The sequence below is a fragment of the Malania oleifera genome, chromosome 9 (genome assembly GCF_029873635.1).
Source record: "Malania oleifera isolate guangnan ecotype guangnan chromosome 9, ASM2987363v1, whole genome shotgun sequence".
Lineage (NCBI taxonomy): Eukaryota > Viridiplantae > Streptophyta > Magnoliopsida > Santalales > Ximeniaceae > Malania > Malania oleifera.
In genome coordinates, this window is record NC_080425.1 from 77,998,705 (window position 1) to 78,070,793 (window position 72,089).

Genomic DNA, 72,089 nt, shown 5'->3' on the forward strand with positions numbered 1-72,089 from the left:
AGCATACAGAACTCTCTGCTCATCGGCGTAGTGAAGTACTGTCAGGATCCTCTCTACCTCCTGCACCCAGTTCTCAGTAATTGCAGGGTCAGTCGCTCTAGAAAAAGCTACAGATTCATCTTCATGAATTTCTCTATGGTGCATCCTTGAGCTGGGGATGGACCTCCGTGCTCTCTAGGGCTCCGCGCTATCTCAGCTATAACTTGTTGAGCCACACTATGTAGCACAGCATCTGAATCCGCACCTCCTACATCAGAAGGCCCAACACCATCATCCCCACTAGCGTGAATGCTATTGCCTCCTAGGTCCATCCTGCAAATATAGAGAATACCATTTCAGAATCCTATTTCTCATACAGACCTAACTTATTCCATTTAACTAAAATTGCAAATTCTTTTTTAACCATCCCTCCTGATCCTAACCCCAAAATCCAATCCTGCAACCCAAACACATGATTCGTTAATAGTTTACTATGGTTTTCCTGAAATTGTCACCTTAGGAAAAACATAGAAACCACCACAAAAATCCTGTATCTAGACCACAGAACAAAACCTCAAATATTTTTTTTTCCTATATTCTGGTATTGTTTTCCGCTGCACTCTAGAGCCTGTAGAACCTAGCAACTTAGGCTATGATACCAAAATATAACATCCTCAAAATTTTTTCATTTTTTTTTATGTATCTATATAACCATACCTAAGCAGCGAAAATATAAGTCATAGGACCACATATACTATACAATACCAAAATTCTGAACATACAGACTATAATCATAAAACATTTCCCTCCGATATCATCTATCTAAAAAATACATCTCTGTGCAAAGCTTACCCTACAACTAGGGCAACAAAGTAGTCACTTTATCTGCGAGCCTACTCTGCTTGCCTAACTGGCTCACCTGAAAAATGGTAAAGTAATAGGGTGAGACAACGCTCAGTAAGTGGAAATATGCTATCACTAGTGTGTGGCGACCGAGTCGTAAAACTACATGATTTGGAAAATCTATAAAACACAATGCATAGTAGCTTAAAACATTTGTATCATCTGAACTTTCTATCGTTTATACTGCTATATCATACTATATACGACAAAAACTGTAAAACTGTATACATATACATAACTGTGCTCTTTCCCTAGGACTCTGTATGTCATGATTTGACCCCTCATGACAGGGTTATGCGGCCTGTAGGTGGGACTTAACCTGGTTGACCCTCTAGGTAAGTCATCATACTCTACACTACCTCAACCCGACCAAACTGCATCCATTCCTAAGCTCAGGACTGGCTGCTACCTCGTCTAACCGGCCCCCTCAACCCAGCGTAGTGGGGAGCTGCATCCTCTCAGAGCACGATTAGATGGTATCTACACACTATCTGAGATATGTGGTTGCACTCTATTTGTATATAGTAACGGTACCGTGCTTTGTAAATTGTATCTGTCTGTAATATTTCCACAGGGATCTGATACTATATAAGTACATATATATATATATATATATATATCTTTGTTGTTTTCATCATGTTTCTAAAATAACCATAACGCTATAATTATGTACTGTAAGTACTGTAATATCTGAGTAACTGTAGCATCTTGATGCTATAACTATATAATCTGTTTTTATAAATTGTCTGTACAATTTGTTTGTATAAACTATGTGTTATGACATTTAGGAAAAACATGGCATTCTGTAAATACTATTCATACTGATCTGAATAAACATCTGTATACATTTATACATATATATATATATATATATATATATATTTATCTGAATAAAGTTGTAAATAAATTGTATTTGTCTATGTAATATCAGATTATATCTGTATATGTTGTATAACTTGATATACTAGAAAAACTGCATAAAACTCTTCATCAGGTATTATAAACTCAGGCCACACATACTATAAAAATTCATATTCTGTATAATATCTGGTATACATACATACATACAATAATATATATATATATATATATATAAAATGTAATGCCCCGGAACCGCCACGCAGGGCTCGGTACGTTAAAAGACCAACACGTGTGTCTAATACCATTCATGCAGCGGAAAATAATAAATAACCTCAAAAGAAAATACCAGAGTACTATATTTACATACATTGATCCATAATAATTACAACCTAATCCTTCTTATTACAAAACCAGGATTAATATATATAAAACATAAACTAAGTACATATCCGATCAGCTATATTTAGCTCACAAAACTACCCCACCCTGGAGCTATCTAAGCTTGATCACCTAGATAACCTGAAAAAAATTTAACATATGTCGGGGTGAGACACCTCTCAGTAAGGAAGAAATAGTTTATAATAGTGTGTGGCTGAAGTGTTTATAATACAAATCAAATATCCTTCTAAAATGTACACACAGTCCACAAGTAACCCCGATGTCATGCCCATAATCACACAAAATCAACATCATTATCGTCCTTTCGCATATTCACAACCATCAGTATTTTATTGTTAATTTCCGAGAATAGGGAAATCTATCCGCCCATACAAGTAGGTTCCCTCTACTCTAGTGCTAACACCAGGGTACTCACCTTTCTCAGTAAGCCCTCGGGCTATGTATTCAGGTAAAGACACAGAGAATGGGGAAGATCACCTGCCCATATAAGTGGCTTCCCTCTACCCTAGTATCCATGAATAACTACCAGAGTACTCGCCTTCCTCAACAAGCTCTCGGGTGGAATAATCTACATTATCCAAAATACTTAATTTTTAACCTTCGTACAAAGCCAAGACAATCGCTTCACAAAATTTCATTCATACGCTCATATCATAATCAATCCACATAGGATCTAATCACACAATTAATGTCCACACAGGACTAATCCACACATGACTAATTAACACACAGCATCAGTGTCCACACAGGACTAATCATCACACAGCATCAATGTCCACAGAGGATTGGTCCACACAGGACTAATCATCACACAACATCAATATCCACACAGGACAAACTAACCAACCTGTTCATGGTAAATAGGTAAACAACCTCCTCATACCACTGCCAACGTTATATGACGGTTATACCAGGTACGATATAACGATCTCCTCATAGCACTGCCAACGTTATATTGTCATTTACATGAACCACACCACAGATCAATAACACACATGACTAATCAACCATGTCCATGCAATTACCACAGTATACTCAACCATCCAATATTTTCAGCCAAATAAAGTTCACAATCCAACCAGTATATTTAACCAAACAAGATTTATAGCCAAATAACATTTACAATCTCAATGAATTCATCATTCCACTATGCTCATAATCATTTCATTGTCAAAATGGTCTCAACCACACAATTTTTCCCGATTTAATACATATGTAATTAAAACATTATTTTCAATGTTAATTTGGTTCAGAAAAATTATACCTGTATATGTAGGATTTTTACCCAAAATTAGTCATTTTAACAGTTACTAAAAGCTATTATAAAATATTTCCCCTTACCTAATTCCCGAAAAGCCCCTTAAAATGATCAGTCCTGCACCCACAGGGCTCCTCGCTTAACTCCCTGAAATCCGTATCCCCCAGAACAAAACTTCAGTATTTCTTTGCATATAATATTTCCTACAACTAGGGTAAATCCAAATTTTGCATAAAAAGCCTTACCTTAAATATGGGATGAATCCCCAACTAACTCTACCGACGATCCACTCCAGTAGATTTGTAGAAAACTCTTCCAGGAGCATCGTGGTAGCTTTAAACTGTCGAACCGGCGGAAATCTGACCCTAAATCGAAGAGAGAAGGGAGGATGGCCAAATTTCTAGAGAGAAAAAATAAGCATGTAAGAATTCTGCGCAAAAATGAAAGGATTCCACTTTATATACACAGGGATTCGTCGACGAGACACGTCGATTCCTCAACGAATCTTGTACACAATTCGTCGACGAGACAGCCAACTTGTCGAGAAATTTCAATGTATAAAAACCTCTCTCAGTAATTCCTCATTGATGAGACACGTAACCTCGTCGACGAGCTATGTAGAACATTCGTCGACGAGACCAATCCAATCGTCGATGAATTCTTGCTGCCATACTCTTTTCAACTTATTCCTCCTCCCCTTTTATCTTCTTATAATTTCAATTTATTTAAAATTTTCCGTGTTGTTACATTCTCGCCCTCTTAAAAGAATTTCGCCCCCAAAATTCGTTAGTCATCCATTTACACACCATTAAATTTAATCAATCAAATCCACAAATTCCAACAATTCAAACATATACAACAACAAATTATGCCAAATCAAACAATATGAATATACATACTAATATAAACACATTACTCATAAGCATATTACGTGGGCCCTTAGTCTTTCCCTCCTCAGGTGTACCCAATATGTAGACGCGCGTCGAGCCTCCGCCGCCACGAGGCCCCGGGTTGTTCCTGTGGTTCTGATTTTGGTTCGGGGCTAGAGCTTTACTCGGCAGTTCCTGACATTCCCGAGCAATGTGACCCTGTTTGCCGTACCTGTAGCATATTACACTCCTACCTCGGTATTCCCCCCAATGCCGCTGATTACACCTAGGGTAGTGGGGACGTGACGAATCACCTTGCCGTTCCTGATCCTTCCTCTCTGACCCTTGGCCCAAAACATCTCTATCTCCCCTCCACGACCCTTGTCTAGCATTTGTTTGGGATCGTGGAGACGCAGGCCTCTTCCTTCATTCTGATGCCTCTGTACCCCTCTGCAGACTTGACTTTGCCACCGTAGCTTTCTCTACCAACTCTGTGAAATCTTGAATCTGCAAACACGCCATATGCTCGTGGATCCTCTGATTCAGGCCCCTCTCAAACCACATCATCTTCTGATATTCATCTGGAACCATAGAAGGTGCAAACGGGATAACTCCAGGAATCTAGTAGCACACTGCTGAACAGTGAAGCATCCCTGAGTCAGGCTGAAAAATTCTTCCACCTTTGCATATCTTGTGGTGGCGGGAGAATATCGGTTGTAAAAGACCTACTTGAAGCAATCCCAGGTCATCGCTATTGGTACCACCCGTTGTTCCTCTAACAATTTCATTGCATGCCACCACCGTTTAGCTTCTCCAGCCAGTTTGAAAGTGGTGAAGAGGACCTTCTCCTCCTCGGTACAATTCAACATAGTAAGAATTTTCTCCATTTCTTGCATCCACATCTCAGCCTTAATTGGATTGGTACCACCCTTAAAAGACGAGGGTTTCAGACGTGTAAACTGATCAATGGTGCAACCCTGGTGCACTGGTGCATAGCTTGTTCCCCCAAAATCCCGTCTCATTTCTTCCCTAACTTGATGAGCTATTCCTTGTAACAGCCGAGAGGTGTCAATCTCGTCCCTGCTAGAAGCTCCCATTTCACTTCCTCCTCCTTCATCCACACCCTTGCCTCTAGGATCCATCCCTGAATATAAATGTATAACAAAGCAATTTAAAAATATCTGCATCCTTATATATACCATAATCACATAATATAAAACCGAATTAACATCCATATCCTCAATTAAACATCCACGTCAATTTATCCACAAACTTTTTAACCTTCAAAATCAAATTCCAAATTTTAGTTCCATAACTCAGAAACATCACCGTTGATGGATTTACTGTGGTTTTCTGAAACCGTCGACTGATTCAGAAAATCACAGAAGTTCGTCAAAGGATTTCTGCCTCCAAGCTAGGAAATAACTCAAACTCCTATCAACACCCTAATCTACCCATTCCTACCCCCATTCAACTAAACATATACTCTAGTATTAGTCTTCCTAAGTCCGCAAGACCGTTATGCTCTGATACCAACTGTAACACCCCAGACCCGTCATGCGGGGCCCGGTGCGTTAAGAGACCAAGTCTCTGATACCATTCACGCAGCGGAAAATAATAAATAACCTCAAAGAAAATGCCAGAGTACTATATATACATACATTGATCCATAATAATTACAACCTAATCCTTCTTATTACAAAACCAAAATTAATATATATCAAACATAAACTAGGTACATATCTGATATGCTACATTTAACTTACAAAACTACCCCGCCCTGGAGCTATCTAAGCTCGATCACTTGGATAACCTGAAAAAAATTTAACATATGCTGGGGTGAGACACCTCTCTGTAAAGAAGAAATAGTTTATAATAGTGTGTGACTAAAGTGTTTATAATACAAATTAAATATCCTTCTAAAATGTACACATAGTCCACAAGTAACCCAGATGTCATGCCCATAATCACACAAAATCAATGTCATTATTGTCCTTTCGCATATACACAACCATCAGTATTTTATTGTTAATTTTCGAGAATAGGGAAATCTACCCGCCCATGCAAGTAGGTTCCCTCTACTCTAGTGCTAACACCAGGGCACTCACCTTTCTCAGTAAGCCCTCGGGTTATGTATTCAGGTAAAGACAACGAGAATGGGGAAGATCACCCGCCTATACAAGTGACTTCCCTCTACCCTAGTATTCATGAATAACTACCAGAGTACTCGCCTTCCTCGGCAAGCTCTCGGGTGGAATAATCTACTTTACCCAAAATACTTAATTTTTAACATTCATACAAAGCCAACACATTCGCTTCACAAAATTTCATGCATACACTCATATCATAATCAATCCACATAGGATCTAATCACACAACATCAGTGTTCACACATGGCTAATCCACACAAGACTAATCAACACACAACATCAGTGTCCACACAGGACTAATCATCACACAACATCAATGTGATAACCCGAATAAAAATGGAATTTAAATAATAAAGGGGAAAGGAAATTATCAGAGGACTCGTCGACGAAGACAGGATTCGTCGACGAGGGTATAAGGAAATTCGTCAACGAAGACAGGATTCGTCGACGAGGAAATACCGAGAGAGGTTTTGAGCCGACTGAATTTCATCGACAAGGACTGAATTTCGTCGATGAAATTATTAAAGGACTCGTCAACGAATGACGTGGCTCGTCGACGAATCCCCTATTCTATAAATATCAAAAATCCGAGTTTTAACTTCTTAACGAAGCTAACTCTCTTCTCTCTCTCATATTCGGTCCTCTCTCTCTCTTTCTTCGATTTTGGGCCAGATTTACACCGGATCGACAATTTGAAGCCACACCGACGCTCCTAGGGAAGATCTCTTCAAATTTGCCGGAGCGGATCATTGGGAAAAGTAAGTTGGAAATCATCCCTAAGTTGAGGTAAGGGTTTTTAAGCCAAATTTGATCTTACAATAGTTATAGAAAATGATATACACGTAGAAATACTAAAGTTTTATACTCGGAGTTTTCATTTTCAGGGTATTGATTAGGAAATCCTACAGGTGTGAGACCAGAGTTCATAGGGGTTTTTCTCAGTATCTAGGTAAGGGAATAAACTAAAGCAGTCATTTTCATGCAAATTATTATTATTTATGAGAAAAGTTATTTTCTGGATAACATGTATTATATCTATAGATTACGAGGGAAATGTACAGTTGAGAAAAATACTGGTATTATGTTGAAATGTATGTATATGTATAAGATGCCAGAAACTATGATTTTAGAATGCAATGTATGGTTTTATACAGCAAATGTGTGGCATGAATATTATTTTGCACGGAAGAATATCATGATATGACAATGATACAAATAGAATATGTTTTAAGAAACTATGAAAAAATACAATACCATATGATATTGAAAATGCATGATAAATTGATTATTTTCAAAATGATATACGTATATGAAATGTTCGGCGCAAGGCCGTATTTATGTATGATTTCGGCGCAAGGCCGTATGTATGTATGATTTTGGCGCAAGACCATATTTATGTATGATTTCGGCACAAGACCGTATTTATGAAATGTTCAGCGCAATGTCGTATTTATAAAATGTTCAGCGCAAGGCCGTAATTACGAAATGTTCGACACAAGGCCGTAATTATGAAAGATGCTATAATATCACGTATTATATGTTATTAGAACCCGAATGTTAGTTTAGTTCAGTTTCAGGAGCTCGGTACCGTAACTATATAGATTAGATATCTATGTTCAGACTTGTGCTAACCACCCCACGAGGGGGTGGGAGATGGATAGTCGATGTGGCTTTTAGTGTAGAGTTGTAGACGTCCACCTGGCAGTGGTATGGCGGGCCCATCATACTTATGACATATTTGACTAGGCAGTGGTCGGCCAGCCATTGTCGGGTCCCGCCTTTAGGCTGCACAACCCGTCATGGGGGGTAATACATGACATTAGCTAGCTATTCATCGTGGGTATGTTTTCAGTATTATCAGTTATAATAGATGTTTTATGTACGTTATGATTTATTAATAATTATGAAAGTATATGAGAATTTAGTATGTTATGATGAATGTTTATCGATATATGAAATGTACTGTATATGTATAATTGCATTAAATGTTCATGTTGCCACATAACTGTATTTAGTTTATTTTCTCTTGTTGAGAAGTGTCTCACCCCCAAACTTAATATATTTTTCAGGAGACCCTGAGTGACCAGAGGGTCGTGACCGCCGTTGAGTTTACTAAGCTACCCCGTTAGGAGGGTAAGCAACGTACTAGGATCAAAATTATTTTGATTATGGGATCCTAAATGTATTTTGAAATATTTTGGAAGAATGTAAATAGATACAGTATTTTGGGAATGTAGATAACTCTGGTATTATGCTTTATGGATGGATGATTTAGATTTTATGCTTGCTACTGCTTAGGTTTCCGCTGTGATTGATAGGTGTCCCCGTTACTCACGGGTTCGGGTTGACTTTTCCATTTATTATGTTACATTTTATGTTTAGGAATTTGAGGTCGTTACAATCAATGTCCACACAAGACTGGTCCACACAGGACTAATCATCACACGACATCAATGTCCACACAGGACAAACTAACTAACTTGTTCATGGTAAATAGGTAAACAACCTCCTCATACCACTGCAAATGTTTACCTCCCAATATAAACGCCCATATAACGACCTCCTCATATCACTGCCAACGTTATATGACGTTTATACCAGGTATGATATAACGACCTCCTCATACCATTGCCAACGTTATATCGTCATTTACATGAACCACACCACAGATCAATAACACACATGACTAATCAACCATGTCCACACAATTACCACAGTATACTCAACTATCCAGTATTTTCAGCCAAACAAAGTTCACAATCCAACCAGTATATTTAACCAAACAAGATTTATAGCCAAATAACATTTACAATCTCAATGAATTCATCATTCCACTATGCTCATAATCATTTAATTGTCAAAATGGTCTTAACCACACAATTTTTCCCAATTTAATACATATGTAATTAAAACATTATTTTCAATATTAATTTGGTTTAGAAAAATTATACCTGTATATGTAGGATTTTTACCCAAAATTAGTCATTTTAACAATTACTAAAAGCTATTATAAAATATTTCCCCAAACCTAATTCCCGAAAAGCCCCTTAAAATGATCAATCCTGCACCCGCAGGGTTCCCCGCTCAACACCCTGAAATCTGCATCTCTCAGAACAAAACTTCAGTATTTCTTCGCATATAATATTTCCTAAAACTAGGGTAAAGCCAAATTTTGTATAAAAAACCTTACCTTAAATCTGGGATGAATCCCCAACTAACTCTACTGCCGATCCACTCCAGCAGATTTGTAAAGAACTCTTCCATAAGCGTCGTGGTAGCTTCAGATTGTCGAATCGGCAGAAATTCGGCCCGAAATCAAAGAAATAAGGGAGAATGGCCGAATTTCTAGAGAGAGAAAATGAGCATGCAAGAATTCTGCGCAAAAATGAAAGAATTCCACTTTATATACACAGGGATTCGTCGATGAGACATGTCGATTCGTCTACGAATCTTGTACACAATTTGTCGACGAGACAGCCAACTCGTCAACAAATTTCAGTTTATAAAAACCTCTCTCGGTGATTCCTCGTCGACGAGACACGTAACCTCGTCAACGAGCTATGTAGAACATTCGTCGATGAGACCAATCCATTCGTCGATGAATTCTTGTTGCCACACTCTTTTCCAACTTATTTCTCCTCCCCTTTTATCTTCTTATAATTTCAATTTATTTAAAATTTTCCGGGTTGTTACATATAAAATTTTTGATATTGTAAGTAAATCTTCTAGCATAACATATTTCCCTTACCTTAAATCTGAAAAGCCTCTCACTGAACTCTAGCCCTACACCCACATGGTTCTCCACTCAACACCTCGAAAACAACATCCCCCAGAACAAAACATCAGTATTTTCTTACCTACAACATTTCTTATAACTACGAGGAAGACATAATCTGAATAAAATGCCTTACCTTGGATTTGGGACGAATTTCAAATCAACTTCTCCCACGATAAGCTCCGGCAGACTTGTAGAGAACTTCGCTAAGAGCATCGTGGTGGCCTTAGATCTTCAATCCAACAAGAAACAGAGCCAGAATCGAAGAGAGAAGGGTAAAGGGGCGTAAAGAGACAAAAAGAAAGAATTTTGCGCCAAATAATGCTGAAAAATATGAGTTTTCACTATTTATAGGGTTGGATTCGTCGATGAGACACGGCACCTCGTTAACGAGTCCTGTAGAAATTTCGTCGACGAACCTACACCCTCGTCGATGAGTTTCAGTCAGCCTTCAACCCTCTCTCGGTATCTTCTCGTCGACGAGACGTGGCTTCATGAACGAGGCCTCCTTATGCCCTCATCAACGAACTCCCTGTGTTCGTCAACGAGGCCCTGTGTAAAATTTCCGGGGCTATTACAAAAACTCCCTATGAACTTTGGACTGGAAAAAAGCTAAGTATTAGGCATTTACACATTTGAGGTTGTCCGACTGAGGCTAGGCCTTATAGGCCTAATGAAAAGAAACTAGACTTAAGGACAATTAGCTGCTACTTTGTTGGGTACGTTGAAAGGTCAAGGGGTTATAAATTTTATGATTCCTCAACAAAGACCTTCTTTGAGACGGGAAACGCTAGGTTTCTTGAGGAAGTTGAGTTTGTGGGGAGATAAGGTCAGGGATATTGTCTTTGAGGAAGAATTTATTTCTCTTCCTAATATTACTATTGAACCTGTTCAAGAAACAATACAAGACAATATCATTGTACTCCCTACACAAAATGAGGATATTACTCCAGAAGAGCAAACTCAACGTCCTCAAGAAGTGATGCCATTAAGGAGATCCACTAGAGAAAGGAGAAGTGCGATTTCGGATGATTAATAGTATTTCTCCAGGAACATGAGTTTGACATAGGTGTGGTGGAAGATGATCCAATCAACTTCCATCAAGTTAAACAAAGTTCTAATTCTCAGAAGTGGATTGATGCCATGAATGATGAGATGAATTCCATGAAAGCAAATGACGTTTGGGATCTCGTCAAATTACTTGAAGGTGTGAAGCCCATTGGTTACGAATGGATATTTAAGACCAAGAGGGATTCAAGGGGTAATATTGAGAGATATAAGGCACGTCTATTTGCTAAGAGATCTCTCCGGTTTCATCGAAAGGCTTTTTCAGGATTATAATGGCATTGGAGACTCATTTGGACTTAGAGCTTCATCAGATGGACGTAAAGACAACGTTTCTTAATGGTGACATTGATGAAACAATTTATATGGTACAACCTGAAAATTTTATTTCTGTAAATCCAGAAAATATAGTCTGCAAATTAAAGAAATCCATCTATGGGCTCAAGCTGGCTTCTCGCCAATGGTATCACAAGTTTCATCAAGTAATCATCTCGTATGATTTTAAGGTAAATTCGGTTGATGATTGTGTATATGATAAGGTCAGTGGGAGTAAGGTTATATCCCTGGTTTTGTATGTCGATGACATATCGCTGACGAGCAGTGATATAGGCTTATTGCACGAAACCAAGAGATTTTTGACCAAAAATTTTGAGATGAAAGATCTTGGGGACGCTTATTTTGTATTAGGAATTCAGATACATCGAGATTGCTCTCGAGGTATACTTGGGTTATCATAAAGAGTTATATCAAAAGGGTACTTGCTAGATTTGGCATGAAAGACTATCACTCAGGAGATACACCCACAACTAAGGGAGAAGGGTTCAGTCTCAGTCAATGCCCCAAGATTGAGGTTGAAAAGAAGGAAATGTAGAAGATTCCTTATGCATCAACTGTAGGGAGTCTTATGTATGATCAGGTATATATGTGTCCGAATTTGGCGTACATAGTTGGAATCTTAGGCAGATATTTGAGTAACCCAGGATTGGATCATTGGAAGGCAGCCAAAAGGGTTATGAGGTATTTTCAGAGAACAAAAGACTACATGCTCACCTACAGGAAATCAGATAAACTTGAGATCATTGAGTATTTTGATTCTGATTTCGCTAGATGGCAAGACATCAAAAGATCCACTTCGGGCTATATCTATCTACAGGCTGGAGGTGCTATTTCCTGGAAGAGTGTTAAGCAGACTCTTATAGCTCCTTCGACCAAGGTAGCATAATTTATAGCATGCTACGAGGCATCTAATCAAGGAATTTGGTTGTCGAATTTTGTCAGAAGGCTGCATATCATGGACGAGATTGGAAAATCGCTCAAAATCTATTGTGACAATAAGTCTGCGGTGTTGTATTTAAACAACAACATAAGCTCCACCAAGTTAAAGCATATTGATATCAAGTTTTGGGTGGTTAAAGAAAGGGTTCAAAGTCGTCAAATGTCGATAGAACATATTAGGACAAACTCCATGGTTGTAGATCCACTCACCAAGGGTTTACCGCCCAAGGTGTTTCATGAGCACACTGCTTGTATGGGTGTCATCTTATTTGACGATGTTACGGTTTAGTGGGAATTTGTATTTATTTTTATGTTTCTTCTTGTAGAAACTTGTTTCGAATTATTTTTTGTAGAAATAAAGTAATAAAGGAATGCATTTCTTTTTTTATTTTATGTATTTGTGACTCTGAATGTTATCTTCCTTTTGGAAGATCGAAGGGCTAAGGAACTAAGGTTGATCTCATAAGGAATAAGGTAGGACCAGTTGGGATATGCATGTTAAGGTTAAGGAGCATGCATATTACCATGCTACACATCCATACTCGATCTATGTCATTGAGTATATTAGTGTGATGACCATTGATGAGTTTAGTTACAAATATGAGTGTAATGAATGCCGCTTTGATCCCGTGCTAGTATATGAGATGAGCAAGATTGAATTAAGGAGATATTATAAGGATAATAGCCAAATTGCGCACTTAAGGTTTGGGTAATATAATTGTTTTCGATATTTATGTGTCGCCCAAATTGCGCATAATTTATAGCATGCTACGAGGCATCTAATCAAGGAATTTGGTTGTCGAATTTTGTCAGAAGGCTGCATATCATGGACGAGATTGGAAAATCGCTCAAAATCTATTGTGACAATAAGTCTGCGGTGTTGTATTTAAACAACAACATAAGCTCCACCAAGTTAAAGCATATTGATATCAAGTTTTGGGTGGTTAAGGAAAGGGTTCAAAGTCGTCAAATGTCGATAGAACATATTAGGACAAACTCCATGGTTGTAGATCCACTCACCAAGGGTTTACCGCCCAAGGTGTTTCATGAGCACACTGCTTGTATGGGTGTCATCTTATTTGACGATGTTACGGTTTAGTGGGAATTTGTATTTATTTTTATGTTTCTTCTTGTAGAAACTTGTTTCGAATTATTTTTTGTAGAAATAAAGTAATAAAGGAATGCATTTCTTTTTTTATTTTATGTATTTGTGACTCTGAATGTTATCTTCCTTTTGGAAGATCGAAGGGCTAAGGAACTAAGGTTGATCTCATAAGGAATAAGGTAGGACCAGTTGGGATATGCATGTTAAGGTTAAGGAGCATGCATATTACCATGCTACACATCCATACTCGATCTATGTCATTGAGTATATTAGTGTGATGACCATTGATGAGTTTAGTTACAAATATGAGTGTAATGAATGCCGCTTTGATCCCGTGCTAGTATATGAGATGAGCAAGATTGAATTAAGGAGATATTATAAGGATAATAGCCAAATTGCGCACTTAAGGTTTGGGTAATATAATTGTTTTCGATATTTATGTGTCGCCCAAGTGGGAGATTGTTAGGAAATTTTAATTTCCTATTGTGGGCTCACATAATTAAGAACAATTATTTTACTGGGCTATTTTAACATCTATTGGGTCTGAGCTTTGCAATGTGTAGAAGCTCAATACTAAGTTAATTTAGGACTGATGGGCTCATAAAATTAACCTAGTATATAAAGAAAACATAATAGGGTTATGGTCCCCAAGTCAAATTAGAAACAGTTTTCACGTTCTTTTTTTCCCCATCTAAAGAGAAGAACACAAGTAAGACACTTAGGGATTTGACTGTGGAAGATCAAAACTCTCCACTAAAGGCTGTTAGACAATCAAATCCGACACATTTATGGATCTAAGTATTTATTCCACATTTTGTTTTCTTAATTAAATAACATGATGATCTTGGATTATTAGATTTATGGGTTAAAGTTATTTCCAACATCATATTTAAGTGTTATTGGCTCTCAAATGTATCTGACCAATTATACAAGACCCGACATTGCATTTGCTGTAAACCTACTAGCAAGATATAACTCTGCTTCTACTTGGCATCACCGAAATGAAATTAAGCACATTCTATGCTATTTGAGAGGTACATTTGATTTGGGTGTATTCTACTCATTTTGATTCCAAATCTCAACTAGTAGGATATGCAGCTGCTGGATATCTATTTGTTTCTCACAATGCTAAATCTTAAATTGGATATGTATTTCTTTATAGAAAAAAATGTTATATCTTGGAAATCAATAAAGTAGACGATTACAGTAACATCCTCTAATCATTTTGAAATACTAGCTATCCATGAAATTAGTAGAGAATGCATGTGACTCAGATAAATGATTTCTCATATCTAAGTAAATTGTGGGATTCAATCAATTAAGGATATTCCAACAGTTTTATATGAAAACAATACTGCATGTATAGTTCAACTAAGAAGAGGATATATAAAGGGTGGCAGAACAAAGCATATCTCTTCAAAATTCTTCTATACACATGAACTCCGAAGAATGGTAATATAGATGTTTAACAGATTTGATCAAATGATAATCTAACAGATTTATTCATTAAAACTTTACCTACTACAACATTCAAGAAATTGGTTCATCTCATTGGAATGAGACATCTTAAAGATCTTAGTAGGAATTAATATATGAGTGACATCCAAGAGGGAGTGTTATGAAAAAATGTGTATGTCACCTCATCTTCCATTATTTCGATTTTTCCACCCTAATAAATGCCTTATTATCCATATTACCCTATAAAAGGGCACCCTACCCCCTCACATTTGTAAGAACCATCTTTGCATACTTGTATATGTATTTGATGCTTCCATGTAAGTAGATATATAGTGAAGATAAAAAAAAAGGAGATATAAAGAGAAGAGAGATATCTTGTATAAAACCGGTTCTGATATTTTGTATAAGGTCGGTTCCAAATTATCTTATAATTCCGCTCGTAAAAGTAAAATTTTATATCTCATCTATCCGTGAAGTAGGCAGAGCCAAATCATATAACTTTCTATCTCATCTTATTAATTTTCTATTTATTTTTTACATCTTTTATAACATAAATATGTTTAATAATTATTTATTTTTTTAATAAAATAAAAATAATACCAAACAAATCTTAAAACTCTACCCTAACCTTTGAAGAACCGCAAAAGTTGGCACTTTTGAAGAGACAAAAAAAAAAAAAAAAACCTACTAAATAAGCCATGCACCGGCAAAACCCCCCAAAAATAATTTATTCATGGGACAGCATTGGACCACAATGCATTTAATGGATAAACACATGAAATCAATGTTCTTCAAAATTGGACAGCCAACTGCAAGGCTGTCCACCAAGTTGGTTTCACCACCGATTCAAGCCAGCAATATTTTTTATTTAAAATTTAAAGACATCGATTTTTTTTTTCTTAAGTTTTACAAATATATATATATATATATATATATATATAAATTTTAAAAAAAAATTTGAAAAATTCTACGAATATGTAGATCTTCTTTTTGTCAAAAGCTAAGAGAGGCTCGTACATTTTTGAAACCTTAAAGTAGTATTTGAGAGTATGAATTTTATGTCTTGTATTTGAATTTGTGTGGATTAGGATCAAATTCAATATAATTTTATATTATATTTTGTCTAAATTCACACGAATTTAAATCTGAATGAAGGATAAGGGAAACTTACATGTTTTTGTTAAACTTTAGGGGGAGTTTATATGATCTTAAAAATTTTGAGAAGGATTTATGTTTTTCTACCAATCTCAAAGAATTAAGTCATGTTTGGAACTCGAAAAATATTAAGAAAAAGAAAGAAAAATGTTGAAGAATCCACTTTTTAATGTTTGGTTATAAAAAAAAAATGAGAAGAAAAAAAAAATACTAAATCGATGAACACAAATTTAGTTTTACACATTATTAATGTTTGATTTTTCCTCATTTTTAAGCAGATTAAATAAACCTCTATTTTTAATAATATTTTAAAAAATATAATAAAAATGAGTTTTCTCTTTATTTTTCTTTTTTTCTTTCAAGTAAAATCCTTGATTTAAGCAGATCACTAACAACTTAAATTTTTGAATTAGGTTGATGCTTACCCATATGTCAAGCTTGCTCGTAGATACAAGTGTTCGATAAGAATGACTAAAACAAAGGTTCTTTTAACTCATTTACATGATATATGATTGGTCAATGTCCCATGGATCAATAGTGATTAAGCAAGAATTTCTCACATGAATGAAGGATTAGGGCTTTTGGAGAGGAGAAAATGATGATGGGAAAAATGTTTAAGGCAATGTTTGGCAAAGAAAAGGCATACTCTCGTGGGAAGGAGGTGCACTATTTGTAGGACCCACACATGACAAAGATGACCAACATCGTCGTGGTGGTGGTCGCGGAGGTTGGGAGTAAGATGCGATTAATGTTAGGGTTATTTTGATTGGAGTAGTTTAGTTTATGGGTATTTTTGATATTAACATAGTTGTTGAGGGATGTAATGGTCTTCTAAAAACTATAGATATGAATGGAATCAATGGTGATTTCTATGAGTTAGAAGGTGAAATCTCCATTTTCTCATATGGACGAATTAGTATTCGAACCGGAATACGATTCTTATTCTGATTTTCGGAATCGGATGTGAGAATTGAAATCACAACTTCAAATTTTGATTTCATTTCAAGTTTAATTGTTTAAAACAACGAAAGCTTAATATTAGGACTTTTCATAAAGAAGATTGAACTGTAATAGTAGAAAAATAAAAGGCCTATTTCAAAATATGTTTTAATAATAAGTGATTAACAAGATCGAAGGGCAAAAAATTTAAACAAATAAGAATGTAGCTTAAAATTTTTAAAAGGTAAAAAAACTAAGAATTTAATTGCAGGAGTTTGGGGCTGCATTGACTTAATTTATTAAATGGATAGCATAGATAGGTATAATTAGGCCTTTACTATTGATAATTAATGTAAAGTTGCATTGTAATATATGCCTTTCAATGTGTTTAATTAAAATTTTAATTCTCTCATCATATATATTATCTTCTTCCCATACTTGGTTTATAATCATGATTTTTTTTTATTGAAGAAATGATTTAATTAGCGTGAAATAAATTAATGATATTTTCATTTCGAAAGCATAAATTTAAAATTTACTTTTTGAAAAATTTGAGTGAAAATAAGTCAAAGATCATTGATTTGGTTAGGGAAACTTCATAAATGAAAATGGAGCAAATTTCTTCTTCCAATGTTTTGGCTAATCAACAAATTTCTACATTACACCAACAAAATTTGTTATTTAATTTCTTAACCACCCATAATGGGTTCTTTACTTTTTTATACTTTCATACATAATTGAAAATAATTATGTATGCAAATATTTAATTGCATACAGTACAACCAATATGAGTTTTGAAAAAAAAAAAAAAAAAAGGAAACCATTAAGAGTGATTTTAAGTCTGCACTTAATTTATGTCAACCGTATTTATATTCCTAAAATGGAATTTCTCAACTTAACTCTCCTTTTTTCCTCTATCTCACAAAATTCAATCCCTCTCCTCATGCCAAATCATAACAATAAAAGAATAAAAAAAACATAATAAATACTAAAAATTAATTAAAGAGACATTCTGTGATATCCCCCAATAATTTTTTTTTTTTAAAAAGTGAAATTGATCTAAACAGTCAACTGATCAAAAATATCTTGTGCATTAGGCATGAAAATACACAAATCAAATTAAAAGAAGAATCACGTTGATCTGCAATCGATCTAAACAATCAACTGGTCAAAAATATCTTCTACATTAGGCATGAAAATACACAAATCGAATTAAAGGAAGAATCGCGTTGATCTATAATTGATCTAAATAGTCAATTGGTCAAAAATATCTTCTACATTAGGCATGAAAATACACAAATTGAATTAAAGGAGGAATCACGTGATCTGCAAGAATTAGATTAATACACTACAAAAAAAAAATAAAAAAAAATTACATTTGTGGATGAAAACCTTTGATGCACCAAAGAGATAAACCTAGTTGTTTATGTAGAGTTTTTCGCAATATCAAGATTAGTACATTGTAAAATAGAATTTGAAAGAAAATAACATTTAGAGATTAAATAGTTGCAATGCTTCATGAGTGGGAGCCACAATACTATAAATCCATTGTGATCCGCCTCTTCCTCAAACTTTTTCTCGAACCTCGTATGCACGAGAGCTTTGTGCACCGAGTTGTCCTTTTTTTTTTTTTTAATGCTTCATCAGTTATGTTAATTTGTGAGTGTGGAGGTGAATGAGGGAGTGAAGGAGTGAAATTGTGAATTTAAGATTTGGAAAGGGGTGGGGAAATTTGAATAGATAGTATTATAAGTATATGTTCATTAATGACCAATTTAATAACTTTTTTAATTACTTGCTATAATACTAAACATAATAACTCATGCATTTTATTTGATCTAAGCAAATGGTAATTTAGGATTATGCTAAGTGAGAAATATGTCGAGAAATAAATATATGTTCTTATTACTTTCTCAATTAATTATTTAGGCAATAATTTGTTAAATAAAAAAAAAATTAAACAAATTTTATTGTATGACCAAAATGATAAAATAGTCAAAAGTCTCACTCTTCATTTGACATGATTGTCTAAGTTGAATAATTTAACGTTGACATGGTTTTCTCTCATATTTAAATATAAATATGTTATAAATTTAAAATAAATGTTAGTAGTAATTAAATATATTTATTTTTTATATATTAAAAATAATGATATCTTGTGGCATGAGGCTCCACTATTAAACAAAAAGAAAAAGATATAATTTTTTTTTTTGATTGCATAGGAACTCTAGGCACGAACGAGCCGTTCGGATCCTCTAGTGTCACACCATGTTTTATTTATACAATCTCTTGTAACTAAAACCATCCTATTCATCGAACCATAACATTGTAATCTCCTAATGTTATTTTTTAATTTATATCGAAAAATAAAATTAAAATATAAAAAAATTAATTTTTAAAATTTTAATTTATTAAAATATATTGTTGAGGAGATTTTTTAATAATGTTGTGTCCAATACTAATTTTTGAAAAAAACCAAATTAATGCATTTTTGACTTGAACTAACCCAACATAAAGTAGAATAATTTTTTAGTATTTTATTATGTCTTAAAGACTTGAAAGTAACTCATTCCTAAAGAAAAAAATAATAATAAAACATGCTATTTTAATGGCTTTTTTTTTTTTTTTTTATACTGCGTCGCTTTTACGTTTTGTTTTTGAAAACAGGAAGCAATATTAGATTTTGAAACTTGATAATAGAGAAGACAGGCCATTCCGGAGCTCCGGCCTGCCGTTTCCCTTTTGCTGTGCAACTGCTATAGCTCACAGCTCGAAGGGAGACGACTCTGCTTCTGTATTTAGGTCGCTTCCTCACGCCATCTAATGGTAACCCCACCGTAATCCTCTATCCTTACTCTTCACTCCTTACCTCTCTCTCTCTCTCTCTCGCTCTCTATAATTGTTGAGGGAGAGAGTAAAGGAGGAAGAAAGAAATGGGTGTGGGAACGAGCACCTTTGTCATCAGATGGATCAACTTTCTCACTATGGTATGCATTTTTCTTTTTTCTTCGTCTTCTCAGTTTGTTTGTTTGTTTAGTTGTTAATTTCAGCAAAGATCTTCTCTGTTTATTTACCATTTGATTCTTCTCTCTATGTTTCCTAACTTATTCTGTGGCGCCTTGCTAAATGAAATGTCCCTTTTTTGCACTTCTTCTATTTTTGGGTATGCTCAAGATTTCGCTTATGTTGTTGCTCACTAGTTCCTAAATTGGCGAGTTTTCTTTTCCTGGGTCTGTCTTTAAGAATCTGATTTTGTTTTTGTTCGTTTTTTTCTTGAAAGGTAAGTCTGATTTTGATCCTTTTTTGTTATTTATTTTGAAATTGGGTGCATTAGTTCAATATACTTAGATATTAATGCTTTATTGTTCCCTTTTGGATTTCTAGATTTGCTACTCGGCTAAATTGTGATCAAAATCTAGATTCCCTGCTTGTTCCTTAATTGAAATTTGTAAATTTCCATTAGAATTTATCAGTCAAAAAAAAAAAAAAAAAAAAAAGAGAAGAGAAAACTGAGAAGGGAAACTTGTGCTCAATTGATTTATTCCTTGCGCACAGCTATTAGCAATTGTTGTAATGGGCTTTGGGGTATGGATGAGCACGCATCACGACACCTGTAGAAGGTCCCTTGCTCTCCCTGTTTTAGGCCTTGGTGCTGTCATCTTTGTAGTGTAAGATTTCTGGTTTCCATGGATGCCGTTTCATTTCTAGTCATTTACACTTTTTCTTCCCTTAACTGTTAACTTTTCTTGTTTCTTTGATTTGTAGATCTATAATTGGGTTCTTGGGTGCATGGAAGAACAGCTCCATATTGTTATGGCTTGTATCCTTGTCAAATGAGTTTGTCTCACGTGCACACACACACACACACACACTTACATACATGTACATAAATGTAATATGTATATTATAAATAAATGAAATAGTTATATAAAAGTCATCTAGATGCTCTCTCTCTCTCTTGTGTGCTTTTGTTTCATATTTCATTTTCTATTGGACCTTCCTTGACCTCTTACTTGCAGTATCTCATTATGCTGTGCTTTATTTTGTTGGCAATCCTGGTATTCACAGTATTAGCGTAAGTACTTCTGGTTTTGGAAGCTAAAACATGTTGTAATGCATTTCATTTAAAACATACTATAACTTTCTGCAATCATGTGTTTTCTATTCAAAGTTCCACAGGTTTTGCATTAAGAAAAATGACATGTTTAACATCATTTTCTTAATATCCCCGTCTTGTGGTCATTCCCTTGCATGGTTTCAATCATCTTGCAAAAATCAAATTATATGTATTTGCTTACATGATTTTCTGTATCACTTCTACAATTCAGTGGTCAAGAAACCATACATTGTCTTGTTTTACTTTCTATCTGGGTGATTTATGCTTCAAACTGCAGTAAGGGGTATTTGTCTAATTGCTGGTTGTGCTGGCTAGTGATACTTCTTTCACAGTAATTAATTTTTTTTTTCTTTTCAACATTATTTAATTCATGGAGTTGATGATTTCATGGCATGTTTGATCCCAGTTGAAAGTTGGGGTGCCTTTGATTTATGGATCAATGTAGAATATTTTATTTCTGAATATGCTACATGTATCAAAATTTCGACATGATATCCATTCATTTGATATTGCATTTCAGTTGACTTCTAGGAACATCTTGCATACTTTTCAATTGTTGTAATTTGTGCCAAGAAAATTGTGTGTTAGTATGACTAGATAACTCCCAATATAATTTAAATGGTGTACTTCTATATTTATCTTTGCTTGTGGGTTTTATCACAAAACCTCTTGATGTGGTAAGGTATGTCCATCTTTGGGATATTTAGGCCCATGTGCCAAATATTTAATCATGCAAGTTTAAGCTCCTTTTGTCTAGTTTAACTTCAATCTGTGTTAAATATAGCACTAAAATGCTGTTTGCTATTCCTATGTGGAAAAAAAATAGGATTACAGATTGAGATGACAATTTCTTAACCATCTTAGTAAGGATAACTTGAATTGGTAAAGAGTTTTCATATTATAATGCATGTAGGATATGTTTCCCCTAAGTTTTTGACAAAATGGCATGTGTCTGGAGTAACTTCTATTTCATTAGCCTAATCAGTTTACTAGTCTTTTTGAAAAAATCTTTTTCACAATAAGGAGATGACTGATGAGTAGTTTTGATCATGCACAATAAATCCGTTATCGCTCCAGGGTATAGCACTGTGGTGTGGGTTGAAAGTTTTTAGAAAACGAGGGGACATTTGAAAACAACAAAACATGAACTGAAGAAGCAAAAGAAATACAAAAATCTTATAGCCCATTGAGAGGGTGATTTGGAGGACTTATAAAGATGCCTATTGTCCATCACAAATATTAAAGTGGTCTAGGTGACTTTTAGCTTAAATAAATTACTCTTTCTTATTTATGTTATTAAACAACTTGGTTATTGAGTCATATCATACTACACAAATAATTTTCATACGCCATTTTAAATGTTCCCAAACTAATTGAAGATAGTGGTTCTAACTTAAGTAGATGAGTGAAACGGGATTTGTGCTACTAACTTGGCGACTAGAACGAGTAGCAGATGATCACGAAAAAGTCCTTAGTTGATATTACTTCAGATGCACTCCAAGAATTAGAAGAATGATATGGTTTTAGGAGTCTAGAATTAAGGACAACAATCATATGATGTAGGTATTTTGTGGGAGTTGATTCTCCTCAATGGTACATATAATAGCCAAGACCTGTCAAAGAATATTTAAGTTTCTTAGAGCCCGCTTGGTTAAGGTTTCGGCCCTTCGAGTGTAATTTTCTTTATTCGAAAATATAGGAGGTGCAAAAACTATTGAGGATCTAGAAGCAACAATCACACCACAAGCAAAAGAAACAATCAAAATGAACACCAAGATTTAACGTGGTTTGGTCCAAACTAACCTACGTCCACAAACACACCAAACTTCACTAAAACTGGGAGAAAATACAAGAGGAGGAGAAGACAGCTGCACTCCACTCAACTCAACTCACTCTTTCTCACACCTCTCTCTCTCTCTCTCTCTCTCTCTCTCTCTCTCTCTCTCTCTCTCTCTCCCACCTTCAACTCAATTACATTTCACGCACACACATCTCCATTTATATAGATGGATGGGGATGAATATAAATGGAAGATGGTATTGAGGTTCAATGAGGTGATTCACTGAGATGAGTTGGGATTAGCACCGACACTACAACACATCAAAGATGGCATTATACAGCTCATCAAAGCTGGCTCTCTATAGCTCATCAAGGTTGTCTCCCTACAGCTCATCAAGGCTCGGTGCTAATAACCTTATTACCATCCTCTATTTATATCCATCCCCATCCATCTTATAAATGGAGATGTGCGTGCGTGAAATATAATGTGAGTGTAATTGAGTTGAAGGTGAGAGAGAGAGAGAGAGGTGTGAGAAAGAGTGAGTTGAGATGAGTGGAGTGCAGTTGCCTCCTCTTGTATTTTCTCCCAATTTTAGTGAAGTTTGGTGTGCTTCGTGGACGTAGGTTAGTTTGAACCGAACCACGTTAAATCTTGGTGTTCATTTTTGCTTGTTTATTTTTTGTTTGTGGCTTGATTGTTGCTCCCATATCCCTAATAATAGTTGAGAATTCCACTTGTGAGTTTGTCGCGCATTGGAAAAATTTGAGTGGATGATGGGTGCTTATATATATGATCGGGCCCAAAACTCAATAGGCTTAAGCTTTTGGGTCAAGTTGGTGCTCACCCATGTGTATCAAGCCCACCTATGGACTCCTTCGATGCTAACAAGGGGTATCAGAGCCGATGGTTCGGTTCGTAACTCTGGGTGAGCGACATCGTAAAAGTCGAGATGTAAAGCTAATTCTCCTAACGTGCTAATAGTTGGAGGACCAAGTGTGTGATCGAGGCCAATATGGATCATTTAAGTCTGGGATGAATCCGAATAGGGTCAAGACATGGGAGGTAGGATTGGTTCAGAGGCACGTGGAATGCAATCCGAAACACATAAGGCGGTAGTGGTAAGGCATACTTAAGCAACTGTTGGGGAATTGGGCTTACTCCCATAAGGGAGACGGTTTCTGTTCAAGGGAGAACAATTGGAACTCACAAGTGAGGGAGAAATTGTTGAGAATTCCACTCGTGAGTTTGTCCCACATTGGAAAAATTTGAGTGGATGATGAGTGCTTATATACATGATTGGGTCCAAGATCCAATAGGTTTAAGCTTTTGGGTCAAGTTGGTGCTCGCCCATGTGTATCAAGTCCACCCATGAATTCCTTCGGCACTAACAAAAACTGTCTTTGCTTAGTCATTTTTACAAAATTGTTCATCGGACACAATCCTGAAAAAAACACCCTTTTTAGGATTTATAAAATGATGTGTTCTATGAATTTGAATAAAATCCAAAACTCTCAGCACTTTCTTATATGTTTTTTTAACTCCCCCACCACTGCCAACCACCACCATGCATTGCCACCCATCACAACCAACCTCAATTGGCCACTATCGCCACCGTTGGTCACCACCACCCACCTCTGTTCATTACTGCCCTTCACTATGACCCATCACCTTGAACTACTAATGAGTACATCATAACTTCATCTTGACTTGAAATAGTTTAAATAATAATAGTTCTTTTACTTTTTGGTAAAAAAATGGTCCTCGCTTTTGAAAATTGTCTTCCCTTTTTGTTCTCTGTTGGCTCTCCAAGTCTTCTGTCATTTTTTAGCACGATGAATCATTCTTATGAAAGAACTAGAAACAATATATTTTGGTTTTGGTCATATTGGAATTTGAGAAATATGACATATGTATCACCTTCTTGAGCATATACTATGCTCTAGGTTCATATTTGTTGAGAATTTAACTTGTGAGTTTGTGTCACATTGGAAAAATAAAGTGGAAGATGAAAGCTTATATACATGGTTGGGCCCAAGATCCCATAGGTTTAAGCTTTTGGGTCAAGTTTGTGCTCACCTATGTGTATCAAGCCCAACTGTGGACTCCTTCTGGGCTAACAAGTGGTATCAGAGTCGATGATTAATAACTCAGGGCAAACAACATCATAAAATCGAGGCATGAAGTTAATTCTCCTGATGTGCTAACTGTTGAAGGATCAAGTGTGTGATCGAGGCCAATAAGAATCATTTAAGCTTGGAAGATGGATCTGAGTATTGTTAGGGATCTAGGGACAACAATCACACGACAATTAAAATAAACAAGCAAAATAAGAACACTAGATTTAACGTGGTTCGGTCTAATCTGACCTACGTCCACGGAGCACACCGAATTTCACTATAACTTGGGAGAAAATACAAGAGGAGGAGGAGACACCACTCAACTCAACTCACCCTTTTCTCACACCTTTCTCTCTCTCCCTCTCTCTCTCACTCTCTCTCTCTCTCTCACCTTTAGCACTATTACTCTCTCTCTTACTCACATCACATTCACGTACACACTTCTCTATTATATAGTTGAATGAGATGGATTGTAAAGGAAGGTATTTAATGGGATGGATTAGCACCAACACTCTCACTCCAGTGCATCAAAGCTGGCTTCTTAGCAGCTCATCCTCATACGCAACTCATCCTCATCAAGGCTCATCAAGACTTAACAATACTCTCCGTTTCCATTTTAGCTCGGCAATCTCCCACTTGAAGATGGAGATACCATCTCAACCAGTATATAGATAAATGATGTGCTCAAATCTGTCTTCAAGCATGAAGACCAACTGATGTTGAGCACAGTTTCAGCTTCTCTATAGTCACCACCTTTGTCAACATATTTGCTAGATTCCCGTTACCTTGGATTTTTTCAAGTGTCAACACGTCGTCCTCTAACAGAGATCTGACGAAGTGATAACGAAGTCCAATGTGTTTGGTTCTAGACTGAAATGCAGAGTTCTTTGCCAGATTATTGCACTCTGACTGTCGCTATGCAAAACATTTCTCTCCTACTTTATTCCGAGCTTTGTCAACAAACCTTGAAGCCAAATCATCTCTTTACTGTATTCTGTAACTGCTACGTACTCAGCTTCTGTAGTGGATAGGACAACAATTTTCTACATCAGTGACATCCAACTAACAGATGTTGTGCTAACAGTGAACACATATCCGATGGTACTTTTGTGGTGATCAATTTCACTAGCAAAATCAGCATCAACATACCCTTTAATTTTCAAATCTCCTTTGACGAAACATAGGAACTTATCAATAGTGGCACATAGATATCTCAAGATCCACTTCATTGCTTCCTAGTGAGTCTTCCTTGGATTTGACATGAACTTGCTGACAGCTCCCACTGCTTGGCTAATGTTTAGTTTGGTACTAACCATGACGTACATGAGACTTCCAATGGCTGAAGCGTAAGGTACCTTAGCCATGAAGTCATTCTCTTCATCTGTTTGGGGAGCCTGATCCTTGGAGAGGTGAAAGTTATCGGCCAATGGTGTATTTACCAGTTTGGTGCTGTTCATGTTGAATCTCTGTAAAACACGGCTAATATACTCTAACTAAGACAACCGTAACGTTCCCTATTGCTTATCTCTGGAGATCCGAATCTCAAGTATGTGCTTTGCTGAACCCAAGTCCTTCATGTCAAACTCCTCTAACATTTGCTGCTTCAATTTTTTGATCCCTTCTATATCTAGTCCTGCAACTAACATGTCATTGACATATAGCAATAGAATGATATAGCTAGATTGATATCTCTTGAAGTAGTAACAGTGGATTGCATTTCTGAAAATCTTTCCTGCGCATAAAGCTATCAAATTTTCTGTACCATTGCTTGGGAGCTTGTTTGAGACCGTACAAGCTCTTCTTCAATCTGTACTCAAGATTTTCTTTACCTTTTACTGAGAATCCTTTTGGCTGTTGTATGTAAATCTTCTCATTTAGATCACCGTGAAGAAATGCTGTCTTCACATCTAACTGCTTAAGATGTAGGCCCTTTGAGGCAACAATGCTCAAGATTGTTCTGATGGTTGTTAGCTTCACAACTGGTGCAAAGATGTTGGTGTGGTCGATTCCTTCCTTCTGGTTGAAGCCTTTGATTACCAACTGGGCTTTGTACCTCCTAGATCCATCATGCTCCTCTTTGATCACATCTACTTGTTATGAAGAACCTTCCTACTTTTGGGCAACTTAATTAGTTCCCATGTTTTGTTGGAGGTGATATCGCAAGCTCCCACTTGCTCGAATCTCGCGCCTGACATGCTTCATCATAGCATTCGAGTTCTCCTTCATCTGTAAGAAGTAAATAATTCATATACCTCTTATTTGGTACATGTAGTAAAGAAGATCTCCTAAGCTCCGGAGCTGGAGTAGGAGGCAGTGGTGTGATGATCTGCTCCACAAGTTCCTCCGCCTGAGGATTCTCAGTGTTTTGCTGTTGTGTCTTCTCTGCCTGAGGATTCTCGGTGTTTTGCTGTTGTGTTGCAACACCTTCTAGGACATCATCCAAGTCTACATAGGTTGTTTCATTTTGAACTGGTTTTGTGGGTTCTATTGTGTGTCTGTCTTTGTACATCACCTTTTCATTGAAGATCACGTCTCTGCTTATGATCACTTTCTTGTTTTCGTCGTCCCAAATGCAATACCTATACTCATCTTCACCGTAACCGACGAAGGTGCATTTTTGGGACTTTGGATCAAGCTTGTTTCTGATATGATCACTGATACGCACATATGCAATACAACCAAAAATTTTTAAATGTGAAAGTCTCACCTCTTTTCCACTCCATACTTCTTCTGGTAGATTGTGGTCCAATGGTATTGATGGACTCTTGTTAATCAAGTATGCTATTGTGTTGACTGCCTCTACCCAGAACTGCTTTGGTAGGTCTGACTGCATGCGCATGCTGATGGCTCTTTCAATCGACGATCGGTTTATCCGCTCGGCTACGCCGTTTTGCTGGGGCTTACCTGACACAGTTCTTTCCATTCTGATACCATGCTCATAGCAGATTTTCTTGAACTTGGTGTCTTCATACTCACCACCATTGTCGATTCTTAGCTTCTTGATTTTTAAACTAGTTTCATTTTCAACCATTGTTTTTGAAGTCTTGAAAGCATCAAAGACGTTTGATTTATATTTCAGAAAGTAAACCCATACCTTACGAGAATGATCGTCAATAAATGTCACAAAGTAATTCCTTCCACCTGTGGATGAGACGGTTGTTAGTTCCCTTACATCTGAATGGACTAGTTCAAGTCTCTCCTTCTTTGGGGTACGGGTGTATGTCTGGAAACTGACCATTTTTTGTTTCTTGAGTATGCAATCCTCGCACATATCAATCTCTACTGACCGTAGATCACTCAACTTTCCCTTTGAGTGCATCATCCTGAGTTCATTCTCACTCATGTGACCAAGTTATTGATGCCAAATGTTGCTATCGTCATTTCCTATAGCAACTAAAATAGACATGCAGGCATTAGAGGTCACATAAAGTGTTCCATTAACTCGTGCAATCGCCAGTGCACCCTTTGAAATCTTGCATTCATCGCCAATAAATGTTGTGGTATATCCCTTATCAGCCTGTTGTCTAACTGAGATCAAGTTCCTTCTCAAGTTTGGAATATTTTTGACATCTTTTAGCTTTCATACGAACCTGTTCATCTTGATCTTCACAATTCCCTTGCCGGCTATGTCGCATGGTTGATCATTGCCAAGGTATACCTTATCGAAGTCACCTCATGTATACATCTCTAGGCAATCTCTACTGCAAGTGACATGAAATGAGGCTTCAGAGTCTAAGACTCAAGGCTCCTTCTTCCTCTCCAAAGAGCATATCAACATATCACCTTTTTTTTGAGGCGACATTTGCTTTTGTCTTCGCCTCATATTCTTTCCTTAGACCTTTGTATTGGTTTCTGTAATGGTCGGTCTTTCCACAGTTCCAGTCTTTCCACAGTTCCAGCACTCAATGTTCTTTGTGCCCTGGGAACCTCTGGGATTTCTGGATCTCGACTGCCTGGACCTAGATCTGCCGTGATTGTTTGATTGTTCATGCCCGCTTCCTTTCCATGAATCTCTCCCTTAGCTTTCCACGTTCAAGGCTGAACTTGAAGTGGAAGCATTGTTTGACTGCATCCTGATCTCTTCTGTCAAAATCATCCTGATGACCTCGTCATACTTCAGCTTTGATTTTCCTGCAAAGCTACTGATTGCAGTAATCTTTCCAACTCTCAGACAACTGATTAAGAATCAATAAGGTACAGATTTCACTATCAAACGTGATTTCAATGAGGCAAGTTGATCCGACAGCTCGTTGAAATTGTTCAGATGTCTACTAAAACTTTCACCTGTAGACTTGTTCATGGTAAATAACTTTTTCATTAAGTGTGCCTTATTTGCGCTGATGACTGTTCGTAAATATTGGAAAACGCATCCATAAGAGACTTGGTGGTTATCATGTGCTTGATGTTGAAGGCAACAGACTTTGCCAGCGTAATCCTAATAGTTCCGAGAGCTTTTCGGTCAAGCAACTCCCACTCGTCCTCCTTAATGGATTTTGGTTTTCCCTTTAATGGTAAGTGTAACTCCTTATCAAACGAGTAGTCCTCAATCTGCATCTTTCAGAAATCGAAATTGGTGCCGTCAAACATCTCGATCTTTGAGTTCTTTTCGTTCGACATCTCGATTTGCCTATCTAAAGATGGAATCAACTCAAACGGACAGCTCGATTGGATCCAGAATGGCCGAAAACCTTAGGAATGGTTCAAGTCGTTTGAAAAACGGACATGAAATGACTCCGAAAAGCCTGGTCAAAGTGGTCAACCTTCCATTAAACTTAACGGAATATTCTCCTCTTTAATGGAATATATTGACGCCGTTACTTGACGCCATTTGCTGGCGTGGCAAAGGTGGGACCAGACGATGACGTGGCTGCTAACGTGGCAATGTGGGTCTCGACTTCTGACGTGCAGCCTACGTGGTAGAGTGGGTCCTAGTTGCAGATGTGGTAGCTGATGTCACACAGTGACATGGTGGTTGACCGTATGCCACGTGGCGCTTACGTGGCTGTTGACGAGGCGCTGACACGACACTGACACGGCTATTGACGCGATGCCGACGAGGCGTTGACTGGACGCTGACACGGTTGCTGACGCAGCGCTGACAGAGCACACGCCGTGAGCTGTTCGGCGCGTGATGGCGCATGAGAGCGCGTTTGGAGGTGCATGAAGAGTTGCAGATACCTTGGAAGCGCGTGTGGGTTCTTGGGACCTCCGTTCGAGCTCCGGTTTGCACCGTTGGCTTTGTCTCGTCAAAAGGAACACGTTGGTGTGCTCAAAACTGGATTTTGAGATACTGGATAGTGACTCCGATTTGGCGATTTTGCTCCCATCTGGCTTTGATACCAATTGTTAGGGATCTATTAATCTAGGAACAACAATCACACGACAATTAAAATAAACAAGCAAAATTAGAACACCAGATTTAACGTGGTTCGGTCTAATCTGACCTACGTCCACGGAGCACACCGAATTTCACTATAACTTGGGAGAAAATACAAGAGGAGGAGGGGACACCACTCAACTGAACTCACCATTTTCTCACACCTTTCTCTTTCTCTCACCTTCAGCACAATTACTCTCACACTCACTCACATCACATTCACGCACACAGTTCTCCATTATATAGTTGAATGAGATGGATAGTAAAGGAAGGTGTTTAATGGGATTCAATGGGATGGATTAGCACCGACACTCTCACTCCAGCGCAGCAAAGCTGGCTTCTTAACAGCTCATCTTCATCCGCAGCTCATCCTCATCAAGGTTCATCAAGACTCATCAGTACTCTCCGTTTCCATTTTAGCTTAACAAGTAGGATCAAGATTTGGGAGGTAGGATTGGTTTAAAGGTATGTGGAATATTTCTGAGACATGTAAGATGCGGGGTAAGACCCACTTAAGCAACTGTTAGAGAATTGGGTTTACTCCTGTGAGAGAGACGATTTCTGTTTAAGGGGGAAGTTGCCAGTTGGAACTTACAACTGAGGAAGATATTGTTGAGAATTCCACTTGTGAGTTTGTGTTTCACATTGAAAAAATATAGTGGAAGTCCTTATATATGTGGTTGGGCCCAAGATCCAATAGGCTTAAGTTTTTGGGTCAAGTTGGTGCTCACGTATGTGTATCAAGCCCACCTATGGACTCCTCCGGTGCTAACAATACTTTGTCTTCTCTTCATTCATATCAAGTTCTTCCTCTAAGACAAACTTTGGCATGTTCTTAGATGCCTTTTGTACACTTATTTGCTTTTTTTAAAAACCAATTTTGAGTTGCATAAGACATTACAAAGCATTATGTCATGTTGGTTTATTATGATTGATCTTTTGCATCACTATAAGAAAAAGAAAAAAACAAATTGCTTTTCATATTATTTAATATTTTTAATGATTGCAAATAAGATAACAGTTCTTATATATAGCAGATGCCATATTTTGTGCTCTAGAGGTTGGAAATGAGTTCTATCATTAGTGGACCAAATATATTCATTACAATTAGTATCTGTTTAGGAATAAAGAATTGTTCTTTTTGCATTATGGAGAGAATCAAGAAAGTAAATTATTTTTTTTGCATCTGCTTAACCTCCCTTCATCATCATCATCATCTAATCATTGCTTGGCATTTGTTCAGTATCTTAGAAGCTCAAATCAGAACTCAGTAAACCTTTCTTTGGTGTATTTATAATTTTGTGTCCTGCTATTTTCTTATACCTTCTAATATTAGATGTGGCTATTTGATTGTTTCCATTGTTTTAATAGGTTTATTGTGACAAATAATGGATCTGGTCATACTGTAGCTGGTTTGAGGTGAGAAGGCAATTCATCTCATGGCATCATTTTTGTTTCTCAGTTTTTTCTTTGGGTGGAGGAATACCTATTTGCAGTCATTAGTTTGTCACCTTGGGTTTTGAACTTGAGCTCTATAATTTAAAAATGAAAGAGAAAATAAAACATCAAAATCTCTATGTTTATCTTTCTGTGCGCGCGTGTTTGTGTGCATGTGCTGTGAGTAAGCATAGCATATGTCATGAGGGAACAAAATATGTTTGATTCTTTCTTTTTAGGGAAGAATAGTTTCTTTGTTCTATGCAGTGTCTTAAATTTCATTTTGAGTCAAATTTCAATTTTGAGTCAAATTTCAAAGCTCCAAAAGTACAGAATTTGCGATGGAAATTTTAATTTAAATTTAAATTTCGATTTGAAAAAATGACGGAAATCAATAGTAAAGTATGAAATTCTTTGTGAAACTTTAGAAATGGTTAACAAACATAATAATGTAAGTTTGAGGACTAATATATTACAAGTTAAATACATCTAGGTTGTATATAAGGTGGAAAAGTTGTAATATAGTATGTGTATCAAATGTATTTGTAAGATAATTTGCATTAAACATATTCAGTTAAGTCAAATGAAATTCATAAATTGTTTGAATATTATTTATTATACTAATAATGATAATTTAGACATGAATGGTTAAATAAAATGTTGTAGTAAGTTTATTTTTTCATATAATTTTATAAGCACTTGTGATAATTTTTTGTACTGATAAAAATAAATAAATTTAATTAAGAGAGAAATTTCATTTCACTCCTAAATTTCTCATTTGAATTTCAAAGAAATTTTATTGTATAGTTAAAATTTCAGCAAGTTTCACTAAATTTTGAGATTTCGATAAATTTTGGATGATTCGTTGAGATTTTGATGGAAATTATGCAATATGGTAATCGACTTCCATTTTGATTTTGAGGGTGATGGAAACCAGAGATTTTGACAGAAAATTCGACAACTTCATGAAAATTTAAGACCATGGTTCAATTGCCCATGAATTATAATAGAAGGAATTTATGTCCTCGTTTTGTTTGTGGAATGGAGTGGGTGAGCATGGAATAGATTAAGAAATTGAATGAAGAACATGCAAAAGTAAAGTGACAAATTCGATCTGTACCTACTAAATGTGCACTTAGTTCCTAATCTCTTACTTCTGCTGATTAATTAATGGGGATAAACTGCAATTGGCCCAGATGGCAGTGATTAATCTCTTCTTGTCTGGTCAGGTACAAGGAGTACCAACTTCAAGATTACAGTTCATGGTTTCTAAAACAAGTAAGCATTGTTTTTTATTGGGAGCACAGATATCTGTTGGATTGTTATACTGGAATTTTCTCTTTCATTTCAGTTGAACAGCACAAAAAACTGGAAGCATTTGAGAAGTTGTCTTGTGAAATCTGATGACTGCAATAACCTGCCCAGAAAATACAAGGTTTTTGTCAAAACTTTATGTTGTCTTTGCGCTGTGTATCGCAGGCTTGTAGCATCCCTGATGATGTTTTTACTTGTTTTGTGCAGACTCTTAAACAATATAAATTGGCTGAACTAACACCCATTGAGGCTGGTTGCTGTCGACCACCCTCCGAGTAGGTGCCTCTTTGTTCTGTACACGTGGTGTAAACCCCCCTACCCTTCACCTCTCCCTCTCCATTGATCCCTCTTTGCAGGCTTGTAGCATCCCTCATGCATACTCACTGAAAAAGAGAAAAAATGCTGACAAATCAAACAACTTGCATAAAATATTTTAGCAGGAATTGGGTTAGGGTGGCCTCTTCTTTATGGTCTTCTTCTATGCAGATCAAAGAAATAGAATAATAAAGCCATATGTAAGTGATTTTTTAAATTGGGATTTAACAAACTCAGGTGTGGTTATCCTGCTGTCAATGCTTCGTACTATGACTTGAGCTTTCATCCAACCAGCTCTAACAAGGATTGCAAGCATTACAAAAATTCCCGGGCTGTCAAGTGCTATGACTGTGACTCATGCAAGTAAGCATGATTTCTTACCATATTCACTCTCTGTGACTGCTCTGATATATCATTATCATTGCCATTGGCTCACCATCTGCTTCTTTTCCAGGGCTGGAGTTGCACAATACATGAAAACTGAATGGAGAGTGGTTGCAATTTTTAATGTGATTCTGTTCGTTGTTTTGGTAAGAATTATCCCTTGAATCTTGTCGTAGGAGATTCATGACATTGAATCTTTGATTGGACTGATGAATTAAAAAATTCAAATAAAATTGAATATTTGATCATTCTGATGGAAAGAATGGGGAAAAAAGGACTTCCCACTTGTACATCTACTGGTTTACATGGCTAACTATTTCATTTAGATGCTTGGTGGGTTGGACCGCTTAGGGGCCTGTTTGGTTGTGAAAAATAATTCACATTTTCAGATTTCTCAATAATTATGAAAATATCATATTTTTTTCTAGTTTGTAAAGATTTATTTAGAAAATATAGAAAACAATAAAAATATATTTTTTAAATTTGTTGTATAAATTTGAAAAACTGGAAAACAAGAGAGCATATTCGTATTTATTCGAAAAAAAAAAAAACTGAACGAAAAAAACAGAGCTGTTTTCCTAGCAAACGGGGCCTTAACAATTTTTTGGGGGTGTTAAGTAATGATTTTATTTTCAGTTTTACCATGGCTGTTGTCCTTACTCCTTATTTGTTGGTTACATGTTTCAGTCAATGATTTACGTCGTGGGATGCTGCGCGAGACGAAATGCTTCAAGCAGCCGCTCAAAAGCTTGAATAGGCATCTTCCCTGAGAAGAAAATCTCTTGTTTCTTCACAGATTCACTAGAGCAACGGTACAGTTTATTTTATTCATTTATTTTTTTAAAATCAACTGGAAGATGATGAGGGTGGTCAAGTCTCTGTTGTTATGCACTGGCTTTTGTGGTCATTGATGTAAAAGTCTTCCTCTTTCTCTGCAACTTGTGTAATTGTATGGAATATGGAGTTGCTAATGATAATTTTTATTTTCATTTGCAAACAACAGAGGAGCTCTAGCCCTTCTCTTTGCAGCTCAAATTTTATTTTGTTACTTGTCATATAGAGACATTTTGACCAATTTTCTTGGAATTCTATTTGCCCATCCAGACTTCTAGGTAGACAAAGAAGTTGTGCAGTGTTGTGGGCTTGTAGGGAACAAATTTTATTTTGTTTTATATTTCTAAATAGTTATAAAGAGAAATTAAAAAAAATATTTTTTTTCACGTGAAACGTGCCTCTACTTTTTTTTTTTTTTTTTAATCCAACTTTAAATGAAGATTGAGGAACATGTAAAAAATGAAGAACAATTTCATTTCATTCTATTCTATTTTATTTCTGCATACCAAACAAATTATAAGATTTTACTTTGTGAAGATTTAAATAGTTAAAATTATTGAACGCAAGGATTTTCTAATCCAACACCATATGAGGATTGAGGAACATGTTAAAAAATAAGGAACAATTTTATTTTATTTGTTCCATTCTATTTCTGCATACCAAACAAAGTATAAGGCTTTATTTTGTAAAGATTTAAATAGTTTAAATTGTTGAACACGAGGAATAATCAAAATTTCATGTGTTACAAAAATCTGCAACAAAGCTAACAAAATAAAAAATAGTAATTAAAACTTAAAAATTTAAAAATAAACAAAAACTCGTCGTACAACTCAAGATTTACGAGGTTCGATAATTTGTACCTATATCCTTGAAGTCCAATCAAATATCAATTCTACTATTTAACAATGAGTACAAGCAGAATGTCCTAATCTCTTTTCCCTCAATTTGCTTATGTTCAACAGCTTTAACTATTTAAACCTTTACAAAATAAAATCTTATAATTTATTTGGTATGCAAAAATGGAATGGAATAAAATGAAATGAAAATGTTCGTTGTTTCTTACTTGTTCCTCAATCCTTATTTAACGTTGGATTGGGAAAAGGTCACAAAATTATTGAACCTATTTCTTTGAGCCCAATTTTCCTCTTTAGTTTCTTAATACCATTTTCCATTTTCTTTCTACTTCCTCCTCTTGTTCTTCTGATGGATCATAACCAACGTTGTCAATCTTGGATTCATCTTCCAAGACGATCTCCATCTCACTTGTACCTAAATTCTCCACATATGCTACTTTTTGTTTGATCTAATGCTTCAAGTAGCTTCTTTTTCACAATCATTACACCATTTATATCCACTTTCATACAACTTAGACAACCATTTGTTATGTACACATTCAAACTCTTCAAGCATTTGCTTAAGAGTAAAATCTTATTTGAGTTGTATTTATTCTAATATATCATAAACACGAGCTATGTTGGCTGTTAACGAAAACATTTTCTATGGAATTTCCCATTGTTTGATCCTGATCCATGAAGATGGTTTTTTTTTAATAATCCAATCTAGAAATACCACATCCCTCCATAAAAGAAAAGAAAAAAAACGGTCATCCTATTTTCATGATCCACTTGAATGTTATAAAAATATATTGGATCTTCTAGTCTTTGACTTGCTTTTGCTTAAAATGATTCACTAAACTTTATATATGTCCTGTATAAATAATTTCATATTTCTATCTATGCACAAAATTGTTGAAGCCTTGGACGCGAACCTTGTATTCTTCGTCTCACCAACCTTATTGGCTAGGAAAGCATATGACTTAGATGGCCTAAGACTTGCTTATATCGTAAAAGTAATTATTTTGCATGGGCTTCAACTATTTTTCGCGTAGACCTTAGAAATTGCCTTTAGATGGGTTTGCAAGTTCATGATATGCTCAAGCTTAAAAAAGAAAAATGAAATTTTCCATTGCCCATCACTTGTAGAGTTAAATCATATCTTAGCCTCATACTCAATAATTTTAATATTTAATCTTTCAAATTTTGTTTAGGGTTTGTTGGATGTTTTTCATCTTGAAATCATTCTTTTGAAGATACAAGGGTACACTACTTGGTGTCGATACCCATTTTGACACACAACTTTTGAAAACTAAGGTGTAGTCCCAAGAGAGGGGAGGGGGGGGGGGATGAATTGGGTTTTTAAAAGTTTTTTTAAAATCTTTTTACAAATTTACAACCTTTTGTAAACTTAGCAAACACACAAGAATGATTTGATTTTTAATGCTTAATTAAACCAACCACAATCCACACTTAATATCAACACAAGCCAATGATTCTTAATGAGATACTTTCAACAATGTCAATTAATCAACCAATCAACCAATCAATCAAACACAAAATACTTAACCAATATATGAGCTGTAGCACCTCCAAGATTCAGCAATTGAATAACTCAAAGTTGAGTTTGATAAAAGCCCTGTATTTATGAATATTATGCGCTTCCTTTTAACTAAGGTTTTCGCAAACGATTAATCAACGTACTCCCTTTAAGGTTTTTGCAAAAGATCAATCAACGTACTTCCTTAAATTAAAAGTTTTTCCAATCTCAATTGTTTCAACTTCTTACACTCAGATACATAACCACGCAATTTATATATACTGAAAAATTAAAGAGCAAGGGTTGAGAGTGAGACCGAGTTTTTACGAGGTTCGGCTATACTCGCCTACGTCCTCGCCTTAGGCTAGACCACCTAAGGATTCCACTATAACACTTCTTTATGGGCGAAGCAAACCGTTACAATCCCTCCTTCAATTAGGGTGGAGCCCCCTCCCCAAGCGATACCCCTCGCTCGGTACAATAATCCAGTAACCCTGAACTGTCAAGAAAACAAAGAGACAAGAAAGAATTTTTGTGTACAAGAAATGCTCTCAGATATAGCTGGTTAGTACAAAATTAAATACAACTAATACTTCAAAGTAAATATCAAATAAGAATATGTGAATCGAAACTCAGAAGATTAGCTTTCAGATCAGTGACCAGAGACTCAATTTTTCTCAGAAATTTCTCAGCAAGAATATGTGTGCAAGAGGGCTTTGAGAGAGAGTGAGCAATATAACTTGAAAACTGATTTTCAATTCTTGGTGATTAATTTGATTTGAGAGACCATGTATTTATAGACTCAAAAAGCAATAAATTCGGGTTGCTCAAGTTACTTGGAGTGTTTCCCAAGTTTTTTTAGAAAGTTTGGGGCACAAGCAACTTGAATTTGAAATTTAAAGCCTTTTAAAAAACTAGCTGTTTATGAGGGCCAGTCACCTAAACCCTTCGTGGTCAGTTGCCTATTCTTTGAAAATTGTGTAAATTTTAAGTTCAAAACAGGGACAGTCGCTTGAGGTGCCAGGGATCAGTCGCTTGATCCTTCATTGCCTATTCAAATTTAATTCAGGTAAAATGCCAGTCTCCCGATCAAGCACATGTCAGTTGTCTAAACAATCAAAAACCTGTTTTTGAAGTTTGTTTACAAAACTTTTAGCCATCTTACTTTGATGCATTTAAAGTATATTTTCCGGGATTTTCAAAGTAAGGTTTCTAAGTCCATATTAACCCCTAATGAGTTTCAAAGCATTCAAAATGATATTTAAAGTGAAGTACTTACATAAGACTTCCTAAAGACATTAAAAACTCTCTAAACTTTGAGTCTTCATGTATGTCATTGCTTTGAATCAACTTTGCCTTGAACTTGAGTATTCTTTAAGCTTTTTATGTCTTGACCATCTTGGACCTCTTTGAGCTTTCATTTGATCATATTTGAATCCATGCTTTAATAGTATATGTGATGCCCCGATTTTTCATACCATTTTTTTCCCATATAATTAACACATATATCACATATCGGCCACGCCAACCTCTGATACCACAATGCATAACCCGACCCGAAAGTGGGTACCGAGTATACAATCATACTCATATACATAATCCTAACAGTGGAAGTCATTTCAAATATATATATATATATATATATATATATATATATACATACCACAATGAATACACATACCAGAGTACTACCATTCATATATACAAGTCTAATACATAAACTTCTAGGGGAATCAAACCTCCCTAACTCAAAATACTCACCCTGTCTACCCAGGGTATTTGTTCTCCTCTATCTCGGAGTTCTATCACCAGGTCTATCTCGGTTTCCTGAAATATTTAAATGATTGGGTGAGACACATCTCAGTATGACAGAATAAATTATCTACAGTGTGTGGCAGTATGAGATTCATTATATCATATCATATATTCATTTCAATAATAATATCTTCTGAGAAAATGTACCAATTCCATAATCATAATCATATAGATATACAACACAAGCTTTAATAAGCTTTTACTTCCATTTTCAAAATCATTCATTCGTAACCCAAGTTTACCGGCAAAGTTCCTGAGAATACGGAAGCTTACCAGCCCATACAAGTAGTTTCCTTCTGCCCTAATATTGTTTGTAGCCTAACCCGATTAACTCGGGTTCAACTACAACTAATACTTATCAGAACACTCACCTTACTTAGTAAGCCTTCAGGTGGTGCGTTTTACTTTGCTTTAATTATTTATTAACTCACGCAATTTCATTTCTCATTTTCTTTCTTGTTTCCATTCTCATTTCATTTCCCATTCCATTTCATTTCCATTTCCATTTTCTTTTCATTTCCATTTCCATATCAAGCTCATGAGTGTCTCCAGTAACCAATATACCCGTGTCTATACTCATGGCTGCCTTGAGGATATTTCTCCACGTCATGCTTCCCCCATGAATAGGGTTGTGCGGCCCGAAGGCTGGACCTAACTACGGTTGACCGACTTAATTAGGTCAAATATCATCATATATCTCGTGTCTGTAGTACGACTGGCTGCCAAAATCCCTGATTCGGACTCAAAGGGCACAATAGCTCTACTATATAGCTCATTCTAGTGTCACGCCACACGCTCCACGAGTTTGTGTGGTTGTACTAACATCACTTGCAACGGTACCATGCTCTTAATATCACAACTCATCATTAGGGTTTCCATATCCATCCATTAGGGTTATCACTACCACATACCAGCAATCATTATGTGGTATTGACATTTAATCTCACATGTCTGTATTCCATCTCGAAATTTCTCATTTCATTTCTCACAATTTAATATTCATATTACAGAATTAACGGTGCAATATTTACATTTCACATATTCACATTTCCCATAATCATATTTCACATTTTCATATTACAAAATTAACATTGCAATATTTTCATTTCATATATTGCATTTCAATATCAGTATTCTCAACACATTTCATCATTTCAATGATATTTTCTCAGTTTATAATTCATCTCATCTCATACTATCATATACATATTTTATTTCACAATTGTTCAATATTTCTCAAAACACATTTTCATATTTCACATTTCATCATTTCTCAAAAGATACATTTCCTGCACATTTCACTATCATTTCCCCACATTTCAATTCTCATATCAAAACTCATTGTAGTATCCCAGATTTCACAAGGTAAATCAATTAATCCAATTTAAACATTTCTCAATATAAATCATATGACACACATATTTCATATGAAATTATATCATAATAAATTTTAGGTAAAATACATAATACCATTTTCACATATTACTCAATCCATAATTTTCATAAATAAACTGCTATAATTTATTCCCCTTATTTGACTTACTGAGAGGTCCACTGACACCCTAGATCTGTCGCTCCTCGGCGTTCCCAACTCAAAAGCCTAAAAATAACATTTTACCAAATTAAACATCCCAACTCCCAGAACATTTATTATTTAGAAATCTCTAAACTTCATATACTCCCAGTTAACTTAAAAATCCTTAAAGTATATTACTTACCCTAGTTTTGGGATGGTGCCCCAAAACTCCAATTTGAAAATCTATTCCGCTTATGTTGCAGAGAATCTTCCCAGGAACTCCGTGGCGATTCTTGATCGTCAATCTAAGCTCCAACAAAGCTGAAAATGAAGAGAGAAGTGAGAGAGAGCCGTGGGCCTAGAGAGAGAGAGAGAGAAAGAGAGAGAGAGAGAGAGAGAGAGAGAGTGATAGAGAGAGAAAACAACACTGAAAAATAAGGGTTTCACCCTTTATAGACTGTGATTCATCGACGAATTCAAGTGGTTTGTGGACGAATACATGAAGACACTTCGTCGACGATGAGGCTATTTCATCGACGAAACTGCAATTCCCTAACTCTCTCGGTAATCTCTCATCGATCAGACACGTGTTCCTCATTGCCGAAATCTAAGGGACATTCGTCAAAGAAGACCCTGGGTTCGTCGACGAAACCCTGTTTTTCTCCCTTTTAAATTCCCTTTTTTCATTCTCTTTCCTTTCTTTTAATACTTTTTTTTTTTTCTGGGTCTCTACAGTATAAGCTTTATGAGATCTTCTTTCTTTGGAGTATGAGCTTTCAATAATCTTTGTGTGCACTTGACCTTGTATTCATATACTTGAGTCTTAAAATATCATCACTGAATCAAATATGTTAAGTTTCTCTGATTTGTTATCATTAAAACAAGATTTTAAACCTTGCAAGGCCTACAACTTTTTATTATTTAGTGGCATTGAGCCTAAAAGAGCTTAAAAGGCCTATTTTCCATAAGGAGACCCTTCAAGAGAGTCATGAATATTTTATTGGGTTTAATTGAGGCTCAAAGAATCTCTTTGGGGTCTCAAGGGGCCTCTTTTGAGTTTAAATAAGGCTCATTGTAGTCTTAAGATGCTCAATTAGGTAACAAAGAGCCCAATTTAAATTTAAAAAAAAGCTCTTTTTAGTCTAAGGAGCCCAATTGGGTCACAAAGGGCCCAAGAGCTTAAATACATAAAGACCTAGAGCATAATATGGAGCTCAAGCTTGTCTCCAATGATACTCTTGTCCATCAATTTTCCTCTTCCTTGTCTATAAGTAGGAGGGAGAAGAACAAGGGAGGAGGGGAGCTCAGTTACAGAGAATTTTGTATAAATTATATTTGCAAAACGGAATATTGAATCAATTAAATGCAGTAATCAATGAAAGACCAATTACAAAACACAACCATGAAGGATATATATGAAAGCAATGGAAAACAACACAAAGAATTACGTAGTTCGGCAATGCCTACATCCACAGGAGCAATCAGCAAAGAAATTTACTATCTGGTGTCAAAAGACACTTACAACACTTTCAACCATTTTTGATACATCACAAATGACATATAAAAAGACTTCTAGAAGGATTTCCCTCCACACCCTAACCAAACTAACGTCCCCTTATTCAAATTTGAAATTTGCACTGGTTCCCTCAACGTATTCGTTGACGGAAAGAGCCAAACCATCGACGGTTTTCAGTCTTATCGTCGACAAAAAGATACCAAGAGAAAACTTCTCTGAAAGTTCAGACAAATCGTTGACGACCACTAGACAAACAGTCGACGGTTTCCTTAGTAAAACCCCAACACACTGATTTCGCCATGTTTTCTCCATGTGCATGTCATCCACTCAATTATATGAGCCACATATCACAATAGAGAAAGTAGGAGGGGAATTTAGAATAGAGACTTGAGAGAGGAAAGGAGATAGAGGAGGGTTTTAGAAGATAAGAAGGGGGGCGGAGAGAGAGAGAGAGAGAGAGAGAGAGAGAGAGAGGCATGAACACCCAAAGAAAGGAGGAGAAAGAGAATTTGACCATACCAAGGAAAAGAAAGAATAGAGAAGAAAGGAGAAGAATAGAATACTTACAAAGGTATGAAATTTTACATAAAATAATAAGTTCATATTCATGTTTTTATTGTCTTTTTATTGTATATTTGTGGTCATAAGCTAGGTTTAAGGAGAGGTTGACTGCAAGGGGTTGTGCATGATTTTAAGTTGCATAAGATAAGGGTTTTGAGGGGGTTGGGCACTAAGGCGGCACATAGCTGCTGTATAGCATGTAGGGTAGCAGCAACACAGAAGAGCAGCAGCATCTGTAAGAAAATTTTCAAATGCTATTTTATTTTTTTAGGATAATTTTCATAAATATACTACAGCCAAGGATCTTCAATTATCACGAACTTCACATCAATAACCTTTATGTGGGAAAATAAATAAATCATAAACTATAAACTTTACATACTGGAATCGGCCATATCGAACCTATCGAGAATAACACCGGGAGAATCCGAAAAAATCGTTTCTCTCACTTTTCCTCTTTCTCTTTCCTTCCTTCGCTAGATCTATAGGATCTCCTGATGATTAGAGAAGTAGAGGTAGAGAGAGGACAATTCCCTTCTTCTTATCTTTTCTTTGTAACTAGCATCACCATGTAGCTAACCCCTTAGAGCTTATGAGTTTAAATTTTTCTTTCTCTTCTTTAGCTTGCTTTTCCTACCCTTAGAACTTAACTTGATGTATAGCATGCCCTTATAGTTACTCCCCATAATAGTCGCTAAAATATATTAGCCCAAAAACCCCTCCTTCCTCCCGCCTATATATATATATATAAATAGCAGCAGCTTAGGGCTAGGGTTTGTAGCAAAAAATGGGAGGACGGAGGGGTTTTTGGGCTTCATTTCTCCAAGTTCTAAGGGTCTATGGATGTTAGCTTGGAAAGGAGGGCTGCTGGTCATCCTAAAGATCTACTTTGCAGCCGTGAGCAGCAGCAGGAGAGAGGCTGTAGGTTTGCTGGATCTAGTTTTGTTTTTTTTTTTGGCCCCCCGGGGTGGGGGGGGGGGGGGGGGTGGGGATGGTTTAGAAATAAAATGGGGTTTTGGTTGGGTTCTTTTCTAGAGGAATTTTAGGGTTGAGGTGCAGCAAAGAGAAGGGAACAGTGAAGAGTTTAAGGGGTTGCAACAAGGCTGCACACAGCAGCAACAGAAGTAGCAGTAGAGGCAGCACACTGGTAGGGTTGCACGACTCTTTTGGAGGGCTGCCTTGGTGGCTGCAAGGTGGTCAAGGTTAGGTTTATTTTTCTCTTCTTCTTTTTGATCTAAACAATGCATCCTTGATCTTTATTTGGTTAAATTAGATTATTATTATTTTTTTTCTGGTTTGAATGGTTGCACAGTTGCTTTGGGGCTGCCTTGGTGGCTGCAAGGGTAACTAGGGTTAATTTTTTTTTTTTCTTCTCGTCAATTGATTAAAAATCATGGATGGCTGTGATATCCTTGGTCTTTAATTAATTAAGTTAAATTGCTCTTTTTGGTTTGAATGAATGCATGAAAGAAATATAATCTTTTAGTTTGATCATAATTGTTCCATGCTTAAGTTGTTTTAATATACCTTGTATGCAAGTCATCCTCTTTCATGATTCCTTGAATGCGTGAATAGTAGGACGAGTGGTTGTAGCTTTTGTAACTAATATGAGGGTTTAATGAATGCCATGAATATCCATTATTTCATACTTGGTGAAAAGTGTCTTCAAAGAAATTCTCATAGGGTGAATGTAATTGGTCTTAATATAAGTGAAACAAACATAATTAATAGAGGGAAACATAAAATATAGTTTGTTAACATTGATATGAGATCTTTAAAATCCAATACTATATGAATATTAATATGAACAATATGGACTATTAGTTCATTAGTCGTAAAACAAATAAATACTTTTAAATTAAGTATTTGTTTTAAATAATTCAAACAATGTAGACACCCCATTTTGTCTTGGGGCTAATTTAACAGAAAGAAAATTTTTTATTACTAATACTAGTATTACTTTAATTGTAGCAGAAAAATACAAAGTACAAAATTACAAAGAAATTCAAATTACAAGAATACATTTGAAGAAAATACAAAAAAAATTGAAATAAATGCAAAAATCTTGGGACCTTGCTGGTTTTGGCACACCTGCACGCCTGCACAAGGAACAATAAGAAATTAAACGAACAAGTTGGAGGTTAGCAGTTTATAAATTGGTTGAGGGATAAAATTAAATGTATCCCACAGCCTATAAATTGAGGTTCAGGGAGAGAAATTGGGAACACATGGAGAGATATCATCAGAGGGGTAGGAGCAAGATAATTAGAAAATTAGTGAGCAAATCGGTGAGCAAATCATAGAGCATCCAAAAGATCAGTGAGCAAATCAAAGAGCAATCAGAAAGCAATCGGGTAGCAATAGTAAGAGGAATTTCATAGCATAGAAGCAGTAGAAAGCAATACCTAGAGCAGAGTAATTCAAAGTAAAGTAATTTTATCAGCAATAGCATCATTCAAATCCAAAAAGGTGGCACCAACATTCTATTTAAAGAATGAAAGAGTACAAGACCCTAGGTAGGTTTTCTTATCCTTGATTATTCTTAGTTATTTTATTCAATATTTATTTAAAGAAAAGGAACAAGAGCACTTTGAAATTAGTCGGATCCGACCCGTTGACCTAACCCATGGGTTAACCTAACCCATGGGTTAACCCAACCCGTTAGCCTAACCTGTTGACTGACCCATTGGCCCGACCCAAGACCCAAGTCCACTTGGACCTGGGTCCATCAACCCGGTCCATGATTTAAGAAAAGGGTTTGGGCCTATTTTCAAAAACCTAGGGGCCCAAATTTTGTAAAACCTTTTTAAAATGAGCCAAAGCCCAAAATTTTAAATCCAATGTTTTTTTTTTTGTTTTTTAAATGACAAACCCCAGACCCATTTATGTCAAAAGGCCCACTGTTCATTTTTTAAACACTTTGGGCCCATTTTTAAAACAAAAAGAACTTGGCCCCATTTTAAAACCAGACCCTCCTTTTTTTAAAACAAATATTGGGCCCTCGGCCCAACTTTTAATGCCAAAGGGCCCTAGGCCCAACTTTTAATGCCCTGACCCCATTTTTTAAACCATGGGCCGAGGCCCAATTCTCTAAATCCCAGGGCCATTTTTAAACACATGGCCATTTTTTTAAAAAAATGAAAGGATCTGAGGCCCAAAATTTTCCACGTTGGATTAAATTTTATTTTTTAAAAGGAGGTAATCAAATTTTATTAAATTCAATTTTAAGATAATTCATAATTAATTACATATTGTTCGTTAAACGAGTGTGTAGGGGTATTGATACCTTTCCCTCGCATAATTGAACACTCGATGTCGATTTTTGTAAAAGCAGATCGAGACTACTAGTTTCTTAACTTAGGTTTAGTTTAGTGACTAATCAAATGAGTAATAATTAGGTGTTCTAACTGTACCTAGGAAAAAAATAGATTAGAGGCGATTCCAAATTCAAATTTTTTAAAGATCATATTTTAGTACCTCACGATCTCGGGCTTCGCTCGTGGACATCGCAACAAATAATATTACTCAATTGCAATTATTTATTTAAAGTAAAGTAGCTATAATACTTACTTGAATTCAGTCATCAGGAGCCATTTTGGATTATTTGGTCATTTTAAATCTTTATTAAGATATTGTTGAGCTGTTATAGGTCAAATAAAATAATGATGGGACTTGAACAAAGTCAATTCTTAGGCGCATCGGAAAAAATTAAAAATAATTACCATGCCTTGACTAGAGTAGATTCCTTTTTTGATGATTCATTTAATATATTTTTTTTCTATTGGGATTTGGTGGCCTATTTCTTGATATATTCAATTTTGCTCTTTTTTGGGTATAATTTTAATCATGGAGTTTGAATTGGGTATACTTTTAATCATAGAGTTTGAATTTAAATTTCCACAAATTTGCAAAAATAAAAAAATCTGAAGACAATTTATATTATTTTTAAAATTTAGACAAATTCAGTATAAATAAAAAAATTTTATACACCCAAAATTTATTTGACGAATGGGCAATGGATCTTCAGTATCAATTTGATGATTTACAAAAGGTAAATTAGTTTAATCTTTCATTTATTTAGATGAGATCCGTTAATTTAGGAGCTCAAGGTTGCTGTCCAACGAGTTGAGAGTAAATCTTACGGATGATAAATTCTACGATTTACAAAAGTTGTGTTTTCTTGATCTTGAATCAATTTAACAAAATCTGTTGATTTGATGAAATTAACAATTCATTAGAGAATGGATCCAGATCTGTTCTTCGTTATCACAAGTTTAATCACAAACAATGGATATTTGAAAGAAAATTCGATTGCCCAATATTGATTATAAATTTGGGTATTCTTCAATTACCGAATTTGTCTATTTGTTTGTTTGTTTGTTTTGTTTTGTTTTTTTTTTTTTCAAGCCAAGTTTTCTCCTTTTTTTTTTTTTACTTTTGCTTTGTCCTTGGGGTTCCCTTCTGAGAAGTTGCCCAAGTCTAGGGTTAGGTTAAATTCCAAAAGCTCCTATGTCTTATCATGTGTCATTGTGTATAGAGTTTGAGCTAATGGACTACCTAACCATATTTTAATTAGTTAAGTCCATATCCCTTGATTAGGCTCACTATTCATGAGGGTCAATGTAGATTTTTTTTTTTTAGATTAATTTGAGCCCATTAATATAATTAAAAAATATTTATATATATTTTAATTTGACTAATTAAAATATATTTTTTCATTAAAAAATTTGCATTGCAAAATTTTTATGTTTATTATAGTCCCCATGCCTGTCCCACATGCAAAATCATTCCCACTAGGCCACTACCATATTATTTAATTTCTTAAGTTTTTTATTATTTAATGGACGTTTAATTAGTAATAAAAAATGGGTGTAGGATAGAAAAACTATCACCCCTTTTTGTCTCTATATCCTTTTGGAGCCAACAAGGAATGACCCTTACCATTGCTTATCCTCCACGGTCGGTTGTCTCCTCCATTTGATAAGTTGTGGGTCTCAACAAATTTGACATGGCGGCTATTTTTAATTCTTTATTCACGTATCACATCTATTTAAATTTGTGGAAAGACAATTCCCTAAGTCTTTCTATTTAGTATACACAGCTAATTTTACCTCAAATTAACTTAACCTAATCTTAAATTAGCTCAGATTAGAAAAAATTTAGCTTCATAAGACATTTTAACTTTTTCAACATGACATGTAACTCAATGTAGAATATGTACGTTGATAAATATGACCTTTAAATTCAATGTAATGATATCGGTAATAATATTTTTTCAACTTTTATTCTTAGTGCGAGAGTTATTTCTCAGCTTGAAGGTAAAATGAACTAGTTGGCCAATAAAGAAAATGACAGATGAATTTATATTCTCGGCTCGGTACCCAAAACACAATTAAGTATTGTTGACGCGCAGCGATTTTAATTTTTCGACCAATAAAATAAATCACATAAAGAACATTCACAGAAAAATAGAGACGAGAGATTTTACACGGTTTGGTAAGATTGCCTATGTCCACGGAGTGTGCACTTAGAGAAAAATCTACTATGAAACGATGACAGTATAGAATCTGATTAGTTTCTCCCTGATCACAGATCCCCTGTACACCTCTTCACCTTCAACCCATTGAAGAAAAGTTCTTCCTAGGGAGAAACCTCCTCTAACTCTCCTTACACAAAATGATAAACAATCCTTATATTTTCTCACGGCTTACAAACATATATATGATACCACACAACCGTTCGATTTTAGAGACGATCCAACGGTTGTGATAAAAGTCATAATAAATAAAGAAAAACAAACATATTTTTTAACAAGTATAAAATGAACTAGTAAAAATTTACTCTCAACTTAGTAACTCTTAACCTAATGGTAAAATGAGTTGGTGAAAACCAACTCTTAGCTTTTATATCAAGCCTAAGAGTAAAATAAGAGAGTCAAGATTTAATTCATATTTCGGACTAACTCCCAAGTAAAAAGAGTACTTACTACCTAGTACTCTAGCTTGAGTACTTCAAAATTAAAAAGGTTAGAAAAATTAATAAATTTCCGAACCTTATTTTTCACAATCCTTAGAGGGCAATGAAAAAGCATTCACAAGGAACAAACCAACATATTTGCATATATGATTTAATCGTTGGACATAAAAGTGAGAGTGTAAGTGATAATTTGGTCACTGTATTCATACAAGATTAAAAACAAGCTAAAAAGTTGTATGTCTAATTCATTGACAATCTCCAAATCAATTATAACTGATGATAATAGACATACTGACTATTTAAATAAAATTGGATACACTTTAATTAAATTTAAGGATGTTCTTTGTAATGAACAAGGTCATTAACCTGCATAAATCCAACCTACACTTAAATATTGGATACTCATTTCTCTTATAAATGACTCAGTACTTGTTCGGACTCAATTAATTAGTAATAATTTTTTTAATATATTAGAATGTCTTATATTATAATAATAATAATGATAAAATATTTAATTGATGTCAAAAGCAAAACTCGATTTATAAATAAACAAAATAACTGTAGACACCCCATTTTGTTTAGGGCATGTTGGGAATTAAGAACAAATTCCTGAAACTTGTGAGAAACAAAATAGAGAAAGAATACATGCCAAAGAAAAATCAATCACACGCACAAGACAGTATTTACGTGGTTCGGCAATTTTGCCTACGCCCATGGAGTTGCAGGGATTTCACTATTATCAAGAAGAAAATACAGAGTGTGGCGGTACAATCTCTCCCTCTCACTCTCTCGCGAAGTGTGATCGCATACCCTAATCACCCCAAAAATAATTATTTTATATGCTGCACACAGCTTCAACTTCTCAATAGTAACACCCTTAGTTAACATGTCTGTCGGGTTCTTAGATCCACAGATCTTCTCAAGTATTACCAGCTTATTTTCAATAAGGTAACAGATAAAGTGGTATTTTGTCTGTATATGTTTCGACTTTGAATGAAAATCCGAATTTTTAACAAGAAAAATTACACTTTGACTATCACTGTGTAGGATGCCCATCTTCTGCTTCTTACCCAATTCATTTAAGAAACCATGTAGCCAAATCATCTCCTTTCCAACTTCAATTGCTGCAACATACTCAGCTTCTGTAGTAGACGGAGTAACAATCTTTTACAAATTTGAAGCTCAAGATATAGTTGTACCACCCAGAGTAAATACAAACCCAGTAGTACTCTTTCTATTATCATTATCACCAGCAAAATCAGCGTCTACATAACCCTGCAGTTTCAAACTTGTACCTGTGAAGCAAAGACATGTATCTGATGAACCCCTAAGATATCTCAGAATCCACTTGAATGCCTCCCAATGCTGTTTTCCTGGCCTACTCATGAATCTGCTCACAACTCCCACTACATTTGCAATGTCTGGCCTTGTACACACCATAGCATACATCAAGCTGCCAATAACTGAGGCGTAGGGCACCTTGCTCATATGGTCCCTTTCTTCTTCTGTCTTCGGGGACTATTCCTTGCTTAGTTTGAAATGATTACCCAAGGGTGTGCTCACTGGTTTAACTTCATTCATGTTGAACCTGCTGAGAATTTTCTTCACATACTCTGACAGTGAATGCTTCAATGTACCATTAGCCTTGTCTCTAATGATTCTCATTCCAAGTGTAAGAACTCGAACTGTGATATAGGGAAATTAATTAATTAAGAGAGGGGTAAATTGGTAATTAAGCAAGCTTCGTCGATGAAGCCAGAATTCGTCGACGAAGTCTTTGTAGTTCTCGGCGGTGAAGTGCAGAGTCTTGTCGATGAGGAGTGGCCAGGTCAAGGGGTTATAAATAGATATTTTCATTACTTCTCAGCTAAGAAAACTCAACCTACTCTTTATCTTTCTAGATTTCTTCACTGAATGTAGCGGGAATCGTAGATCCGACGTTACCACAAGGATCAGGGAAGGATTCTCTACAAGTTCTACGGATTAGATCGTTGATTCGGGTATCTTCTTGTTTTGGCTTGGAATTAAGGTAAGGCTCAGTTTTCAAATATGATCCAGTAGTTGTGTAGAGAATAGGTTTGTGAGCATATTTTTTATTGTGGTATGTAGGTTTTGGAACTCGATTCGCTGTTTAGGGGCTTTGGAGTTTGGGATTTGTCATTTGGGGAAAGATAAGGGGATTCAATTTATGTTGGTTATTTTTGAAATCGGACACGGTAGAACTGTGGTTCACGATCTTATGTGCGTTTTGGTTACTCATTTGGGGGGATCTGACGGGTAAAATTATGGGTTTTTCATAATGTAGTTTTGGGAAAAAGGGGGTATTGGGTTGCATCCCTGGTTTTGTTGAAAACCGTATGTATATGGTGATTTATACTGTGTAATAGGGATGTCTGTGCCTTGACTTTATATTAAATTGTATATGTTTGGAAAACATGATTTTCGGATTTCCAAAGGGTGTGGTTTGTTTGGTTATATGAGCATGCATGGTTGTGTTTTATTGAAATGCAATAGGAACTGGGTTCCGAGTTGTTTTAGGTATAGAAACAGTGTCTGGCTCTATATTCGTGGGCGTATGAAATCGCTAGACCGTGTTTGGCAAGGGTGTTCGGCTCTATATCCGAGGGCATGAGCCTTACCGGCTGATCATCGAAGGGTGTGGATCCTCTAGTTTGTACCAGTACGATGCCATTGGAGCCTGGGGTTCGCCATGTGCCGGGGACATCGTGTATCGCAAGCCGGCTATGGGCCGATGCTAGATATCGCTAGCCGCCTACGGGACAAAGGGTATGACGGCATCGAGTTGATCATGTGTGTGTGTGCGTGTATGCACTGGACTGGAATCATTTTGTGAAAGTACTGGAATTGCATTTAACTGTGTATGTTTTGCTGTCATGATAACACTCAAATGCCACACACCGATATAACCTGTATCTGCCTTACTGAGAGGTGTCTCACCCCTACTGTACGTACATATTTTTCAGGTCCTTCAAGTAATCGGAACTAGCGTCCTTTGAGTTGGGAGCGTAGTGGTCAGTGTACTGCGAGAGGTACTTGGGTAAGTACTAGGACTGTATCAGGTGGTCTTTTGTGGTTTTGGCTAACACCCGGGTTGTGTTTGTATTATGAACCTGGATTTCCTTGTGTATAGACTCTGGTATAGTACAAGATATGTATAGAAAAACCATTTTTCGCTACGTATATTCTATTGTATATGGATGTGTTTGGGGTGCCTAGGAACCCCACAGGGTTGGACCCTCATTCATTGTACTGGATGAGGGATGTTTTGTTGCTAAATCGGGACTTGTCGGAGGTGTTTTGTGTTTTTCCTGGAATGACGATTTCAGTAAAATCATGGCAAACCATTGACGACTTTCATGTGAGTGTGATGGGACAGACCTAAACCTGACAGGTGATAGTTAACATGATTAGGGTTAGATAATTGTGTAAACTGTACATGTTGTAGGAGTTTTGATAGAACTCTATTGTGTTTTTAGAATGGAGCCCAAGGATAATGACCTAGGAAGTGGCTCTGAGGGGACGACGAGTGATGAGTCTCCTACTGTGCCTTAAGGACTGACGAGACAAGTCCTACGGGAGATCAGGCGGAGTGTTTGGAGACGTGAACGTTCTCCTACGTTTGTGGGATGCACCATTGAGAGCTTCACACGCATGCATCCTCCAACGTTCTTAGTGGGATATGACCCAACGATAGTTGAGGACTAGGTCAAGAAGATTGAGAGGATTTTGGAGGTCCTACACTGCACAGACAGGCAGAGAGTTCTTTATACTACCTTCCAATTATTTGGGGAGGCAGGGCGATGGTGGATTGCCATGAGTCTGCTGGAGAAGCAGAGGGCTGGTCCTGTGGAGATGTTTTGGAGTCGTTTCAAGGAAGTGTTCTTTGACAGATACTTTTCAAATTCTGTACGTGACGCTAAGGCAGATGAGTTTTCTGCTCTAACTCATGGGAGTATGATAGTGCAGGGATATGCTGCTTGGTATATAGAGCTATCCGGGTTTGTGCTGTGTTTGATCTCAAACGAGTACGAGAAGACTCGGAGGTTCAAGAAGGGCCTGAGGAAGGACATCTGCAGATTAGTGGGTATGCTTCAGATTCGTGAGTTTTTGGTTTTGGTGGATAAAACCACTGTGATTGAGACTGGTATCTGAGAGGATGTGGTGGATTAGGAGCCGAAGAAGAGACCAGTACCTTCTGGTTTTTAGTTTGGATCTCATCAGGGATTGTGAAAGAAGAGGAATAGGGGCTTGGGTTACCGACAGAATACCAAGCATCAGGGTTCTCAGATGAGCTAGGTGGGTGATCGTTGAACCAGGTGCCGCAGATGGTATAGTGGTGAGTGCCATCCGTTTGGGGGTAACTGCTACAACTGTGGTCAGCCGGGTCACATGGCTCGGGATTGTCGCGCACCGAAGAGGGGTATGCCTTCTTTAAGTCAGAATCGGGGGAGTAATTAGGTATCCTGGGGAACCCATCAGACGAATACAGCTCCAGGGAGGGTGTACTCGCTTACTCCAGCGGATGCTGAGCATGCGAGAAATGTGGTGACAGGTACTATGATGTTGCTTTTAAATAGAGCTGTGGTTTTATTTGATTCGGGTGTGACCCACTCGTTTATATCTATTAATTTTGTGAAACTATGTGGGGTGTAGACCCAAGTCATGGAAAAGGAATTGTTTGTAGCCACACCATCTAGGGGTATATCATTTTATAGGAGGATGTTGGAGGATTGCCTAGTGGTAATCTAGGGGAAGCTGCTACCAGCAAACCTTATAGTATACGACATGTCAGGGTTTGATGTTATATTAGGAATGGATTGGTTATTCTCTAGATATGCTGTGATCAACTGTCGTAGGAAGGTGGTAGTGTTCAGACCTTCTGGGGAGCAGAAGTACGAGTTTGTGGGATCGTGTGTTCGTTCGGCGCCATAGATTCTATCAGCATTGCAGGTGAGGAGATTACTCTTGGACGGATGTCAGGGGTACTTGGCTTGTGTGAGGGAACCACTGCGGGATGAGATGAGGCTCGAGGATATTCGGGTAGTCAGTGAGTTCCCGGATGTGTTTCCAGATGATTTACCTGATTTACCTCCGGATCGTGAGGTGGAGTTTGCAATAGAGTTGTTGCTTGGTAAGACACCGATCTCTAAAGCTCCGTACTGGATGGCTCCAATAGAATTTCGGGAGTTGAAGGAGTAGTTACAGGAATTACTGGACAGGGGTTTCATTCGACCTAGTGTTTCGCCCTAAGGAGCTTCAGTACTATTTGTGAAGAAGAAGGATGGGTCGATGCGTATGTGCATTGATTACCATGATATTAATAAGGTGACTGTGAAGAATTGCTACCCGTTGCCTCCTATTGATGATCTCTTTGACCAGCTGCAGGGGACTTAGGTCTTTTTTAAGATTGACCTGCGGTCAGGATATCATCAGTTGAGGGTTCGATCTGAGGATGTGGCGAAGACTGCTTTCTGAACTAGAAATGGCCACTACGAGTTCTTAGTCATGCCTTTTGGGTTGATGAATGCTCCGATGGTATTTATGGATCTGATGAACAGGGTTTTCCATGAGTACTTGGATCGGTTCGTAGTGGTGTTCATTGATGACATTCTGGTGTATTCGAAGAGTTTTGAGGAGCACGAGAACCATTTGAGGTTGGTATTACAGATTTTGCGGGAGAAGAAGTTGTGTGCTAAACTAAAGAAGTGTGAGTTCTGGTTGAATCAGGTTGCAGTCTTAGGCCATGTGGTGTCTGGAGACGGTATTTTAGTTGATCATAGCAAGATCGAAGCTATGGTCAACTGGGTGAGGTAGAAGAGTGTGCAGGAGGTTCGGAGTTTTCTGGGATAGGTGGGTTATTATCATCGGTTCGTGGAAGGGTTTTCTAAGTTGTCTAGGCCTTTGACTTGATTGACCAGGAATGGGGTAAAGTTTGAATGGACCAGTGATTGCAAGCAAAGTTTTCAGGAATTGAAGCATCAGCTGGTTACTGCTCCAGTGTTGACCATTCCTCGGGGATGGCGGTTTTGTAATTTATAGCGATGCGTCTCTGAAAGGTTTGGGTTGTGTGCTTATGTAGCAGGGTAAGGTAATAACTTATACTTTTCTAAAACTGAAGGATTATGAGAAGAATTAGCCTATGCATGATCTAGAGTTAGCTGCTGTTGTATATGCATTGAAGATCTGACGACACAGTGGTGTGCAATGCGAGATTTTCACTGATCACAAAAGTCTCAGGTACTTTTTCACGTAGAAGGAGTTGAATATGAGGTAGAAACGGTGGCTTGAGTTGATTAAGGACTACGATTGTACCATCAGTTATCACCCGAGGAAAGCTAATGTGGTAGCCGATACGTTGAGTCGGAAGTCGGATTATATGGCAGTATTTGCAATTGTAGCTTAGCATAACATTAGACAGGATCTGGAGAGCTCAGGTATAGAGTTAGTGCGTGGTGATCATCAGGATTTCCTTGCTAGTTTGGTGGTCCAGCCGACTTTGTTTAAGCGTATAAAAGCCACGCAAGCTTGTGATGCGGAGTTGACGGAGGTTGTGGAAAAGGTACAACAGGGATTGACTTCAGAGTTCAACATCTCTGAGGGAGGTGTGTTGAAGTTTGGGACCAGGTTATGTGTTCCGAACGACGATGAGATCAGAAGGATGATTTTGGAGGAAGCGCATCGTTCTTTGTATTTGGTACATTCGGGTAGTATAAAGATGTATTGGGACTTGCGCGAGACCTTTTGGTGGAGTGGTATGAAGAGACAGATTGCCTAGTTTGTGGAGCAGTGTAATAACTCCAAAAAGGGATATAGAAGATTAGTGAAGTGATTCTTAAAATAAATAAATAAATAATCGGATTTAAAAAAAAAGAAAAAAATAATAATTAAAATTTATTTTTATTTTTATTAATAAAATATATTATTATTAATATTAATTAAATATATTATTATTATTATTATTATTATTATTATTATTATTATTATTATTATTATTATTATTATTATAACACTCCTAAAGCTAGAAGCTTTAGGAGGTTTGAATATTTTATTTTATTTTGTTTGTTTCTTCTTCTTCTTCTTCTTCTTCTTTTGGGTTCTCTCTCTCTCTCTCTCTCTCTCTCTCTCTCTCTCTCTCTCTCTCTATCTCTCTCTCTCTCTCTCTCTCTCTCTCTCCTCTCATTCTCCCTCCCTCTCTCCTCGATTTCGTGATGGATTTTCCCCCGATCGAAAATAGGAAGATATCGCTGGACTCCATTCTCCACTGCCGTCATTTTTACTGGAGCGGATCGGTGGTAGGAGTGGCGTAGACGTATCTCCTAAGGTAAGCCAATTTCCCCTTTTTCCTTAATTTTTTGCAAATTATAAGTTTGATTGACGAACGAACACCGCCACGAGAATTTATGAATGATTCTCTACAAGTCTAGCGGGACAAAATTCTCATGGGGTCGTCGTGGGCAAAATCCCAAATTTGGGGTACGGGGGCTATTAAGGGGCTTATTTTTAATTAATTAGAATTAATTTAAAAATGCTAAAATATTGAGCATATGGAGTTGAAGTAGGATTTCTGGAATTTAGGGCTCGGGTGAGCGCCGCGGGTGTAATTTTGGGACCCGCAGGTAAAGTTCAGAAAAATTAAGTGGGAGTGTTAAATATTAGTTTAAATGTTAATTTGAGGTATATGGAACCTAGGGAAGGTTAGTTGGGTATTATTTTGGAAAAATAAGTTAATTAATCTGAAAAAAATGTAAATTGCAGGAGTTGAATTTCGGGCGCCAAGGGCGTAGAATTTGGGTGTTAACGAGTCTCTCAGTAAGCCATGTAAGGGGAGTAAATTATGACAGTGTTTTTGGAATTACTATTTGAGTTAATATGTGAAAACGAGCATATGATATTTTCTTTGAAAATTATTATGATATAAATATTAGATAAATTGTGTGGCATTTGAGTAATTTTAAATTGTGATATTTTGGAGTGTGAAATATAACGATGACTAATTTCTGCGAAAATATTGAAATGAGAATTATTGATGTGATTAGTGAAAAATAATGAAATATGGTATTTATATGTGAGTAAAATGTTTTGCCTGAAAGATGAGATTTTGTGAATTTTTGATATTAGAAAATAATGAAATGTGGTATTTATTTGTGAGTGGGAATTATTTGCATGAGAATTGAGTTTGTACAAATTGTTGATATGAGTATTTTGGGAAAATGTGAAAAATACGTGAAATATGATATATGATATTACGAGATGATGAAATGTACACAGAATATGATGAGAATATTTATATTGAACTGAATTGTGATATACTGAAATATGATTGATGAAATGCCAATACTGCATAATGATTGCGGGGATGTGGTAGTAAACCTTGATGGATGGTTATGATATTGAGCACGGTACCGTTGCTAGTGGTGTTAGTGCAACCACACGGACTCTTGGAGCTTGTGGTGTGACAGTCGACTGTGCCATTTTGTAGGGTTGTGGGTCCCCTGAGTCCAGATCAGGATTATAGGCCGGCCAGTCATACTACTGATGCGATATGTAATATGATATTTGATCTAATAGGGTCGGCCAACCGTGGTTAGATCTAGCCTTCGGGCCGCACAATCTTGACCATGAGGGGAAGCATGACGTGGATAAAAAGATCCTTAGGGTGGCCATGAGTTACAGATGCGATGTTAGTATTTGATACTGAGGATACTCATGATCCGGAAAGTAAAATGGAAACGAAAAGTGAAAGAATGATAAAATTGGCTAAATTGAGGAATGAAAGAAAGAATGGAAATTAAGAAATGAAGAACGATAAAATCGAGAAATGGAATGGTGTGAGTTAATAATATAAATAATTAAGGCGAGGTGAAACTCTCCGCCTGAGGGCTTACTGAGTAAAGTGAGTGCCCTAATAAGTATCACATGTGGACATACCCGGCTGCATAACATGTTAGGGCAGAGGGAAGCTACCTGTATGTGCAGGTAATCTTCCCTATTCTCAGGAACTTCACAGGTACAAATGTGTTGGAATGATTGATTTTAAGAAATGATTTTAAAGCTTATAAAAGCTTGTGTTGTATATTTATATGACTATAAGAATATATTTTCCAGTGTATTTTCTCAGATGAAATGCTACTTTGAAAAGTAAAGCATGTTATAACTGAACTCATATGGCCACACATCGTAAATAATTTATTCCTTCTTACTGAGATGTGTCTCACCCAAATTATCTAAATTTTTTAGGGAACAGGGATAGATCGGGTGATAGAGTTCCGTGATCATAGGGAGTTGGGACCCTGATATACAAGGTGAGTTTGGACTAGGGAGGTGTGATTCCCTAGGGTTGTATTGTTTTTGGATATGAGATAGTATTGTGTATTTATGTATGTTGATACTCTAGGTATTGTATTCTGGATGTTATAAATATACTGTCTTCCGCTGTTGGGTTGTATAATAAAATAACTTTTTACCCGGTACACAATGCGGATCGGGTCATATGAATGATAGTAGGATTATTGACATGACCGATTTGTGGATGACGTGTAATTTATTTATTATTGTTTATGAAAAAAAATTATACGAAAATCGGGGCGTCATAAGAAGTGTCTGACGTGTCAGCAGGTGAAGGCTGAACATCAGAGGTCGGCAGGGCCATTACAATCCTTAGCTATTCCAGAGTGGAAATGGGAGCATATTTCCATGGACTTTGTGACCGGGTTGCCGACAGCACTTTTCGGGTAGAATGCTATCTGGGTGATTGTGGATAGGTTGACGAAATCTGCTTACTTCTTACCAATGAAAGTTAGCTACACTTTGAGTAGGCTAGCAAACATGTATGTTCATGAGATAGTTAGAATGCACGGGGTACCCGTGTGCATTGTATCAGATCGAGACCTGAGGTTTACTTCTCGATTCTAAACTAGCTTGGAGGAAGCATTGGGGACAAAGCTTACTTTTAGTACAGCGTTCCACCTCCAGACTGATGGACAGTCGGAGAGGATGATACAGATCTTGGAGGATATGTTGCGGGCTTGTGTGTTAGATTTCGGTGGTAGCTGGATACAGTTTATGCCACTAGTGGAGTTCGCTTGTAACAACAGCTTCCAGACTAGTATCAGGATGGCACCGTTCGAGGCTCTGTATGGTCAGAGGTGTCGATCTTCTATGTATTGGAGTGAGGTTGGTGAAAGTCAGGTGTTAGGACCTGAACTTGTGTAGCAGGCATCTGAGAAGGTAAGTTTGATCCGGGAAAGGATTAAATTGGCTCAGATTCGGCAAAAGAGCTACGCAGATGTTCACCGCTGTGAGTTGGTGTTCGAGGTGGGGGGTAAGGTATTTTTGAGGATCACTCCGATGAAAGGGGTGATGAGATTTGGGAGGGCAAGCTGAGCCCGAGGTACATCGGACCATTTGAGGTTCTTGAGTGAGTGGGTCCAATAGTTTATAGGATTGCACTACCCCCAGCACGCTCGAGGGTCCACGATGTGTTTCACGTATTCATGTTGAGGAGGTATGTGTTGGATCCTTCACATGTTATTAGCTGCGAGAATGTGGAGATTGGGGATACTTTCACGTATAAGGAGATACCTGTTTAGATTCTGGACCATAAAGTTCAGAAACTACGTACCAAAGACATATTATTGGTGAAGGTATTGTAGCGGAGTCACGAGATTGAGGAAGCTTCTTGGGAATTGGAAGTAGAAATACGCCAGAAGTATCCACAGTTGTTCTAAGCTATGTACATTACCCTACTTTATATTGGAATAGGTGGTTGGTCTTGAGGAGTGTGTGTATTTGTGAACTCCTGAGACGATTTATGTTTGTAACCATGGTATTCCTCCGCCATAAGTGAGGGTATATATATGTTGTAATGGGGCTGCATTATAGTAGTTGCCAGTTTTCTTCCTAAATTCGAGTGTATAATTGATTTCATGAATGAGTTTATGAATAAGAGATAACAAATTTTGAGGACGAAACTTTTGTAAGGAGGGGAGGTTGTAAGAACCCGAACTGTGATATAGGGAAATTAATTAATTAAGAGAGGGGTAAATTGGTAATTAAGAAAACTTCGTCGACGAAGCCAGAGTTCGTTGACGAAGTCTTTGTAGTTCTCGGGAACGAAGTGCAGCATCTCGTTGACACGAAGTGGCTGGGTCAAAGGGTTATAAATAGATATTTTCATTACTTCTCAGCTAAGAAAACTCAACCTACTCTCTATCTCTCTAGATTTCTTTGCCAAATGTAGTAGGACTCGTAGATCTGATGTTACCACAAGGATTAGGGAAGGATTCTCTACAAGTTCTACGGATCAGATCGATGATTTGGGTAGCTTCGGGTTTTGGCTCGGAATTGAGGTAAGGCTCGATTTTCAAATCTGATCTAGTAGTTGTGTAGAGAATAGGTTTGTGAGCATATTTTTTATTGTGGTATGTAGGTTTTGGAATTCGGTTCACTGATTAGGGGTCTTGGAGTTCAGGATTTGTCATTTGGGGAAAGGTAAGGAGATTTAGTTTATGTCGGTTATTTTTGAAATCAAACTCGGTAGAACTGTGGTTCACAGTCCTATGTGCGTTTTGGTTACTCATTTAGGGGGATCTATTGGGTAAAATTATGGGCTTTTCATGTTACTGTTTTGGGAAAAGGGGGGTATTGGGTTGCATCCATGGTTTTGTTGAAAACCGTATGTATATGGTGATTTATACTATGTAATAGGGATGATCGTGCCTTGACTTTATATTAAACTGTATATATTTGGAAAACACTATTTTCGGATTTCCAAATGGGTGTGGTTTGTTTGGTTATATGACCATGCATGGTTGTGTTTTATTGAAATGCAATAGGAACTGGGTTTTGAGTTGTTCCAGGTACTCAAAGAGTGTCCGACTTTATATCCGTGGGCATATGATATCGCTAGGCCATGTTTAGCAAGAGTGTCCGACTTTATATCCGAGAGTGTGAGCCTTATCGGCTGATCACCGAAGGGTGTAAATCCACCAGTTTGTACCGGTACGATGCCATGGGAGCCTGAGATTCGACATGTGTCGGGGACACCATGTATCGTGGGCCGGCTACAGGCCGACGATGGATATCGCGGTCCGGCTACAGGCCGAAGGGTGTGATGATACTGGGTTGATCATGTGTGTGTGTGCGTGTATGCACTATACTGGAACCGTTTTGTGAAAATACTGGAATTATATTTAACTGTGTATGTTTTGCTGTCATGATAACACTCAAATGCTACACGCTGATGTAACCCGTATTTGCCTTACTAAGAGGTATCTCACCCTTGCTGTATGTACATATTTTTTAGGTCCTTCGAGTAACCGGAACTAGCATCCTTTGAGTTGGGAGCATAGTGGTCAGTGTACTGCGAGAGGTACTTGGGTAAGTACTAGGACTGTATCGGGTGGTCTTTTGCGGTTTTGGCTGACACTCGAGTTGTGTTTGTATTATGGACCTTGATTTCCTTGTGTATAGACTTTGGTATAGTACATGATATGTATAGAAAGACCATTTTCCGCTGCATATATTCTGTTGTATATGGATATGTTTAGGGTGCCTGGGAACCCCATGGGGTTGGACCCTCATTCATTGTACTGTGTCTTGGATGTTTTGTCTGATACAGGGACATGTTAGGTTACTTATTCACCCCTAGGTCCCATTTTCGGGTTTGGGGCGTGACACCAAGGATTTGCTTTGCAGCTTCGAAATCCTTCATTACAAGCTGTTTTGACAATTGCTTCTTCAGATTATTAATCTCCTCAGTGCTAGACCCTGCAATGAGCATATCATCTACATATAACAGTAAAATGATGTAAGAATTGTCAAAGAACTAAACATAACAACAGTGATCAACTTCACATATCTTAAGCCCAATTTTATGCATAAAACTATCAAATTTCTTATATCACTGTCTTGGGGCTTGTTTTAGACCATACAAGTTCTTTCTTAGTTTGCAGACTAAATTCTCTTCTCCCTAGACAATGAACCCTTCTGGCTGAATCACGTAGATGTCTTCCTCCAAGTCACCATGAAGGAATGCTGTTTTCACATCTAACTGCTCAAGATGTTGATTTTCTGCAGCCACCATTCCCAGTTCTAGTCTAATTGTCGACATCTTCACAACTGGAGAAAATATTTCTGTGAAGTCAATGCCCTCCTTTTGCTGGAACCCTTTGACAACTAATCTTGCTTTGTAGCGCTTGCTACCATCATGTTCGTTCTTTATTCTGTATACCCACTTGTTATGCAAAATCTTCTTCCCTACTGGAAATTCAGTCAATTCCCATGTCTAATTCCCCAACAAGGAATCCATCTCATCCTTCATGGCTAACTCCCACTTTCTTGAACTTTCATCCTACAAGGCTTCATCATAGCACTCTGGCTCACCACCATCAGTTAGGAGGAGATAATTTAGAGCAAGTGAATAATGCTGTGGAGGTCTAATGGTCCTGGAAGATCTACGGACAGCAGCTACAGGTGTATTCTGATTTGTCTGTGATTCTACATTCTCCTTATCATCTTCACACATTTCCTAGACAGTACTTTCAGTCAACTCATCTAAGTTAACAAGCTCAGATTTCTTCTGATCTATCACTGTGACATCTGACACTATAGTTGACCTGTCTTTGTACATAACCTATTCATTAAATATTGCATTTCTACTTTTGATGATTTTCCTGTTTTGTTCATCCCAAAACTGATACCCAAATTTCTCATCACCATAGCCAATGAAATAACATATTTTGGACTTTGCATCAAGTTTACTATGAGCATCAGAATCAATATAAACATAAGAAATACAACCAAAAACTTTTAAGTGAAAAAAATTTACCTCTTTATCACTCCAAACCTTTTTAGGAAGTCTGAACTCCATAGGAACTGAAGGTCCTCAGTTTATCAGATAAGTTGTAGTACTAATAGCATCAGCCTAGAAAGTTTATGATAGTCCAACATGCAACCTCATACTCCTAGCACACTCATTGAGAGTTCTGTTTATGCGCTCAGCCACACCATTTTGCTGTGGTGTCCCAAGAATGCTCTTTTCCATTCTGATTCCATGTGCAACACAATACTCTCTGAACCCTCCATCTATGTACTCTCCTCCATTGTCCAACCTCAAACACTTTACTTTCAAACCTGTCTCTGTCTCAACCATAGCCTTCCACTTCTTAAAAGTTTCAAATACATAAAATTTATTTTTCAGAAAATAAATCCATACCTTTCTAGTTAAATCATCAATGAAAGTAACATAGTACCTTGAACCTCCAAGGGATGTAATGGGAGAAGGCCCCCACAAATCTATGTGCACTACCTCCAATTTTTCAGCCTTCGGTGTTCTGCCATTTTTCAAGAAACTCACCCTTTTCTGCTTTCCTAAGATGCAGTTTTCACACAAGTCAAAATCAACGGACTTCAATTCCGGTAGTTTTCCTTTTGACAACAACATCTTTATCCCTTTCTCACTCATGTGACCAAGTCTGCAGTGCCATAAGCTTGTATCAGTACTTGCTTCAGCAGCTGCAATTGTGTCTCTTGGACTTGAGGTCATGTATAGAGTACCGAATTTCTTTCCACGAGCCAATACTTTGGCTCCCTTTGTAACCTTCCAAGTGCCACAAGCAAACAACAATGCATGCCCTTCATCATCAAGCTATCCGACAGAAATCAAATTCCTTCTCAAATTAGGAATATGTCGTACATTCTCCAGTAACCAAACAGACCCATTGGGCAATGACATCCGGATGTTTCCCATACCCACAACATCCAAGGCTGTACCATCAGCCAAATACACTTTACCAAAATCTCCTACTACATAGTTCTGTATGATTTCATGGTGTGAAGTGGTATGAAACGAAGCTCTTGAGTCCAAAAACCAATCATCAAGTGGACTGTCTACTGCAAGAAGTAGTGCATCCTGTACCTCTTCTGTTACAGCATTAGCAAAATCATCCTCATTCTTCTTCTTAAGGCTTTTGCATTGTCTCCTAAAGTGACTCGTTTTCCCGCAATTCTAGCATTGTCCCTTTTGGCCAGATCTAGATTTACTTCTGTTTTGATTATAGTTTCTGGATTTTGATCTACCCCAATCTGAAATTTGGTCATTACCTCTGCCTCTTGTCTCAAGGTTTAGGGCAGTACCAGATCCTGAGGTTTCTCCCGCATCTCTTCTGCGAATCTCCTCAGCCAAAATTAAATCATGTACATCATTATACTTCAGTTTTTCTTTTCCAGTAGAGTTGCTTACTTCCATCCTCATTGCCTCCCAACTGTTTGGCAACGAAGCCAAAACGATCAATGCACAAATCTCATCATCAAAATCAATTTCTATAGACGATAATTGATTTGTGATAGTATTAAACTCATTCAAATATTGTGCTACTGATGCATTCTCTGTCATCTTCAAATTAAACAATTTCTTCATCAGATGTACCTTGTTATTTGCTGATGGTTTTTCATACATACCGGACAAAGCTTTCATCAGATCTGCTGTAGTCTTTTCCTTCACAACATTGTGTGCAACAGACCTAGACAGAGTTAATCTTATAACTCCCAGTACCTATCTGTCAAGGAGAGTCCATTGCTCCAGAATCGGCAGATGTAACTTCTTCCCATAGAGATAATCCTCGATTTGCATCCTCCAGAATCCAAAGTTTGTGCCATCAAACTTTTCTATTCCAGATGCCTTTTCTGCTTCCTTTGCCATTGCTCCCACTTGAACCAAACCCTAGTCTCTAATACTAGTTGTTGTGAATTAAGAACAAATTATCGAAACCTGTGAGAAACAAAATAGAGAAAGAATACACACCAAAGAAAAATCAATCACACGCACAAGACAATATTTATGTGGTTCGGCAATTTTGCCTACGTCCACGGAGTTACAGGGATTACACTATTATCAAGAAGAAAATATAGAGAGTGTGGCGGTACAATCTCTCCCTCTCGCTCTCTCGCGAAGTGTGACCGCATACCCTAATCACCTAAAAAATAATCATTTTATATGCTATGCACAGGGTTCTGAATGGGCTACAAAACGGGCCCAAAAGTTTTTCCAGAGGCGTTGCCCTCGGACCCCCACAAGTACGGCTTGGGCCACTTAGCTCAATGGACTAAGCCTTAGGATAGAAATCTCTCATTAAAGAAAGGTCAGGTCATCATCCAAATTTAACGCAACTAGGCTCCACAAAAGCCCCACAGGGCTTATATAACATAATTCAATTAAAATAGGAAAATGCAGAAAAAATGAAAATGGAAAATGAAAATTTACATTGAAAATAAAAAAAATAGAAAAGGAAAAAATGAAATAAAAATGGCGAGCCAGTATCTTCAGTTTCAAACCCCTACAAGCACAAAAGGAAGATTTGCAATTAAACATGTGAGAATTATAAATTAAAACACGTGAGTCAATTTAAATTAAATTTGATTGATCAAATTAGGTGTTGATTGATCTGATCAATGTTAAATTGACTAGACCAAACCCTAGGCCCAAATGGGCATGACTCAGCTTACCTTGATTTGAGCCCAACTTTACTCACTACAAAAAAAAAAAAAAAAAAGGTTTTTAGTGACGAAAGTATTAGTTACGGTTTTAAAAATAATCAATATTAAAACCGTCACTATTACTGTACTTTTAGTGACGAAATTGAAACCGTCACTAATACTTTCGTCACTAAAAACCTGTTTTCCTACTCGAACTATCGCGGGAAATTAATGGTGATGTTTTTTTTTTAATTATTAGTGATGAATGAAAAGTGTCACTAATATTCATTTATTAGTGATGGTTTTGAACCCTCACAAATAGTGGAATGTTAGTAACGGTGTTCTAAAGCGTCGCTAATAATACAACCTTGACCTTGAAAAAGTCAAGAATAGTAGTGACGGTTCTCATAAATTGTCATTGATACTCCATTATTAGTAACGGTTTTTTTGCGACGTCCCGGACGGAACGAGGCGAATGAAAAATGTAAAATGTTTAATTTTCGAGAAAAATGGTGTAAAGGAGTCGCCACTAACCTTTTAGTGTGGTTAGAACACTTGATTACTACCCAATTAAGAGTAGAATTAGTCTGCGTTACCAAGGCAGGGATCGAGAGTTTGGTTAAGCGAGGGGAAGGTACGAGCACCCCCTACATGTTTGTTCTTACGAACGGTACTTAATTAATTATAAAATTATCCCAAAGTAAATTCGAAAAGCCTTTTGTGTTACTCCTTTTGTGAATTTACAAAGTGCAAATGTACATGAATGAATCACACAAATATTCACATAATATATATATATATATATATATATATATATATATATATATATATTCCCTCATAACCGGGGTGTACGAAGCTTATAAAGCTCGTACCCTTTTGTTGCAATCATCGAAATCGGAAAATCGAGAAGATACGTTACAAAATATATTCCCAAAATTTTGAAATTTGTATGATTTTTCTAAGTATGAAAATATTATCTTGGGAGGTTTCAAAATTCATTTAAGGTAGAAAAGAACGTCAAAAATGATTTTCAATTCTCAAAATATTTTTCTTGATTTTTGTGATTTTTATAATTAGCCTGAATTTTTAAATAGATAACATAATATAAAATTAAATAAGAAAATACTAGATAACTGGTTCAAGCAGGTCCAGTGGGGTAAACAGTTCGTAGAGGAGTAAACTGGGTCTAGGTTCAGGGTTTAACCTAACTTTGGGTTTGAGCTCCCGTATTTACAACTTCATACCTAGTCTATCACATTTTAGAATGTAACCTAGGAAGGGAGAGTCTATTAATGTTACCTCTCATCTTCCTCTCCTCCGATCTTCTTCTCCTGTCGATGAGTTTACAAGGGTAAGTCCATAACGTCTTTCCGAGGGTGGTCCTTGAGGCACTACGAAGTGCTTTCTTCAAATGGGATGACCGGACATCGGTAGGAGACGGGATTGGTCGACCACTTAATCTCTCTAGAGAATGGAATGTATCCTCACCACTCACTCACAGAGAGAGAGAGAGAGAGAGAGAGAGAGAGAGAGAGAGAGAGAGAGAGAGAGAGAGAGAGAGAGAGAGAGAAGTTTCACAATCAGAAGACTTTAATATATTCCAAATTTTCACTAAAAACTTTGCATTCCAAAATTTTTATGTTTATTATAGTCCCCATCCCTGCCCCACATGCAAAATCATTCCCACTAGGCCATTACCATATTATTTAATTTCTTAAGGTTTTAATTATTTAATGAACGTTTAATTAATAATAAAAGATGGGTGTAGGATGGAAAAACTATCACCCCTTTTTATCTCAATATCCTTTTGGAGCCAACAAGGAATGATCCATACCAATGCTTATCCTCAACGGCATTTGATTAGATGTAGGTCTCAAAAAGTTTGACAGCGGTTATTTTTAATTTTTCATTCACGGATCACAATTTTTTTTTTTTTGTGTGGAAAGACAATTCTCACTTTAAGTCTTTATACACGACTAATTTTACATCAAATTAGCTTAATCTAATCTCAAATTAGCTCAAATTAGAAAAAAATTAAGTCATTTTAACTTTATCAGCATGCCATGTAACTCAATGTACAATATGTACATTGATAAATATGACCTTTAAACTCAATGTAATGATGTCAATGATGATATTTCTTCAACTTTTATTATTAGTCTGAAAGTTTTTTTCTCGACTTGAAGGTAAAATGAGTTAGTTGGTAAATAAAGTTTTATTCTCAACTTCTACTCTCAATTGAAAAATGGAAAATAGCAAATGAATTATATATTCTCGTCTCAGTATCCAAAACACAATTAAGTTAAAATGAACTAGTAAAAATTTACTCTCAACTTAGTAACTCTCAACCTAAAGGTAAAATGAGTTGGTGAAAACCAACTATCAGCTTTTATATAGGGCCTAAGAGTAAAAAAAAAAAAATGTCAAGATTTAATTCACATCTCGTACTAGCTCCCAAGCTAAGAGTGAAAATTTGATCACCACCATTAACAAAAAAAAAAAAATACATTTCTAATTCATTAATATATAGGTTGACAATCACCAAATCAATTATTGCTGATGATAATAGATGAAAAGTAAGGTGTACTTCAAAGAGGGAGGTGAATTGAGATTTAAAAATGTCTTTACAAACTCTTTTTATAAGTTTCTTTAGTTAATTTTGAATCACAACTATCTTTCTTTTCAGCTATCACATACAAACACAATGATAAAAAATCCTTTGAACTTTAACCAACAATTATACCAAGTTTAATATTAAAGACAAGGATAGTTAAATTCTCAGATTTTCTCTAATATTCAAACTCATAATCAATGAATAAATATGAGATCAAGGCTTATTTTCATATTGACAAATAATTAAGTTTCAACTTTAATATTCAGTTTCAAGCTCAAAATATTTTCACAAAATTAATCTCAGCTTTACAATAATATTTCTTGAAATATATCTCGAAGAACAAACATTGTAATCAACTAATAACAATTCAACTTTTCTTTTCAGATTATAACATAGTTGAATTTTTCAAGATTTATGTTAGCTGAGTAATAAAACAATTTAGATTTCAGAGCTGTATCAAAAAACTCAATCAACCAATCAATAAGTTAATGAACTTTGATATTTATCAATCAACGTACTCCCTTTAATCAAGGTTTCTGCAATTTCCAATTTCTAATTTAATTTCCAACAATTAAGTAAGCATCCATGCAATTTATATATGTAGAAAATTAAAGAGAGTAGGGTAAGGAGAGTGACACTGTATTTTTACAAGGTTCGGTCCAAGGCCTACATCCTTGCCCCAAGCAAACCTTTTTGAGAATTTCCCTTTCCAAATTTTTTTATTAGGCCAAAGTTACAACCTCTCTAAAGAGAATTTCCTCTCGTTAGTCCAAAGATCCAATCCCTTGAACCGTTAACAAATCTCTCTAGCAAAAATCCCCTCTCGCTAGTCCAATGATTCAATAACCTGAACCATAAAAAATCAACAAGAAATAATTTGGTGTACAATGACGTTCTCAAAAGAGTTGATTAGTACAATTGAAGACACAATAAATATACTTAAATTAAATATCAATATAGAAAGAATTTAAGCTCAAAAATTTATCACCGAGTTCTTTCTTAGATTTGAATTTCTCAGTAATTGAGCAATGAACTGTATGATTTGATTAGCAAGAACTTCAGCAGAGTATTTGCAATAAGGTTTTGAAGAATATGAATAATATAGCTTGTTTGCTGATTGTAATTGTTGGTGTATGAAATCTTTAGGTTTTCCCATGTATTTATAGATGGAAAAAGCTTCTATTTCATGTTCCCCAAGTTGCTTTTGAATATTTCTCAAGTTATTACAAAAATTGGGGTCCAAGTAATCATATTTGGAAACTTTTCTTTGCTGTTTAAATTTGATTGTTATGAAGTTCAGTCGACTAGACTATCAAGGTCAGTCGCCTGATTTTTTAAGATTCATTGAATCTTCAAAGTCAGAATGGGGTCAGTCGCTTGAACTCATAGGGTTAGTCGATTGGGCCTATTCTATTTTCCCAATCTATTTCTGCATAAAAAAGTCAGTTGCCTGACCATAACAAGTCAGTCGCCTGATCGTGCAATAACATATGCTTTTACAATTTTGTTTCCCAAAACTTTTGTTAACTTTTATACTTGTCATATTGCTTTGATACTTTCAAAAATATTTTTCGGGGTTTTCAAAATTTAGTCTCAAAGTCAATAATGAAACCGAAGAGCTTCAATGCATCCATATCGACATTAAATGAAGTACTTACGGAAGACTTCGTAAGACCTAAAACATTCTAAACACTAAGTTTTCATGCTTGTCTTTCTTTGAGTCCATCTTGTCTTCAAGCTTCAATATACTTTAAGTTTCATCAGATTTTTCTATCTTTAAATCCAAGGTTTAAATATACTTTAAGCTTTCATTTGATCATCTGTCTTTGGAGTATAAACTTTCAATAAAACTTGTGAGTACTTGATCTTGAATTCATATACTTGATTCCTGAAACATCATCACTTAATCAAAACAAGTTAAGTTCCTTGATTTGTTATCATCAAAATAAGATTCGTAAGCCTTGTTAGGCCAACAATAGACTTAATGACTATTTAAATAAAAATGGATACACTTAAATTAAATTTAAGGATGTTCTTTATAATGAACATGGTCATTAACCTGTACAAATCCAACCTACATAAACCCAAGGAATGGTCACAAACTCCTTATAATTGCACATTATCAAATTAGTTGGCTAAATTGGGTTGCCTTTGACAGCACTTTAATATTCGATAATCACTTCTCTCATAAATGACTCAGAATGTATATATATATATATATATATATATATATATGTACAAATATGCTTGTTCTAATTCAATTAGTTAGTAAGAATTTTTTTAATATATTAGAATATCTTATATTATAATAATAATAATAAAATATTTAATTGACGTCAAAATAAAAATTCGATTTATAAATAATTAAAATAATTGTAGACACCCCATTTTGTCTAGGACTTATATAACATAATTGTTAATTCAATAAAATGGGAAAATACATAAAAAAATACAGGAAAAATGAAAATTGGAAATGAAAATTTTACATTGGAAATAAAAAACAGAAAAGGAAAAAATGAAATAAAAATGGTGGGTCAGCATCTTCAGCTTCAAACCTAAAATCGTAAAAGGAAGATATGCAATTAGACATGTTCCAGTTGGCCAAATAGAATCTAAACCTAACTAACTTCAGCCCAAAGCCCATCCAAGTCATTCGACCCAAACTCAAGATCCAACTCAAGACCAAAGCTTAACCCTAACCTAACCCCTATTTTAGTCAAACTTGAACCCCCATCCCATTTGGTTCATGAGAAAGTGCGAGAATATCAAATAAAATCCCAAGAAAATAGAAAGAATGTAGCGAAAGAAATGGAAAAAAAAAAAAAAAAAAAGAACAAGAAATCAGGAAGCAAAAGTAGAGCATTGGGGGTAAGGTTTACCTTTTGATTAGATCCGATTAGGATCTAAAAGACAAAGGCTCTCTGCCCTCAAGTTCATGTTTCTTTTCCGATCAAAACCTGCAAAATGGAAAAGGAAGTGTCAGAATGTGAAAAAGGGAGAAAGAAAACACGAGAGAAAGAGAAGAGATGTTGTGCAAATTAATGCGCAGCGGAAATAAATAATCTTACAACGCACCAACCAACATTGGAATACACAGATTATATGAAAGCAATAAAACAATGACATGAAGAATTACGTGGTTCGGCAATGCTTACATCCATGGGAGCAAACAATAGTGGTTTTTTCACTATCTTTTATCAAAAGACATATGAATTACAACATTCAAAATATATATATATATAACCCTCACGGAGGTTCCCCCCTCCCCCGAAACCCAACCTATACAACATCCCAATTCAAAATTTGAAAACCAACGCTAAGTAATCGAGCAAAATTGTTGACGGTTTCAGACATATTGTCGATGCTTTAAAGCCGAAACCAAACAATTGATATAACACTGCATAATAGTCAATTGTTTTCTTCTAAACCTAACAAAACCGTCGCCTATTTCAGAAAATCGTCGAAGATTTCCTCTTGCATGGTCAACAACTCTGTTTTCAACTATGTTTTCTCTTTGTACATGCATTCCACTCAACATATGATTCACATATTAAAACAATCTCTATTTTGGCGAATATACGCTCCTTAGGAGAAAACCAAAAATAGAACTCGCTGCTCCACCTAGGAAAATTGGTTGGGACCACCCCTTATCTAGCAACTAGAGAAATTAAGCAAGTCCAAGCAATACTTGAACTTATTTGTTGTAACGGGCTTCGTCAATACATTTTTTGCATTTTCAGAGGTGTGAACTTTCTTAAGCAAAAGTTCACATGAAGAAACCAACTCCTGGATCTTGTGAACCTTACATCTATATGTTTGGTTCTTGCATGATACACTTTATTTTTCGCCAAATAGATGACACTCTAACTATCACAATGCAGTTGAACTCCAGCTTGCTGTATGGCTTTTTGACTAAACCTGTAAGCCATAACACTTCCTTGGAAGCTTCGGCGATTGCCATATATTTTGACTTAGTTATTGATAATGCAACCAGAGATTGTATCATAGACCTCCAACAAATAGGCCCTCCCACAAGGGTTAACACATACTTTGTCATAGACCTCCTATCATCCAAATCCCCTATATAATATGCATTAACATATCCTATAACTGATGGATCCCTCTTTTGCCTGCCAAACATGATGTCATAGTGAGAGGTAACTCGCAAGTATCTAAAAATCCATTTGATGACATCCTAATGTTGTCTACCCAGATTTGAAAGAAACTTACTTACCATATTGACAGCTTGTGCCAGGTCCGATCTTGTACATATCATAGAATACATTAAACTCTCCATTGCACTACCATACCGGACCTTTGAGATGTCACTGATATCATCATCCATCCTCAAGCACTAA

At 36.4% G+C, this 72,089-nt stretch overlaps 1 protein-coding gene across 1 annotated transcript; it reads left to right on the plus strand.

The window, feature by feature from the left end:
- The first annotated feature begins 19,821 nt into the window (after nt 1-19,821).
- LOC131164552 (tetraspanin-10) lies at nt 19,822-35,032 on the plus strand. The gene is made up of 11 exons (XM_058121826.1): nt 19,822-20,178; nt 20,747-20,859; nt 20,957-21,011; nt 21,211-21,266; nt 31,954-32,001; nt 33,249-33,297; nt 33,371-33,454; nt 33,541-33,608; nt 33,886-34,011; nt 34,103-34,178; nt 34,720-35,032. The coding sequence occupies exons 1-11, from the start codon at nt 20,125-20,127 to the stop codon at nt 34,783-34,785; spliced, it is 795 nt and encodes a 264-aa protein (XP_057977809.1). The 5' UTR covers nt 19,822-20,124; the 3' UTR covers nt 34,786-35,032.
- Nucleotides 35,033-72,089: the final 37,057 nt, after the last annotated feature.

What these genes read in the sequence shown, in the direction of transcription:
- LOC131164552 (XM_058121826.1), top strand. Translation starts at nt 20,125, where the DNA reads ATGGGTGTGGGAACGAGCACCTTTGTCATCAGATGGATCAACTTTCTC. An exon ending in GTTCATGGTTTCTAAAACAA is followed by an intron (nt 33,298 to 33,370) that starts GTAAGCATTGTT and finishes CTTTCATTTCAG; the next exon opens with TTGAACAGCACAAAAAACTG. An exon ending in ACCTGCCCAGAAAATACAAG is followed by an intron (nt 33,455 to 33,540) that starts GTTTTTGTCAAA and finishes TGTTTTGTGCAG; the next exon opens with ACTCTTAAACAATATAAATT.